The following is a 72,089-nucleotide window of genomic DNA, read 5'->3' as shown; positions in this document are numbered from 1 at the left end:
GATTGGGAACCACTGGACTAGACCCTGGCTTGTGCCAGGTGGCGTTTCAAAGCCTCTCTGCATTTGTTGAAGCAGCACTCGGAATATCTTCTGCCTTTTGCTGGTAATGAAAACCTCCAGACCCTGTTCTCTCCTGCCTTCTACTTCATCTCATGATTTTTTCAGCTTTGCAAAGTGCATATATAATATTTAGCAAAGAATAATACTAGTATTTTACACCCCCCTCAGCATAGCTCCAGCTTTTATGAGAGGCCAGAATTGGTGGGAAACAAAGCCCAGGGTCACTGTTATAGGGACAGAGCATTGATTTCCTAGGTTCTCTTATCTGAAGACCTGCCCATTCCCAATGCATGTGACTCCTAGAAACATTGCCTAATCTCAGAGCCACCACTGTCAGTAAAATATGCATTGTAATATTTCCTTTCCAATCTATTTTTTTTTTCCCACTAAAGAATGTTTCAAGTGTAATTGTGCAGTTTGCTCACGACCAGTGTCCTAGGAGGCAAATCAGAATACAGCTGCCAGTCAGCAGGCAAAACAGCATTTGGTGGTTTCATGGGTTGGAAGAGGAGGGTGCAGAGCTGGCTTTCCATCATTGGCTTTTTGATCACCTTTGCATCTTTGTGTCTCCTTTGTCAGGTTTCTCATAGCAAAGCCATGGCATGGGCTAAAAGAGCTTCTCTAACTTGTGCTGGCATATCTGCCATTGCAGATTCCCAACAAGCTATTCTGATGGCCCAAGTCAAACAATACTTTGTGGAATGCACCTTGTCATATCCTGGTACTCTTGATCCTAGAATGAATACTAGATGATAGTACAAAAAAATGGGATAAATTCTGCCAAGTCTATGGGATGCATCGCTTTGGCTTTTTGTCAGCCCAGCTGGAAACTGACTGCTGAGAGCTGTGGTGGGCCAGGGTAGCTAGACCAGGGGACAGCCCCCACCTGCAGTTTCTTGCTGAACAAGTACAGATGACAGCATGCTGTATGGACAGGATGGCTAGATTGCTTGCTTGCAAAAATCAGGACTTATCTCGCTTGATCTGGAAATTAAAACAAATAGCTAAAAATTGTGGTTTGACTGGGACATCTGGCCCTCATAAGACCAGGAGTCTTGGTATCTGGCCTAAGACCAAATGGCATGCAGCTGGGAGTTGAAGTGTATGCTGTAGTCTTGTACTGCTCAGCAGTTCTGCATTGGAGCTGAAATGAGTCTTGATCCATTCTGTAGTCTGATCTGTGGCCAGCAGGTTGCTGAGTTTCTGTGTATTAGCAAAGTGGTCTGAAGGTGAACTGCCATGTAAATTCTGGAGCTTCTGATTCAATTAGGTAAGCGTTGTCTCTTCTAAAAGATGTCTTGTTCTGGTTAAACTTGTCCTCTGGGCCCATTGAAGTAACTGTTTCTGAAAACACACTGTAACCTTTTGGTTTTCAGATAGGATGTTGTCCTGGCTTCATGTGCCCAGTGAAATTTGGAAGGCATCAAGGGAGACACCAACAGTATTTGCAGTAAAATAAATCCTGTGAACTCCAAAATGGTAAAAATTTACTTCAGCAATCAAACTCTGCTTACTCAGAATCTTAAGACCCAGGATGACAGTGCTTATTGCCTAATTAAAGTAACAAGTTTTCATTGTCAGTATTTTAGTACAATATTAAAATAACCCCCCTTTGGAACAGCAGTATGGATCCGCTTTCAGATAGTCTAGGAAAAGCCACGCAGCTGAGCAGTAACATGATACGGATGCAGATCACGTCTTGCAAAAATGTGTGATGACTTAGGGTCCTAAGTTCCATTTTCAAATCACTTAAAAGTCTCTCCCTATATTAAGGCCTAGAAAGAGCTATCCCTCATTCAAACACAGAAGGAAACACTAAAATTGTTCACCTTGCCTGTGTTGAAAACCCAGGCTGGTGGTGGAACAGAGGAGAAGGGAGATTTCCAGCTGACAAATCTGACTGGTGTGGCAGGGCACGTATTGCAGGCTCTGGATAACTTGCATAAAACTCTGTTAGGCCAAGTATGACTGTGGGCTCCCATCAGACCATCCTTAGGCTAACAGGGTTTGCTGGCCAGCATGTAGACATTTGTAACACAAATACTAGGGCTATTATGAATGAAATACGAATCACAATATGAAAGCAGCAGAAAAAAAATAATAGAGCAAGAGTTGTAGGGATGGCCTGTATTGATATCCAAGGACCTGACTCATAGCCATAAAACTGGTAAACACTGAGGAGTGTGTTGTTGGCATCAAGACTAGATTGGATTAGGGCCACAGCACAGACGATTAATTAGCAGAATACCTGAGCTCTGGTAGCAGGAGGATGACAAAAAGGGTTATAGCACACTGCATTTGTTATTCCTCTTCCTGTTATCCAACAGAGAGGCAGATCTGTAGCCATACAGATACCCTAAATGAATAACGACAACAACAGACAACAACCTTGCCTAAGACTCTGGGAGGCTGAAGCAAGCAAGTTTCTGAAGCAAAAGTATCACCTCATTACAACTGCTGATTCCTAAAGCCTATGAAAGACCTGTTCAAACCCAGTTTGTCATCACCAGTCAAAAGGAACCTAAGATGCGTAGCGAAGACTTAACAGGGGGCCTCCCTCGTCCTTCATGTCCACACAGGCTGCTTGGACACATGCATCTTGGTGCATGTGCATACATGGGCAAGAGAGTGGGTATGTTAAACAATTTATAAAGTCATTTAAAATAGTTATCTTCCCATTCTGCCACAAGGGCTGTCACTGAGTTTTCACATGCTAATTTCCTACACGCAGGCACAAATAACAGAACATACTCCTGCTTTTTTTTTTGAGGGAAGAGGGGGGGGGGAAAAAGCTAACTTGCTTGGAAAAAATCTTGTTTTACTGCTTATTCATGCTAAATTCATATTCTGAAGAGAGTATGTCAGGCACAGATATATCAAACATACCCATTTTTTTCTCCTGAGGAGTTACCACAAAAGCTACTTCATATGGACACGGAGTAACTTTGCTGTGTTTGCACACAGACAGGGTTATGGGCAAATCTTGCTCTTAATGACATGACCACAAATTCCTTCTTGCGGCAGAGCTGTTCTCGATGTACCATGATGTAACAGAGCAGAACCTGCACCCTTTCTCTTTACTGTTTTCTGCTCAAGGTCTGTCCTAGGCTTATGCCTGTTTAAAGCTTGGCATAGAAACCCACAGGTAGGAAGCCCTCTGTGAAAGGAAATTGTGTATCAACTTGTCTTCTGTTCTAGGGTCTGGGAGAAGAAGGTAGCTCACATAGCCTGCAGAAGCAGTCGGCGTTGAGTCGGAAGGGGAACAGCCAAAGCTGCTGGTGATTGCACTGACTCCCCTGTGGATCTCTTGGCAGCGCAGGCTGAAGGAGACTTGGAGATTTGGAGCTCTCTGGAGGTGCAGAAAAATCCTTCTGTGGTGCAGAGCTGTCAGTGAGAGATGTATTTTAGTGCAGCTGACTTTCTGGTCCTTCTCCATTCATGGCACAATAAAATCTCACCAAGAACAGTTCTGCGGTGGCCATGTCTGCCTCCGAATACCTTATAGAGGTTGAAATGACTGTCATAAGACAGAGTGATGACTCCATGGTGAACCTGTGGGCTCCCAAGCTGGTGTTCTGCACACCAGCCCACACTGCCTCTCTCATCACCTCCTCAGCTGTTCCCATTCCGCAAGGACAGGCAGTCCGAGGGCAAAATGCTGAGCTTAAAAAAAAGAAGTGACAGCCGCCAGCCCCCACAGAGATCTGCTCGGTGTTATTTATTAGAAGAGCAGAATGACATGGAACATGTTTAATTTGGTTTTAGTTTGGTACGTGTATGGTTTTCTCATTACAGCAGGAACAGGGACACTGCAGAAACAGGGACTGCTAAATGCCCCATTTAGGTAGCATTATTAATAGGAAAGCAAAAATAACTTGTTTTTTTTGTTGATGATGATGATGTTTTGTCCAAGAGGCCAACTGGTCAGATCTCTGGGTGATTCCTGACTGTGGAAGCCATTCAGATTATTTGCTGTAATCCAGTACAGAAGGTTAAAGGCAACTTCTGCCATTTGCCAGGTAACAGTGTCTTCCTTGTGTTGTGTAGTATTAGTTCAGTTGATGACTTTCTCTTGTATGTCAGTTCTTCATAGAATCATAGAATCATTAAGGTTGGAAAAGACCCTTAAGATCATTGAGTCCAACCGTTAACCCAGCACTGCCAAGTCCACCACTAAACCATGTGTTGCTCTGGATACCTCCTCAAATTTCAGAGGAGAAATCTGAATCCTGGGCCTTTTGTACAGTTATCTGAACTCTTTCCTGGTTTTTGTCAAGCTTTTTTCCTGCAGGGTGGGCAACACTGAGGGTCTAAAACTTGTAATCCAGCTCCGATGGCTGTTGTGATTTGTCATTTAATTTCAATAGAAAGGATCCTGTCTTTGACATCTCCTCCTGTCCTCTTCCCCCACGCTCTTCCCATTCCCCCTGCTGTGTTGGTGGGGGAAGAGAAGGTAGGAAGATGCTGGGGTGGACAGATGATACTGCATCCCTGAGTCCTGACCACAGCAACCTGAAGGGTGGATGTGAAACTCTTCATATTCTTGGTACTTAGGGAGTATGGTTTATTCTTTAAACGGAATACAAGATTTGAACCAAAGCATAACAGATGTTTCTAGCACACAACTGGATTGCCTGCTGACCCCCAGGAGGGGAGGGAAAGCAACACTACTTCATGTTTTGGCTGCACTCATCACATTGAAGTCTTCAAAATCCCATAAGGCAGACAGGTGTGTAACCCTTGTTGTCACGTTGCTCTTCCACAGAGAAAGACTGAATGAGTTACTGCAGAGTGAGGGGAAGGGGTCAATATGCAGGGCCTCCCACCATGAGAGGAGAGCAGAGAAGAGCCTGGTTCTAGGAAAAAAGTCCTTAGGCCACTTGGGGTGGGAAACTGCTTTGTATTCAGACTCCAGTGTGAAGGTGCCTACATTTCGGTGGGTCCATGTGCACTGAGGGTTTAAGCTTGTGGTACTGTCAGTGGGGATCTAGTTGATACAGTCAAGGAGCCCAGTAACCGATGCAGCTCACCGCCCAGTAGGTCTCTTCTTCAGGGTGAGCCGAAGCACTCTTGGGACTCCACTACCCTCATTGACAAGGTCTGTGTTTCACAGGAGCTGAGACACATGAAGAGACCTAAATGGAAGTCTTTGGAGATGAATCCCTTTCCTGGTGCCCAGTAGACTACCTGGCAATGGAGCAGCAGACAGCAGGTAAAGGTGTGTGGACTAGTGTTGGATCCAGAAGCATCTGCACTGACAGTGTCTGCTTGGAAACCTCTTGCACCTCTCTCCCAATGGCACAGACACGTTTCTTGATCAAAGTCTGAAAAGCAATCTCAGTCCATAATCTGAAGCCCTGCAGACTCTTCACACATACTTGCATCAGGTGGGTGTCTCAGTATCCTGGCTGCAGTATCCTGGATATTTTCGGGGGTGGGGAGTGTTTCAAAGACCATGTTCCTTTGTTTTGTGATGGAACATTTGCACATTCCCAGCTACATAAGGGTGGGTGGACAGTGGCTGCACAATGTGCCTCATCTTCACCCTGCTTGCATCCAGATCTGCACTTGGGAGAACTTTCTAAAGGGCATCAAAACTCCGGACTGAGCTAAGTGACCCATGCAGGGTTTTGGAAACCCCTGGCTTCTGTCATCAGCTGCCTGTGCTTTCCATGTGATTAAGCCCCCCAGGCATACCTAGCTAGCAGGAGTTCAGGGACACAAGTCTCACCAGCCACCTCCTAAAAGCTGGGTCATGCTCTGAATGCTTTGTGGAACCAGAGCAAGAAAAATAGATTCTCCATATCCTTTATGTTTCTGAAATTAAATTGCAGGAGCCACGGAATTCCAGCTCCCTGTTTCTGCCACTGTCATATCCATGGCAGGTTTCACAGACTCAGCCTTATCCTGCCCATTGCAGAAATACCTTGTTTCTTCCTTGGCTATATTTCATTTATTTGGTTTCAACATTGTTCTGCAATATGCCTATCATGGTATTGCATGTACAAAAAGACCAACCATGTAATAGCTCATACAGGGAGGAAATTTAGACTGTCAATGGTATTACTGAAGCACTCATCATGTCTTCTCCTGCCCTTCCCCATTACTCTTCTCTCTTCCTTAACTCCCTGAGTAGCTAGTGAGTCAGCGTCACAGAAAGATTTACATTAGAAGGGACCTGGGGAGTTCATCAAGTTGAACCTCCTGTTCCAAGCAGTGCTAACTCCAAAGCAAGAGCAGGTTGCCCAGTCAAATCCTTAACCTCATCAGGTAGTGGCAAGAACAGGGCTGGTCCACAAAGGAAGGCAAGCCAGCAGCTGAGAGTGAGTGCAGCGTGGGCAGGGGCAGTGCCTTCAGCCAGGGCACAGTCCCAGGGCCTCACCAGCACCAAACTGGGTGAGCAGAGCAGGGGTGCTGATACTAACAGGTCCCATCAACAGTCCACTGCTCAGCACACAAAGGCAAGGTAATGAGTCAGGTCCCAGGTCAAACCAGGAAATCCAAACAATAGCACAGGAGCCCTTGGGAACCAGACTGGTAACAGAAACACCTATGCTATAGCTTAGGCCACGACTGAAGGTGCAGCCCTGAGCTTCAAGGATGCTCCTGGAGCAATGGGCAGAGGGTGCAGATTGGAGGGCACAGGTGGGGCTGTATGGAGCAATTACAGCCACCTGGTGCACTCAGGGCTCTGAAAAAGTATCCTCAAAGACAGGAGATTCCCTACCCTCTCTGGCTGCCCATTCTGGTGCTGCACCACTCTTAAGGGTAAATATTTTTTCCTTATAGAACTTTGTCCTTAAAATTGTCCAAAAGATTTGATGCTCTGCCTTCTATCCCTGGGAGCATAAATCAGACAGCTGTCACCTTGAACTTTTCGATGGCTCCAAAATGTCATTTTAGCTTAAAGATGGAGCTGGTGTTTTCCTTTCACGTTGCTCTTTATGTGAGCCTCTATAAATAGGCAAACGAGAGTGGGAGGGTAAGGGAGTTTTATTTCTTTGTTATTTAGTATAAATAAGTTGATTCCCAGGACTGATTAAAAGGGACCTGAAGTTAAACTGGATATGCAAGAGTAACAGCAGATTTTTCACTCCCTCTTTGAAAATGTGCATATAAAACTATATCCTGTTCTCATCACCAGAGGTCTAGTAAAGCTGCAGGCTACATTCTCAGAAAGCTAGCTAGATGGGTGGATAAAGCTCAGTTAGCCACCAGAAATTCATCCAAAGAGAAAGTTCATTGGCTAAATGAAAAAATGGGGCCATTTCAGAAGTGATTTACATTCTGGTCAGGTTTGCAAGCTAAAGCAAACAGAATGAGTTTTCATATATAAATGCAGTAATTCAGGTTTTGTTCCTATAGCTCCTTTTCTGAATAGGGGAAAGAGAATAGGGTAATTTTTAGCTCCTCAACAGCAGGACGAGTAATACAGCAAAAGGGGCTCAAGCTATGCCACAGTGTATTGAGGAGCTCCAAATTTGCATAGACCTTGCAAGGGACCAGGAGTGCAAGACAGGTGAGCTGATTAAGGCAATATAACTGATAAGACTTAGTTCTGTAAAGAAAGATTAAGGGAAAAAGTCTGTCCAGGAAATGGAGAAAAAGGGAGAAGAATAGCAAAACTATATCATTTTGAGACAGAAAGGTGATGACGTGGTATTCAAAGATACCAAAAGAGACTGGAAGGAATTTTGCAGACATATGTAGGGAAATTGATATTGGAAATTGTGAGGAGCACATCAGACCTACAGGGCATACAGGAAAAAAATTTAAATGGTTAAAGTACAGAGCAAACACTAAAAATATATAAAGAATAGACAGCTAGTAAGTATTGTGGCTTACATCAACAAGGACCAAAGAGATGTGGCAGGTGGCTGGGATCAACTAGTACCTAACTTTTAGCAAGTTGAACTTTTGGAGTCTGTAGTCTTTGGCTCCTGTGGAACCTGGGAGTGTTCACACACTCAAAATTAGGCACATGCTGCTGCAGATTGCTGAACTGGACTGACTTGCAGCAGTAAAGATAGGCACATGTAGAAGTAGTTTTAAGATTAGAGCATTAAGGAGCAGAGGGTGTAAAATAAGCAGAGTGAGTGAACCTCTTTTTGGTATCAGTATTAGAGAAGAGGTGAAGAAGACAAGACAGCCTATATCTTGGTGCAATAACAGGATTAGTAAAGAGATTATAACAAGAAACATGGAAAAGCTAAAATATGGAATTAAAAAGTGCAACTGAACCATAATATGAGCTCTCGTTATTCTATGAGACCTGTAGAGTTCCTGCAGATGGCTGTTACGGTTGTGCTCTGTTGGCATCATTGGTGCTTGAAGAAGGGGTATATTTATGATATACCTGCAGTGTTCAAATTTTGTAAATTCTCCACAGAAGGATGACAGAATAATTTCCCTGATGATATCCAGGACCTTATTCAAAAGGCATCTTTCTGAGACAAACGAAAATATTTTTTCTTTGCTAGGACGCTAAAGCTCTAAAATACTACAAACAGCTTGGAAATACCTTGATCCTTGGTAAGTTGCTGAGAGCACCTGCAGCCTTTCCTTGAATATCTTCAATGTCCTTCAGCCCCCTGTGCATCTTAGTGGCTCTCCACTGGACTTGCTCTGATTTGTTGACCTCTCTCTTGTGCTGGGATGCCCAAACCTGGACATAGCACACCAGATGTGACCTCACCAGTACTTGCTACAGGGAAATAATCGCTTCCCTCAACCCTGAGCCTCCTGGCTACATTCTTGCTAATGCAGCTGAGTATGTGGTTGGCCTCCCTCACCACAACTACTGCTTTAGGTTCAGCTCACTCTCCACCAGGATCCCCAGCCTCTTCTAAAAGCAAAGCTGCTCCCTCACCACTCAGTGACCAGCCTGTACTATTGCCAGGAATAATGTCTTCCCAGGGCCAGGGCTTTGCGTTTGTTAATGCCAGACTGCATGAGAGTCTTGTCAACCCATTCCTCCAGCTTTTAAGGGTCCAGCTGGATGCCAGCCCTACCCTCGTTGTACCAGCTTTTCCTCCAGTCTGTTGTTGCCAACTGCAAACTTGCTGAGTCAGTGAAAATAAACTAATCTGTTGCTAGTGACGGATTCTTCCACAAATGCCTACTACATTTATGCATGTTGTTTCCACTCTCCAAATTATTATTCATTGTGGTTTTTGTACTATATGGTCATCCCACATAGTACCCATAGTAAAAAAAAAAGATAAAAACAGGGGTTGGGTTTTTGCCAGAAAAGACCTCATTCTTGAACCTCATATTTTTAACACCCTCTTTTTAATCTGTGTATGATTCTAGATGTTTTGCTACTAATCCATGACTGTACAATACAGTTAAACTGACTGAAGCTTCCCCTCAAGGCACAACCCAAAGACAAGGTGAGATCAGTAAATCCAGTTTTAATCTAGTCAATTACAATGGTCACTGGGTAATATTTTTAAAGCCTGTAAGTCCCATTTTCAGAAATGCTCCCAGTGCATCGAGGGGTCCTCAATACTAGTGCCATTTTTCACACTGGAGTTTGGGAGCTGTTGAAGAGCTGGCTGTGAGTAACTACAGCATCAGTGCCCTCTCCCCAAATATCATGCAGGTTTGCAAGTTTCTCTGGTTCAAGACTGCCTCCTTACTTGCCTTGAAATGATAATTTCTGATACTTACTCTGAAATAAAAGTAGCAAATCTGAGCACAAAATAAATGCTTTGTATTTAAGGCTGCAGCCACCTTGTTATTCCTTCGTCAGGAACCGCAATGTAAGGTATTTGTTGTGATGGCTTTTAACATATGGAAGATCAAGATCAGATTCCTAAAATATTCTGAAAACCAGTTATAGCTTTAACAGTGACTGTGGTTAAATATAAAACCTAAGTAATTTGTTCTATTAAAAAGTCAGAGTCTTATTTTTATCAAGTGATGTTATGAGGGCATGTTCTAAATCAGCCAAAAGCTCTTGTAGCAATAAGAGCTTCACTTCTGCAATTTTAAACAGCCCAATTAAGTTGGTGTGGCTTCTTTGTGCATTTTGTTAGCACAGAATTCTTCCTATGACACTGACCAGATCAGGCAGACTCTAGAAGATTAAATGTTTGAAGAAGACACAGGCAAGGAAAATGCAAGAGCTGAATAATAATAGAGTTTATTTTTCACCTGCAAAGATGAGTCTCATTTGGACAGGGTCAGGTTGTGGTGGGCACACAGGAGTAAGAAGTAAAACCACACATTTCATGCATTCATATAACACTTCTCTTGACATCCCTCTCCATACTATCGTGCACTTCTCCACAGGCACGGGCCCAGTTTAAGATTACGCTGCTAATGATGATATGCAACTATTCCAAGCATCCTTTAACCAGAATGTATTCTCCATGCAGGATTATAGAATAGTTTGTCTGATGCACCCTAGACAGGCGGTATGGAGCAGGGTCAAGGCAAGCATGTAGCAGAGCTCTGAAATTTCCTTTTTGATCAAGCAAGTAGTGAGCATATGTCCGCAGCTGGAACGTGTGCTCAACTTACTTTAGTGGAGTTTCAGCACTGACCTTTTGCTGCATTCCTCCAGCAGCAGTAAAATGGTTCTGCTTAAGTAAACTGACATATACCACATGCAAACCCAGCTGTCTTCTCCAGCCCACCATTTCTCCTACTGTTACAAAAAGCCTGAAGGCATGGGAATGCTGTAATTTAATGTGTAATAACCTCTCTTGAAAATAATGTTGTGAAAAATAATTGTGCTCATGGCACAATAAAATCCACCTTCAGAAACGGGTTTAAGAGCTGGCCACAGGAGTGCGTGTTAATGGGTCCTGGATTGTTGTGCTTCATTACTGTCTGATTGACACAAACACAGGAGGTTAAAGCCCCTTGCACCATCTCCTGCTGAATCCTGTTGCCATCTCCAGCTTGACACATCCTTACCTCTCTTTGGTTGCTTTGTGTTTGCCACCTTTGTTCTTGTTCTGCTTTCTTTTTCTAAGTGTCTGGCAAATCAGGCCTGTGTAAAAATTAAGATGGTTTATGCAGCAAGCAGGTGATACAGCAGGCAGTTATTACTGGGTAGAATGCTTCTTTACAGAGCTGCTCATGACAGCAACCACTGACATCAGTGAAACAACCAGATTGTGCCCTTGCAGCATGGCATTGAAGACCAAGGCTTTCCCAGATATTTTGTGATTCCAAGTACCCTTATTTATGAAATGCGTTAAACTTCAGACATGTGGGCTTGGCTTTCAGAAAGCAATGAATATCCCCCATCTGAAAACCAACCTGCTTAAGCTGCCTTTGTTTGGATAATCAAAAATGAAGACATCACTTGGTGTTTGGATAACCAGGAGTGAGCTTTCCTTTATGAGCATGGCCTGAGCTTTCCAAAAGTCACAAATGAATGCACCTCTCCCCATGAAAATGCAGAAAATAATACACAAATTACATGGATCCTGTGTATATTGTATACAGCCTGCACTGTCACATTGCTGATGCCTTTTTTTGGGGGAGGGAAGGGGGGGAGATGAAAACCCTGGTGAATGAGAAGGGCAGTCAGGAAAGATCCAAAGGCTCTTTTTTTTTTTTTTTTTTTTTTAATCCTCTTATAGGAATTAGGGTGCTGTCTCCACTGCCCTGCTCAAATAAATACCTCAGCCTTGATCGAGTTTTCTTCCCACTGCCATGACATCAGCTGAAAGATTATCACCTACGGCTGCTCATTGCTGCTGCCTTTCACTCAAACGGAGGTGGGTCAGTTTATACAGGGCAACTGAGGAGCTCTTCTGACCCACCTCGTTTTGCCTACAGAGGCTCAGGGAGCATTTTGGGGAGTGTTTCACCCAGTGGAGGTGGCAACCTTCAGCAGAGAGGGAGTCAGCCAGGGTGACCAGCTGCAGGCAGTTACCCGCTCAGTGGGCAGAGCCGCAGCTGGAGAAGAAGGAGGCTTCAGAGCTCCTCCAGCCGCCCCAGGTAAAGCCCCCTCCCCACTCCCAATGCGCTCGCTCCCATGCACATGCTCAGCGCTGTAGCACTTCGTTTGCTACGGGCTGAATCCAGAGCCCACTTAGGCTCCCAGACAGCATCAGAGGAGCATTAGTCACCCGGGAATGACGGCAGCCAGCAGACTATGGAAGCACTGTCTACTGTAGTTGTAAGGGAATACTAAAGGATGCCTGCAAAGGCCACCAGGTTCAAGCCCTTCTCTCAGGTCTGGATTTGTAACCCCAAACCCTTTTTTTGAGGTTAGGCACCAAAGAGAAAGGAACATCAGCCTGTTTCTTTTCTGCCATGGCAGGGATGTCCTATATTTTTGTATATTTGCCAGTAACTAAGACTGTATCAATCTCTTTGAAGCAGGAAACTCAGATTACAGGCCCACTTTGGCCAGAAGATGTTCAAATCCAGCTCCCTCCTGAGAATGGCTTGACCATCAAGGGAAAAGGGCGTGCTAAGAAGCCACGCTTGGCTGGAATAAGGGATGAATGAGAAAGAAACCACCACTCTTAGCCCATATCCCAGAAGCCAGAGAACATGTGGAGGGGGCATGGGGCCTCACTGCATGGCAGGTGTGTTACCAGTCTATCTGAAAGCCTTGTGTGACGTTTAGTCCATACGCTCAAAAAGACACCTAATCTGGGTTGAAAACAATACTGAATGCTGAGGCTATTGTGGATAGAAGTAGGGCTAGGAACAACACCCTTGACTGTGAACTCAGCCATGAAAGTGACTCCCTATTGTCATAAAATCTTATTAAAGGGGTACTTAAATATGAGCATAGCTTTAAGTCTGGGTACACTTGATATGTCTGCAGTTAGACAAATACTTGTTTTCTGAATTAGGGCCCTACACAGTTCTGCAGCATTGTAGTCTTAAGTAAATCTGCTCTCCACCTTGATTTTGCAGTTTGTATATATGGTGGGTCTGATTTATTTTAGCCATGAGACAGATGAGCTACAAGTTCTCCAACAGCACAGAAAGTTGTCAGAGCTTTTGGGAGTTGGAGGATTCCAGAGTGCTGGGAGTTGCCAAATTCAGCCCAAATCCAGCCGAGGCTGCTGCAGCTCCATACCCCCAGGTCTGGACAGTAGCAAGGTTGAGCATGTATTCTCAGTAGCCACACATATACACAATACATACATACATATCTACGTGGCCAGTCCTACAGATCAACACAGGCAGACAACACAGCACTCAACCAAATGCAAACAATGCCAATGGCCTCGTCCTGTTACCTTCCCTGACTGATCGGGATGAAAGCCCATTACTGGAAAATACATGTACATGTATGCACGTATGCGTACATACACATAAACATACACACATACACATATGCTATATGTATCCCTCCAGTAGCTGATGTGCTTTTAGACAGTCTATCCTGCAACTTCCCCCATCTTCGACGTCCCCTGCAGCTGGCACTTGGACACAGGAGCCCCTGAGTCCTGCAGAGCTCCTCGCACACCTACACAGACACACATGCCCTATGGATCCTCCCTATAACTGGACTGAGATGTTGAGTGTCTCCAGTATCTGGCCCCTGGATCTCTGGCCTCCCCGTTACTTATTCACAGACGTACACAACCAGGTCTCTCCATTAGCCTTCCCAGCAGCTGACCCCCAGACACCACAGTCCCTCCAGTAGCCAACTCTCAGGCCCCCTGGTTGCTTATGGCCACTCCAATACCTGGCTGGCAAACCTCTTACCTTACTTGTGGGTAGTTCAGTGTGATATCCACGAGCAAGTGCACACACCGACACCCACATCTGCACAATAGGCATGCTCTCCAGTCTCCCCAGTTGCTGGCACCTCAGACTCATGGTCGCTCTTGACCCAGGGGCCCCTTGCCAGTGGCTGGCACTCAGACCTCCACACACACAGGTGCGCACAGAATAGAGAGCCCCTTACCCAGGAAAATAGCCAGGAAGAGAGTCTAATGAGAAGACGGGAGAGACTGTGGTGACCAGGGCATGGCCAGAAAAGCGTACTGACAAACAACCTGTTTAAGTGCAACTGTCCCTGTTTTACCCCTTATCCCTCTGTTTTTCCACACTTGTTCCTCCCCAGTCCACCTTGATCCCCCCCTCCCCACCTCTGGTCCTTCCCCTAAACATCCCATAATATGTCTTGTGCAATCCCAAAATGCTTTTTCGCCAGCATGCCCTACTGAGTGAGTCCCACACTCCTGTAGGCAGTAACCCCCCTCAGTCTGTAAAGTGATGTGGTGAGAGCCTCACCAGCTGACTCACCTGGCGGGTCTCACACCCAGACAACGTCCTCGTCAATAAATACCTACTTACTGCAAAATAAAGATGGGGAGAAGGAAAGCTAGAAAATGTTGTTTTCTGCTTTCAGGAAATTATTTCCCACTTTAAGCAAAAGTAAGATATACTGTTGTCTAAAGTGTGGTGTACACAGATGAAGAATCAACATGACTGAAAGCCCCCTCCTTTAAACTCTTTATATATGAATACCCTTAATGAGCTCTGCACATCCCAAAGATTTTTTAAAAATTAATACGGTCCCTTCAATTACAATACAGGCATGATGTCATGCTGTCATAGATTGGAAGGGACCTCTGGAAGTCATCTAGTCTAACCTTCCAGTTGAAGTGGGACTCTTGCCAACTCTGGAAAAGATCAAGCTGTGGCTGACCTTCATGCCATATTTCCAGCCATAGAGACATATCCATCTAACTTAACATATGATGATTACTATAGGGCTAAGAATAATTCTCTGACTAGGGTGATCTTTTGAATACAGTGGATGGTATCTGATTCAATTTATTGCAGAGATCTTTTACAACGGATTTTTCTCTTTCTTTCTTTCTATTTATCTTTCTGGGTTTTTTTAACTGCAACTTAACTGTTCAGAGCTTTCCCTTTTTCTGCAAGGGACCAGATCTTGTGAAAACATAAGCGCCTGAATAGCATTACTGATGTGAATGAAACGTGTAAGGGTCTGTTAGTTTACTTCCTTTTTCATGAGATTTACACGACCTACACTGATACGCTGCTAACGAGGGGACTTTGGGAAGCATATGTTTGCATGGTGAGGAGCCGTATATATTGTTACTGGGAAATCATCTGCCCACTGGTGGTTTAAGTATATTATGACACTTATCCAGCACTCATGCTGTATATCTCAATTTTGGAAGGGTGAGTTTTATAACCCATGGTTTTCCAATGAAGTAGTTGAAAGGGAATATCTTGGCTAAAGATGCCATGAGGCATTGGTGACACCGAGGAAGTGAGTCTTGTTCTTCTGATGCCCAGTCTGGATTTTGAGCCTTTCGATCTGGCTGCTAGACAATCTTTTGTTTAGAACAGTTGCAAAGATTTGATGTCTTGCATACTTTGCACGCATTCATCTTCTTATTTAACCGTTACATACTGCTAGAGATATGCTGGGAAGCGAAATCTTGGGCCTACTGCAGCCGATAGCAAAACTCCCACAAAGTTCAGCAGGGCCAGTATTCAACATTACTTTGTCATAAAAAGCCCTGAATTTGGCTTAGGCATGCAACTGAGCGAAGGAGACTGACTGTAAAGTCAGCCTGTATAATGGTATCCAGAAAAGTTCATCATATGAAGGTTTTCGTGCTTCGGCTTTTCAAATTCTATAGTTTCAACGTAAGCAGTCTTTAATAGTGCTCTTTACAGAGCAAAGAAATTTAAACAGATGGGCAGAGATTTTCTAGGAAATGTCTGCAAAGATTCATCTCTGGCTTCATCACTCACTTGCATCACATGAAGTAAAAGTTACTTGAAAATATTCTCTTAGTGCCGGTTTGAGTCATCCTCTTGAATATAGTATTTTATTTTTATCTGCATTATTCAGTTGATCAGCAGAGAATTTTCTTGTCTTCACTATGCCTTTCAATTTTTTTGAGGGGGGAAAGCCTGTTAAATTCCCCTAGATAGTATTTTACATCTGTGAGAATTAAGACAGGCTCATGAACTGACCTGTAGCTAATCTGGTAGCTCAGAGATAAGAGTCTTGGCAGAATAACTGAGCCATTCCAGTTCAAACCCTGCTGTTTTCAAGGGGGAGAGAACGTGGCTGCTTACATACATTGGTCTGGCTGGAAGACCCTTGTAATGGTCTTTTTCTGGTACGGGACTGCAGTTATAAGTAATTAGCCTCAATTGACTTGTGGGTGCTGATATTTTCTTCTGAGGCCTTATCAGAGTTTGAGCATGTTACTTACCCCACCGCAAACCATGATGGTCTGAACATCCATGATTGCTGGTGCTTTTGGCTACAGGGGCATAAAAGATCAAGATTGTGAGGAAAGTGTGGCCAGACAGAAATCCATTTAATAATAAAGGGATCAAATCTCCTAGGATTTGATCTGGAGATCTCCAGTGCTCTCGAGTCACTGGCTTTTCGTTTTCACTAATTCCAGTAGCCTTTGAGTTAGGACTTGGGTGTACGTAATGGGCTCTGTTCTCACAGAACTTGGTGTCCTGCAAATAGCAAATGAAACGCTAAAAACATCCAACCAACAAACACAAAAGCAACAAGCAAGCTTCCTTTCTTCTCGGGGTGCCTGTGGTGGGGTTGACGTGAACCTAAGGCTGGAGAGAAAGCTATGGGAATGAGGAGCAGCCTCTGTATTTCACAGGGAGGAGGGTTGCTCCCATCTCTGCGTGACAGAACATCCCATTCGCTGTCCAGGTGATTTTTAACACGTAGATAATTTTAAGTTATTTTAACTTTTCTATATCCTGATAATGTTCCCAGTCAGTAAAGTTTTCCTGATCAACTACATTTTATCTCTTCGTAATTTATCCCACCATTATCTGGCCCACAGATTGTAGTTTCTGTGCTAACAACAAAAACTCTCCAAGTCTGCTGCCTGTCTTCTGTGCAACTGTCAACCGTATATCATTCAATCACTTGAGTCCTTCCATTTTTAAATCAGCTTAGTAGAATAAATTGTTCAATACAGTGACAGGAGTTTTAAAAGGACTAAATAAATTGAAAGATAGAGAGCTTGACTTTCCTGGGTGTTGGGTACTTCAGAGTGAGTCAGCTAATTCCTATTAAGGCTACTGTAATCAGAACACAAAGCTTTGCCCTCTGTACTGCCGTGGTCACTCGTGTGCCACGTTCTATGGGCTGAACATCCAGAGTTTTTACGCCACTCCTGTTGAGTGCTACATCCATCACTCAGATTTGCCTGCACGTTGTCATCTCCGTTGGGACTCATGATAACTGCCAGCTACCAAGTGATTCAGAAACACAACAAGTAGGAAATGTGTTATGGGGAAACTCTGCCCTCGCTGAGAACTGAAGCAGCAGCGTCCCAGCCTGCACAGCAAATTCTATCTACCGAAACAGCAGAAACTGGCACTAGTAAAAGCATCTGCACCAAGGAAAGCACAATATCCTTCATTGTTAGGCAGCGCTTCCCTGAATTATTTTGAAGGTTTAGAAATTAAGTGAACCTCAGAAAGATGCAGCAATTGCCAACAACATGTTTTTATCTGCAATTTGTATTTCTTAACAGGAAGGCTCCATAAACAGAGCTGAGTAGGGCTAGCTATCAATGCAAGAGTGGTGTGTACCATTTTGCATGTAGTAACATCAGCTTGCAAGGCTTGCCCATAATTTATGGACTGCTTAAAAGAAAGAACCACTTCCATGGGCAGGGAGAATTACCCGAAATGGCTAAAAACATATCCAAGATAACAACTGGTGGTCAGGCAGCGGTTTCCAAACAACTACTCAACAGAAGCACTCACATCCTCTTGTGTAGCTGGTCAAGCTCGAGGCCAGGCTCCTGTAACTGACCCACTGCAATTTCCACCTTTTATTGGTGAGTGAGGAAAGATTCGTTTCTCAAAAAAGGAGGCTTGGCTGGCTTGCACTGGTAGGATTTCCGCTGCGGAAATAGGCACGCAGAAGACTGATAACGTGGATGCTGCACACATGAGGAGTGGCGGAAGGAAGCAGGCCCCTGGTTGTGGAGTGATGCTATTTCTGCCGGGATTTAAAAGTGTTCTTTGGAGCAAAGTTGAAACAGTCACTATAAATGACTTGCATGAGTGAGTACAGAGCATTTTGGAGGATTATAATTTATGCCGGGCAGGAGCTGTTATGGTTCAGTTTAAGGCACTTAAAATAAGACTTTTGGGAGACAACCAAACCAGCTTCAACTCTGGTAACTTCCCAGTTCAAGACACTCCTAAATTTGTATGTACAGGGTCTGATCCTTCATGGAGACAAGGGCCTTGAAGCCCTGTTGAAACCACTAGGTCTCAAAGATGCTCTGATGATATTTGGCACTGTTACAAATGAACCAATGCCCATTAGGAAAGAGCTGACAATGTCATGTAGCATATGACTCTCTATACCTCTTATCCAAACCTGAATTAATTTAACTAAAGGATTTTTTCCCCCAAGGTTTTGTCTTTCACAGAAACTATGTCTTGAAGGAAGGGAGAGTTTTTCTCCACGGCATGCTCCTTTGTGCAGATTTAAAACCGATCAACATATTAAGCCAACTGGGAACAAACCACGCCTGTCTGGATCCAGATGGTCATGCATATGCTTCCCAAAGATGGAACAGCAGGCGGGAGAAATCAGAAAGGCAGACATGAAGCCCTGTCTTACCATCTCCCAAGCAGCTTAAGAGTACTTTATAACACAAAAGCATAGCTGTATCCTCCTGTCATTTTGTAAATTACGCAGTGGATATCTCTCTTCTCAGAGACGTTTTTGTATCTGATGAGATCAATTTCTAAGTTTTTAGAAATATTGCTTCTCTAATTCTTACATATTTTTTTTTTCCTCAGTTTTATCCCTGTTAGTTAAGTTAAAACCTTTCTTGGAACATACAGTACAAACCCGCCTCCTCTTTAACCTTTGCATCCTTTAAATATTTACAGATGGTTTTCATATTCCTCTTCAGTTGTCATTTAGCCAGTGTTACTCTGTATCTCTTCAAACTTAGCACCCTTGGAAGGGCACACAAGGCCAATTCTGTTCTCAGTTACATCTGTGTAATTTTGGAGTAAGTCAGTGAACTTTAGTAGACTTTGAATTTACACCAGCAAAATGCAGAGTAAAAGGTGACTCCTAAATAAGGGTGACTGCTAAATAAACGCTAGGAAGACAATCAAAACTAACATCTCATCCTCCGGGCCCTGGACTGCACAAGGTTGGTGGCTTTTCTACAACAGTATCTTTTGCTGCATTCCCAGTGACTGGAGCGAAGATTTAAGAGACTTTGTGAACCGCAACAGCCATCTGAAACATGCCAGTATCTAGCATGGCTTTTCTGAGAAGTGCAGATATAGCACATCATTACACGCTAGTCCGTGCTGAGTTCTTTATGATTTAACACTGTTAGCTTTTGGTTTTTTTCCATGTTACATAGAATATTTGATACTAGATACTTCACATTTAGACATCTGTGTTACAAACAGGACACAAGAACCTTATTTTGTTCTGTGGCTTTTTCTTCCCTATGGGTGTTGATAATTATCCCCGCTAGAGAAAATGTCTCAGCCCTCCACAGGCCTGGTTGAGAGCACCGTTCTGTGTCATTTCTGAAAGCTGATAAACTAGTCAGAGACAAGAACTATGCATCATGTACTTAAGTCCATAGTGCATTTTCCAATGGAAAAAAAATACTTCATGTGGGAAGAAAGTGCCCAAAGGAAGCTTTGCTTGCTAAAGCTATCTCATCTTCCCCGAGCTGCACTTGCCACCCCGCTTTTTATACTATCTTTTACCACCTCTGCAGTCTTTTTTGTGGCCTGCTCAGTCTGTTCTGCTATATTCTACTAAGCATATGGTGAATGTTTCACGGTCTGCAAAAATTACATCAGTTATTTCCCAGCCATATCCTTTGGCCTTGTCTATGTTCTCTTGCTGTTCCAGCTGACTCCCTTGTACTGTCACTCCTCCTTCTGTCACAGCCACATTAGACATTGTTAATGTGGTCAATGATTTTCCTGGTTGAAAGGCATTATTAAATTTAGCAAAAAAAGAGCTGACTATTCAGTGACAAGAAGCTTCTCTGGGCTGTTTTACACGGCATTCTTCCACTCGGTTTATTTTCCTAATGCTTTGCCCTCTAATACCCTTATTAAATAGCATTAGTGGGTGCCCTCCATTTCTCATCCACTCAGCCGAGCTATTTCAGGTATGATGCCTGTTGCTGTACGAACTGCCATCACCTCTGCAGCTCATCCGCTTCCCCAGCCTTCCCACAGGCCTAATGCCAGGGACCACCTCCCAGGAGACTGGTAGATGTTCTCTCCTCCTCCACAGGCAGCAGCCACCTTCCTCATGCTTAATCAATGGGACGCAGGCAACAGACGTCATCTTTTTCCTTACGCGGGGTACACCGATATATCCATCTGAGCTGATAGCTGGGTCACTCCTGCTGTATTCTTCTACTCCTGCTGTACGCAGCTCTGTCTGTAATGGTACTGTGGGTGGGCCCTCCTAAGTAATGGACTTTGGACATGACACTTTGGATGGGACAGCTTATAAAGCGAGGCAGAGCTTGCAAGACTTAATTCACATCTTAGGTTGACTAGTTTCAACGGCTTTTATCTTTTGGAGCCTTTATTATAAAGGGTGAACTCTCTTTTTCTCCCTTTGCAGGCTATTCTGACAGATGTAGGAATAGAAATAAAGAACCATGAACCACCTTTCTTTACCCAGGATCTGGCCTAATCTCCAGGAACTAATCTTAAAAAGAGCTTTACATATTTCTTACAGCTTCCTCTGTAGCCTAAAATCACCAGGACAGCCTGTACTGTATGCAAAGAAGTCAGCACCTTCCAAATGGGAATTAAGATGTAATTTATGTGCCTACTTCAGAAGCTGCGAGACTGCCACCCATGCTTAACCATTAAGCATCTATGGAAATGCTTGGTACCGAAGCACAGGAATGTAAATTTTCCCAGGAACTTACATGCTCTGCTTCTGAGCACTCATAAATTCATCTCAATTTCAAGAACAAGCACATCGGCAACTGGCTACATCTGAGCTCATTCAGATTATCAGTTAGGCTTTCTATTTGTATATGAAGTGCAGCATTCCTTGTAAGCAATTAATTAAGCAATCCTTGAAACAGATTATCTTCACTCTGCACGCTCTGGTAGATGTGCCGAGCCTGCAACGTGCATCCTGGCGAACACTGCCATCGTACGAAGGTCCCCAATTAACATAAAGGCCCACCCATTTGAGCACTTGCTCAGCATGTTCAACACCACAGTTCGATTTGCTTTTCTGCCTGAGGGGACTTCAGGCCACCTTTGCTATCAAGCTGCAGACTTTGCCAGTCGAGGGGTATTACCCCATTCGGCCCGCTGGAGCTGCCTGGTGCCCGTTTTGCCAGCAAGCGCAAGGGTGAGCACGGCTTATGACAGATGAACTGATCCCACCTGCTGACCACGCTATCTGTGACTGCTCGACTTCTTTGCCTTCTGGGTTTAGTCCAGCTTTCCAAAGTGATTTTGCTAACAAATAGCTTAAGCCATTAGCAGGACAGAATCTGCTCTTCTAGGGACTCCATCACTTACAGAATACCATCCTGTTGCTGGAGGTAGTCCCTTCTTTCTCACAAGTGTAGCAAGTTTTGTAAGGGCACTCAGCTCATCACCGTCTTACTTCTGATGGCTGTCGTGGCTGGCCTCCGAGTGCCGCTCCTTGTGATGTGTGCTTGCTTTGCTCCACTTGCTTCTAAACGTTGGGGTAAGATTATAACTTAGTGTTTAAACACTATTATAGCATGAAGTCAAGCCCTTGAACTTACACAACCAGAAATAAGGCTGTTTGTATTTGTGCATAATAATATATTCTTCTAATTCTACGGTCCCATGGGACCACAGTTCTGTGGTTACTGCTGACTTCTACCAAACCCAGTACACAGCATGAAGTAATAGATTTATTTTTATGCGGCACTGATGGTCTGTCCTGATACCTCAATGAGGCCAAGATACAAGAAGAGGACAGACATCTTTTTACACTTTTGACCTGGTGTGAATACCAGGGAACAGTGCTGTATTTTTGGATATTGTACAGGCAAGAAATAAGAGTAAATGTGGCATGCAAGACTAATGCTCAAAATACTACACAAGCATAAATTAAACTTTCTTCTAATGAGGGGAAAATGAGGTACGATCAAATGAACTGATCAACTTTTAAGGTCACAGAACTAACAGAACTGGGTTAGAACATGTAATCTTAGTCATAATTTCCTCCTTTAAATTATACCCCCTCTCCATAATCACCTTCTGTGGCTTCACTCATCTCTCATACAACAGGAATAGTTATAAAATAACATCTTTCAGCTGTGCTTCATTAACTTAGATTCTGCTATCCAGAGTGAACTGTTGCAGAAGGAAAGACCTCAGATGCAATTCTTACCTCTGCGGGTGAAGTTTCTGGAATTACAACAGAGTAAAAGCAGCCTGGTACAGGACAAGGTCTGTAAATCTCTTTCTCCACTGTCTGTATTCTTCTCCTGTTTGTCACCAGCCACCATGTAAGCAAACGGACACAGATCATATAGCTGAAGACAACAGGCTGAAGGTCAGTTAGCTACGTCCTTGACAAATTGAGACTCTTTTTTTTTCCCTTGTAATAACCTCAGTTCAGATTCTGTAAAGGGCACCTGCAGTTTACACTGGTCACCACGAGCAGGTTAAAAAAAGCTAAACAATGGCATTCGTTCCCCATTTCTTTTAGTAGCAAGAACAATTTATTCAGTACAAGCTGCATGTACAATTTTACACAACATTTTCAAGGCATTAAATACTGTCATCCTTCCAAGGAATGCTGCACTGCATATACAAATAGAAAACCTCATGCCTATTGAGTCATTTTCCTCTTAATCTCAAATAGCTTCTCATGACCCAAACAGGATTTCTCACGTGGCTTTACTCCATAAATTGCAGTCTGTATGCTACTGTTCTGTACCGTTGCCAGGTACAGATCAAACAGAAAGTACAGTTCAGGTCATCTCATCTCTATATTTTGTTTTTCTACAAAGAGGGCTAAGAATCTGTTGTTAGCACTACTTCCTTGGGAACAGATACGAAAAACGGGAATAATAGATGTTATCAAGAGTCCGCTAGGCAAAGATTCAGTTTGGCAGGCCAATTCAGCATTTACAAGGGCCAGGCTTCAGTACAATTTTAAGCAGAACTAATAGTTTTCCCGTGCCATTCCTACCAGTTGGATTTTCCAAAACCTCACCACTAGAGCTTCTTTGTTCCTCTTAGTAACAAAGACCAATGCTGAAAAGTTCATATGTAATCCGCTGTGGATGAAAACATACAGATTCAAAAAATGAAAGGCGAAAAGCTGAATTATTTTCTTAGAAATTACTGGCAGTTTTACACAAGTGGTACTAAATTAAATGGTGTCTGTGTTTTGGTAAAATAACAGAATTCAGGCATAATTTTTATTAACGAAGAGTCTAAAAGTATAACCAAGATGATTTGCTCAAGAATTTTTGATGCTCCACCAGTTACTTGATGGTACATGTACTGACCGAAGAAAAAAAAATAATAAAAGAACTAAGTACGTAACACAGACCTTTTTCACACCACAGATAAGTTTCACAACTTATAAAAAGGAATACTTCTGCGACTGCACCTTTCACAAACAGAACAGTGGTTAGAGCACTTGCTTTTCTGGGACCAGCATTTGATTTCAGTTTAAGGCCAGCAATGTAAAATGAGCTCTAACAGGATTAATCCAGCTCCTTCTAGATGAATTTACATCCTTCTTTTCTAGAACACCAAATTAGGTCACATTACTTACATGATTCTTCTTTAGGAGTTGCTGGCAGAGGAAAAGAAAGCATTTGACAGTTCAGCAATAGATGTTTGCGGGGTGACTTACATGGCTTCTGTACAGCATGCATGACTCAATAAAAATACTAAGGTAAGAGTTCATTAATTACATGGTGACTTTATAAACATCATGAACCAATTATTATTCCTTTGATTCTCTGTGAGAATTTTAAATTATGCAGTTTACTCAGAACAGAGCTTTGCAACCTTCACATTTATCAAACTAAATTATAATAATAGTTTTAGAAAAATCATACTGAAAATACAGAAGATTATTTGATTTTTAGTTGGCTTCCAGGATCTCCAGTTATCAAGTGCAGAATTTCAGCAATATATAGAAAGATATTTTGGATTCAAAGCCAGGATCCCCGTGCTTCCTATATAACAGAACTGTGGGCTTCAGAAAGCTACCCGAGACTTTCACCACCCCAGCTGCTGTGCTGCAAGCCTGACTCTTCTGGCAACCCCAAGAATCCCAGTTTCAGACAGGGCTTTCCCTGTGGCCAGTCTCTGCACTGAAGGATTGCTTCCAGCTACCTGCGTCCACAGCTGAGTTCAAAAAGCTTGACTGTCCAAGATGGGGGAAAAAAAAGTTCCCAACCTCCCCTCTGCCCCTCATCCTGGGGAGGCAGGGGGTTGTGGGCTTCTTTTTTTTTTTTTGACTGGATTCAAGTTTGTCGCAAGAAATTTCATAGCTGCATCTTGAGCTGTCTCCCCGGCACCTCTGATTAGATCGTTTAGTCATAAAACATTAATAATTAATAAGCAGCAAAATATACCTGCACAGAGTCCAGAACATTATAGTGTTGCTATTAAGTTGTTCGTGTGATAGACTTGTCAATGTGAAATCTTGAAATAAAGCACAAAGTTAACATACTAAAAAAAAAAAAAGGGAAGAAATAATAGTTAAAAATTCCTAATTATTGTCACAGGTATATTATTTTGATTTTTTTTTTTTAAGCACTTCCATGATCTACAAAATGCAGCACGTTAAATGCTTGTTTCATGTCTTTCATTTTGTAACAGTAAAATGGTAAAATGAGGCAGTAATACGTCTTATTTTGTGGTCACTGTGACCCTGGAAAGACAACTGTGACTAATTATGTCAAAGTTATTCTAAAGAGACACTTGACATTGTTCATATTTTTTTAAATATCACTGAGCAAATTCAGAAAATGTTTTTAAAACTCAACAACCTGAAGCCCACCCAGATGATCCAATTACTATTATAAGCTCTTATTCCTACTACTTAAGTATGAGACTCACTTATATTTCTGTAGATTAGATACAATAAGTTACATTGAACGTCTTTCAGATAAAGGTGAAGAATTCAACATTAATACTCTGCTGAAACAGAATGCAAGAGGCAAAAATCAACTGCTAACACCCAAGTACAGACAGCATTTATCTTTTATTCTGAAGACATGATTCTTGAAATTGCAACAAATACCACTTCAGGGTCATCATCCTCAGAAAAGAGACATTCCATTCCAGAATCTCTGTAATCTCATCCTTTGTCAACAGGATACATCTTACTGCTGCACAAAATTCAGTGCTTAGAGGTCAGAGTCAATGTAGAGGATACTCTGAAGATTTGTGGAAGCATATTACTCAGTTGGTAAAACATTTCCTCAGAAATTGTCTGGAAAAAAAATAAAAAATACACCAGTAAACTTTGGCTTTTTGCTGTAGTTTAGAAGTATTAAGTGTCTCTCAACTTTGTTTCTTGACATTTAAGAGAATTGCTGTTTTTCAGAAGACCACGAAGATTGAATTAAATAGAATTATAACACATCGTTTGAAGACTATCAAAAGGAGAGGATGGACCTAAACATACTGTTTGTATATTTCTATGACATATGTGTTTCCAGTAAATTTCTTGTTCCAGTAATTGATTATTTCTGCCTAGCATAAGCAGGACAGTGCTGTTTGTTACCTACAGGACTCCTGCTCTCTGAATTCCAGAAGTAGATTCAACTTCACTACTTAGTTTATTCTTGGCTTCCTCCTTGCTCAGCCATTTAATACTTTGTCAAGAAATACATGTTATTTCTTTCCTAATATAAGTCTGATTTTTATATTACTCCCAGTACCACCTTTTAGAACAAATAAAACTTAGTGCTGGCCACCTTTGGAAAGCTTCCTGTTTCTGAAGATCAGCTAGAACGCCAAATTAAATAATTTCAGAATCTTAATTACAATTAACTTCAAATACCTAGAGTCATTAATGACTTTGTGGAAGCATGACTGAACTCAGTACATATTGTTAGACAATATGACTAATAAACACCTAAACTTATGCAATGCAAGGTTAGCCCATCTCTTCAGAGTAAATAAAAGCCAAAAAGTATCTTTTCCAAAGGTGATGTATTCACAGTTTGTAAAGGTGAACTTCCCAGTTTGAAATTTTAGCATCCTCAAAAGATACTACAGAATAGCCAAAAATATAAACCCCTCTTATTCCTGTTTTATAGGCAAGGGACCAAAACCACAGTGATTAATTTAAGCTCACAAAAAAAGAGCAGGACATAGCAAAGAAATCAAAACTAGATTTGCTGACATTAAACTTCTTGTTCTAACAGTCTACTACATTAGATATGAACTTGGTTTAACCTACCTGTGGTACCAAGAATTGTACAGTCCGAGAAATTCCTCCATCCCATGAGGCCATTTCCATCATGAAACCTAAAAACCAGCATTCATACTATATGCATTACCTATGCAATCTTCCCCGTCAATTACACCGTTATGAAGCAGTGAGGGAGTTTTTACTATAATTAGGATTTTAACTGTCTTAACTAGGGATGTCATTAATCACATTTAAATCAGACTTGGCCAATCTCTTGACTGAAATCTGCTTTAACTAGAAAATCTAATGAGGAGTTATGGAGAAAAATCAATATACCCTTGAAGAGCAGAATAACCAGTCCTACCGTACAGCAGAGTGCTAGCCAGCAGAAGCAAGAGGTTTCTCCAAATATGTGTTATGAGTTCTTTCAATGGCTTGCTTTCATTAAGTAACAGCTCTTTCCTTTAGCTCTTATGTGATCACATCCACTGAATGAGTACAAGCCTGTTGCCAAAAGTACACTGGCAGCAAGAGAAACTACCTGGACTTACTTATATGGAAAAAGCTCAGCACACCTTTATTGCTCAAGTTACAATATAGCATTTTTATGCTAGCGTTTCCTTACAAATGAACTACAAGGTTCACAGGAACACACTAGTAGCAAATAAAGATACTCAGATAAATACTTGTTTAATTAAAGTGGCTATGTGGATGACATTCCATTGTGAAAGGTCACAATAGGAAGAGGTTCCTCGAGTAGGTGGTAGAAAGAACATTAACACTACTAACATTTTAAATACTCTAAATGACTGGTTCAAGTATTTAAGTGCAACACACAAGAATGCAGTAAATAATACCACTTGGAAAGACAGAAAACTAAGCTGAGTCATGAGGACTTTCCAGCAAAGAGATGAATTAGCATATAAATTAGTCTTGGAAAGACGTGGGGAGTCCTCATTATTTGAGGCACTCAAAATACAAAAGACACTAGAAACTATACTGTAGAGAACCACCAGCTCTTGCCCTCCTTCAGAGATTGCTCAAAGCAGCAGTAAGGGCTTTTTCTTCTGTTGTCTATGTTTAAGTTGTAAAGATAACTTTTGAAACATTTTTAGTCTCCATTCTAAGTGTCTGAGACTATTTTCTGGTAAGACAGTTAATAATTTTAAAGAGACAGTATAAGTGTATGTTTTAACAAACAATAAGTTATTGAAAAACACCTTTTCTGGGGAAAATATACAGCCTGAGCTAAGGCTGGATGTCACCAAATGCAACACAAAAAAACCCCAGCTGAAGCGTTCGCTAACATACCTTTGACACACTTGAACACAAGCTCTGCCCTCTTCAAGCACCATGGAATGGTCATTTCCTAAAAATTAAGAAATGAAAAGCCTTAATGCCCAATGGATGTAACCAACATGAGTAGCACAGAAGTTATTAAAAATAACACATTTTTGCCATAGAACCACATTTTCCCATCAGGTATTCAAGCAGCATTACAGGCCATGAAGAAGGATTCTGTTTTCCAGAGTATTCTAGGCAGGTGGTATCTACATTATAGGTGACCATAAAAGCACTGCAATTGCTTATTGGTAGGAGAGCCCCGTGTCAGAACAACCTATAAATCTTTAAGCTGAGATGTTGTATAAAAATGTTGTTGACAATCCTATTAATGTAATTGGAAATAAGTATATTTAATTCCCTTGTGGAGCTTCAGAAAAATGTATACTATCCAATGGATAACTGTTAGATTTGTGCTTCAGCTAGCCAAAGATAGGCTCCTGACCACATCTTAACAGCAGTAATTTATGATTCCTAGCTATTCTTGATGTTTCTGGTTAAGGTTTATTGGCATACCCACCACCTTCAGTAAAAACCTTCTCTCTAATACCGGAACCAAAAGAAGCCCTTCTGCCCTAAAGATGCCTTTATATTAAGAGTTAAAAAGAAACAAAATCCATCTTCATCTGATGGAGGAGTTTCAGATATAAACAGATAGCAAATTCTTACCTAAAGTTAAATACCAAGATGGGATATGAAAACCCACAGTGCTTTAAGGTACCTTAAGACATAGCTACAAGCACTGGTCTAAATAAATTAAGTAACAGTTTAAATGCTTTAGTACTTTAAACATTCTTTGGCTGTACGCTACAAAGTGAATTATATCACTTATTCCTAGTCAGAGACAGAATGACTGTCACTGTAAACACTTCTCGGAGAGAAAATAGTGCCTATTTGTTCTGATGTACTCTTCAACATCAAAATGAGCACTTTCTAGTCTGAATACAGGAACATAGACGTGGAAACAAATTTATCATTCTATGTACCTTTTCAAATTTATGCTTTATATAATTTTCTGTTCAGTAAAGCCAGCTTTTGTTTTGCAATGCCAAACACTGTGCAATCTGTCATTTCCCAAGAGCTTATTTTCAGGTTTTAAAAAAAAGTTATTTGAGAAGCAAGGCTATCTTAAGAATGCTAACTGATAACACTGAAACGGTATACTGAACGTGGCTGCATTAAACAGCTACTGAAAGAAAAAGTTCCTACTTAGGCGGGAGAATCTCCTGACATCCCCAAAATATGTAATACATTCAAAACAGCATAAAAGCTGAAAATGACTTTTCAGAAAACTTTCTTTCATGATGTAAATCACTACATCAATAGATGCTGCTTTTAGGGTATGCAACACAGTAATCAGACAGAACAATACTTGACAAGATTTTTCTAAATACTTAGTCTTTGTTATAATTTATCTGCCTATGTGTGCTTTGTGTCACAAGTAATGTAGGCATTTATTGTTATTTTGATCACTGTTTTGGCTTAGGTAAAAAGTGTCTAAAAAGAAAGGTCCTGTTGCTCTGAAGGCAACTCAGGAGTACCTTGCGTAATCAATAAAGGGAACTAAGCCTTAAAAGGACTGATCAAAACAGCAGGATATGACACTATTCCTTGGACTATTTCAGAGGAACATAGATGTTAAACCTTGTGGGCACTTGGGGAAATAACAGGTTGAATCCAGAATGTCACTGCGTGCAAGCCACAAAAACTGAAAATGACGCGGTAGTGATTCAATTCTAATCCATCTTTAAAAATGTAAGTTCTCATGATTTTGCCATGTTATCAGGATTTTTCTCTATATGCAAACTAAGTAACAGTTGTGAAAATGATGAAGGATCAGCTAAGTACAAATTCAAAATACAGTGCAGGGCATAGGAAAAAAAAAAAAGCAAACAGCCCATCTTCTGTAGTGAGTTTTAACAGCATTCAAGCATGTAAAAAATCACCTGTGACTTCTGGTTTTGTTCAGTAGCAGAGACTACACCCCACTCCTATATAGGATGTAATGATTTGTTGTCAAATTAAGATTTCTTCTGCTTATTTTTAAAAAAAAAAAAAAAAAGCAGCCAACTTCACTGATTAGAAAGATATGCTGCAAACCTTTTTATTCAAAAAGATTTGTGACAGATTCACTACATGGGGCTGCTGCTTTTATAAAGCTAAGGGCTTGCACGTTTGCAGAACAATGTCATAACCAGGTAACAAAAACACTAAAGTCCATAAATGTCTTGTAGGACAAAGATTTCAAACCAAATTTCAACGGTTAATTTTAGTAAGTTAAGAATTAGAAAGATGTTTACTCAAAGTATATCTATGCAAATCCTAAACACTGTATGAGCAGCTATACATTTAAAGGCAGAAATCTCAGATGAGAAATATTTCAGGTTAACACACCCATCAATAATCTCTCTATATACATAAGCCATGTTCATAAACATTTGTTACACAGCTTATACTCCCTTCATTTCTACTTTTTTTTCAAAACATTTTTGTCTTAACTTATGGTTATAGAGATGGCTGCCTAAGATCCCTGAAGAGTCACATTTTTCTCAGTGTTGCTGTGTGGACAGCAGCAATGCCTCCTATATTGAAACTACCAAGGAAGTGTGTGAGCTCTAGCATTTTTAGTAATGCCATGCTATTAGAGCCATTTCATTCCCCAGTTTATGTATCAGTTTACATTAGATTCAGAACAGTGATCAGACAGTAACACTTCAGCTGTCCCAAATTTTAATTTGTCTGCTTTTGCCTTTCTCAAGTATCAAAACCAGTTTCTTTCCTTTGTCTAACTTAACAATCAGAACAGAGAAATCTGTTTTTGTTGTTCTTGTCCTAAGAAAAACAGAAGTCCTAACTTTTTTTCATAGGGAAAAAATAATTAGCTTTATATGAAGGTCCAATAATAATGAAATGTAATGGCTTCATTGGGATTGATACACTCATTAGTTCTATGAGGTTATAAACACTGCTCTTCCATCCATAAAAGAAGAAAACCTTTGGGAAAAGCACAGAGAAAAACTCATGATGAACGCCTGTCACAGTGCAGCATGCAAACATCTCTGCAGCTGTGCTCCTGGTTAACCACTTTACAAAAATGTTTTTATGTAGGTGGTAAACGCAGATTCAAAACAGGGGCTGCTGAAGGCACCAAGTTCAGGGTAACTTTCAGAAATCTGTTATTATTCACTTTTCCCTCAACAACAAATTACATATGTGTGTGTTTCAAATTAGGTTAGCCAGCTGCAAAGCACTGTAATAAGCAATGCTGCTAATGCAATTCACACAATGCAGTTTTGGCTAAACATACACTTATACAGGTCACTTTCTGCTTACTTTACAAAGACTGAAGACTTAATATAAAAGGTAAATTGTTTTACCAGGAGCTTTTAAGAATCTAGCACTAGACAAGAAGATAATTCTTCAGTTTCACAAATCCAAGCAACAACACATTCTCAAAGCATGTTGAACACTTGGTTTTGTGCTTTATTTCTATTTTAAAATACAGATATGCTAATGAAAGCTAAAACTAACAAGGTTTAAAGAAAAAGAATATAGTCAGATGGCAACTTGATTAAGAAAAAAGGTCAATAAATTTATGAAATACAGTAACTGGGTCCCAGGCTGCTGTCCTCCAAGCTGATTACTTGCCTTTGTGCCCAGAAAAAGGTCTTGATACCAGAGATGAAAAATTTCAGAAATAATACTATCTGTCCCTCAAAGGCTACTTTTATGTATGCGAGTATATCCTTCAGAAGCTTCATTATTGGACATTTTTAACTTTTGCATTGCTTGCACTTTCACAATAATAGACCCTGACCTTGCAAAAGGGGGTCACTTCTACACTGTGTTTCAATCAAATTCTGTTTAAAAAAAGTCACTGTTAAAGGAAATCCACTGGTGAGCCTTTATCTTGCTATGAGTCAGGCACTTTCAAAGAAGGGAAGGCAGTATTGAAATTTACAAGTGAAAAATCAAAGGGTTATTAAAAAAAACCCCACAACAGACTATAATTATCCATGCAAGGGTATCAGTAATGGCAGCATTACCTTATTTTTCTCATTTCTTTAAGTTTATAGACTTTTCACCTCCTAAGGAGGTGAGGCATATGGCTGTACTGCCTGTCCACTGGTTCTCTCCCTGCCTCCCCACCCCCTTTTCTTCTCTGCTATTATCTTCTGAGCCAGATGTGACAGAGGAAAGAGGTTGTCAATGGTATTAAATTGCTATGTACTGTGAAAAGTTACAGTTGAGTAAGAGACAAGCTCTACACATTAGTGTCCCACTGAAGAAGAGAATACAAAAGCTTAACACAATAAGTAAACACACTTGTATCTACAAAGAGCCTCAGCAATATGCTGCTTCTTGCTCAGCTGGTATTTGGGGGACTTAGAGAGGAAACAGGGACCGAAATTAAGGATGCAAGTGATTAGGCAGTGAAGGAGGAGACAGTTCAGAGCAAAGGTGAAATTTGGCTGCTGCTGTGTAGGGCTGAGGTGGTGTTTAGGGATACAGAACTCTAAGCCAAGCTTTCTAGGTCTGCTGCTCATAAAACTTAGTTCTAAGGTTTTCTAACTAGCAACAATTAAAACCAGAGATCTGATATCACTATTGCATCAGCGACTCTGAAGGTATAGTTTCTAAGCAAGAGCTGTTGCCAGAAGACTTCCAGGCATGTAGTCCCATCTTTCATTAATACTTGTGCAACTGTGCAATGATCTGGATCAAGGAAGCGAAGTGTCTAAAATGCAGGGCGGGAATAAAAAACCAAAATGATTCAGCTGGCTGAATTGTTTTTAACTGGTTCAGTTCCTATACTTGGGTCACCATAAGATATGAGAGTCAGCACAATGATGTGGCCAGAGCACATGAGTAGGATAAACTGTCCCATTTGCAAAGGGTATGTTCCATGCTGGTTTAAGCCAAAACTCACTTTTGTTGCATCCTAGAAGATAAAAACAAACCAAATCTTTACATTTACTTACTTCTGACATATCGTGCACCAATAGGAGAGGAATGCTAATGGTAGTAATGTCATGTGTGCAGCAAACTTTGAGAATGTTTCTGAGTCCCATGATTGCAGGATCCCGAGCAGTTATATTACCGGATCTTACATTATCATCCACACAGAGGTGAAAAGCAACATGAATTTCAGAAAGATTTGAATGGCGCGTGATGTAGAATTCTCCTACAGAATAACATAAACCAAGAAGGCAAGATATCATGGTGGTGATCTGTACTGAAATACAATTGTTAGGCAATGTAAGGATAGGGTCAGTAAGACAAAAGGCAAATACAAATATACAGAGATCAGAACACATATATAAGGAGATTGAAAAAAAATGTTAGAAACCAACTGATCTAAAATCTCTTGGAATATCTTTGTTTTACATTCATCCTACACTCACTTCCCTGCTTTGATGGGTTTCACTGGCATCACGGACACCTGGTGTAAGAAGACATAACAGTGCCAGTACAGGCGGATATGATCTATATATAACACAAAACAGAAAAACAAACACAGAGGAGCTGTAATACTCAAAATATATAATGTAAGCACTGAATTGCAGACAGATGTGGGAGGCGGAAATACCAAAAATGGATGGGTTGAAATAAAGGATGTAAAAAGTCTGTGGAAAAAGATAGGGGGTTACGTAACAACTGAGATACGTACTGGAAGACAAAGGTATCAGTGATCATTAGAATTTAAAATAATTCATAGTAATGGGAAGGTTAGTTATGGAGTTGTTTTCAAAAAGTTACCAAGACATCTTGTTGGGGGTACTTTTAGACTTGGTATTCATTTATCAAAGGCGGAGACAGAGTAAGGGGCAGTGAAATGCAAGTCTCTCCATCTTACCTTTCTGCTGGAGATGAAAAGTCTATACTAAAGCCAACAGAAAAGCAGGTATGCAATACCCGTACTGTTTCAGTCAACAGATAAGCATCTTTCTTCAAACCTATTTTCACCTGTCATTTAAGTTAAGGTACTACCTTTGTACTGGGACAGCTGAAGAACAGGTATGTACTCCTTTCTGATGACTGCTAAGGAGGTAGGAATGCCCAGCGGTGATCATTTAAGAGTAATAATACACAAGCCACTGCAGCAAGATTCACCTGAATTTAACTGTTAAGGACCCAAGTTGATATATAATCCTCTTATACTAACAAGATCTAAGACAAGCATGAAAGCAATTTTAAGAAGCCCTCTTATTCAACCATGGGTTGTATGGATTTAACTCCTTCCCCCTCCAACTGCGTATTCATCTTCAAATTCCACAGAAGCTTTCCTTACTAAAAATCACAATATACTTCCTCTTTGAGAGGAATGGATTTGTACATTCTCAAAGCTAAAAAAATATATTCTAAAATCCTTTACTGTATCACAACACTGACATATATATAACTATTTTCAAAAATAAAATTAGTTGCTAGTATTTAAGTTTCACCTTTTCCCAAGATGCTCAGAGATCTGTTTTCACTCCCAAATTCTGAAAAGAAATTTTAGGCATAGAGAATTTCAGTGATTTGCTCCAAGTCACATGATGCAGCGGCAAAGCTGGGAATAGAAACCAGATGTCCTGACACCCAGTTCTCTGCCTTAGCCACAAGAACATCCTTCTCCTCTGATTAAGGTCAACTCGGGTTTAGTTTATAATTTATGTTCTGACTTTAGAGCTAAAAATGTGCATCTATAAAACACAATTTGCTTTAAGAAGAGGGGGAAAATGCAATAGAACTCACCGGGCAAAATATTTGACTGGTTTCGTTCAATATTCTTTAGTTTATCTTCATTTCCACTACTTTTGTTTTCTGTATATAAATCCATAGCACAAATATTAAACATATCATCTATTAATTACGCTTTGGCATGAAAGTTTAACATACTGCGATATCTGGCTTGAATTTTTACCATAAAGTTACCATAAAGTCCTCCAAAAGTAGGGGGATGGACAGGAAGTGGTTTTGCTATCGTCAATAGACACTGAACCGAATCCTATCTCAAATTGTTACCTTTCTTATTTAATCATCCTACGATACCTCTTCATTTGGACAAAAGAAAACACAATATTCTCAAATATAATATTAAACTTTCCAAATTGCCCCCACAACTACATAGTACCTTGCTATTGCTTTTTAAATAATGTAACTATTTAAAACAAATTTATTCCTAGTATTACAAGAAAAATTTTAAAGACATTTACATAAATCAGCAGTATAAAAAAACAGCTTTCAGTATTTTCCTCAAGACTACAGCAATGTGCAGGTTCCTAAGAAAACTTGTTTCTCTATGTACTCTTATGAATCTATTCATGTTACTGACGTATTTAAACCACATAAGTAGTTCCCTGCAAGAAAACCAGAGTTTCACGATGTACAAGTACTGCCTTAACACCATGTGGTGAGAAAATTTCACAGCCATTTGTAAATATAACTGCAAAGTAAACCATTCACAAGGATTTGGTCAGCACTAAGAAGCATACACATTTAGTCAATTTATTAGTCACTTGTAAGGAAGGGAAAAAGTCTTAACTCCTCTTCTGCAATTTTTAAAGCTTTACATTTAAACAGAAATAAAGAATAAAGAAGTCAACTCAGATAAAGTCTGTGTTGCTACAGGCAGTTTAAACTGCAGATGAAAGCACAATGGCCCCATACACTTCCCATGCTGTTAAAGTGTGATCAGAACCTAAGGATTTACACTTTTTTTTTTTTTGGTAATCAGCAGCAAAGACATCATGTGAACGTGCTGTTTGTGAAGAGAGAATTTCATGCAGACTTCTCACAGTTTATCGATAAACAAGAACATTCCATTTTATAGATCAGGTAGCTGAAGAAGAGTGAAATTAACTTGCCCATAACCATAAACATTCAGCTGACCACTATTCTATTTCAAGGAAAGTAATTTTGGTTGTCACTGACCATGATGTCTTTTCGACTTACTGCTACGCTGTGCTCTGGCCTTAAGTACAACCTTCTGGACAATTTCAAGCTGTTCTTGAATTCCAGGAAAATGGAAATCCGTGCATTCTTGGCAAACAGTTGCAAAATCTAGGAAAAAAAAAACAAATTAAAATCCATGTCATAAGGCTGTGCTTAGCAACATTACATAATGCTGCTCTACTGTTCAAGCAAGGTCAGTAACAAAGGCAAGCCCCCCAAAACCACACAAAGCCCTGCTGTACTCCTCTTTAAATTCTACAAAAACTATGGCACAGATGAAACATTTTTTTGAAAGAAATTAATTGCTTGGGGAAAAAAAAAAAAACTCGAGTCCTGTTACTCTTCAAACAAAACCACCCAGACCAAAAAACTCTAAAATAACAGCAATAAATTATGTGCATTAAATGTAATTGTGCTTCAAAAATGATGTCTTATTTCCAATACTCCTTTAATCTACGATACTCTGTTAGAACATACATAATAGATACTTCCAACAGCAACAACAGCATTCCAGTTTGTTTCGAAAAAATGAGAGCTATTAATGAAATTCATCAACTGCATATCTGGAAAGCTGGAATTACAGGTTTTTTTTTTTTCTTTTAGTTCTCAAAACACAGATCTGAAAGCTAAAGAAAAGTGTCATCAGCTGAAAAGAGCTGCAAGTTCCTTTTCCTGACAAGCAAGTATTATGTCAGGCTTGGAAATATTATACTGATAATTAGGATCATAATGCACTGCCTCTGTGACTGGTATTATAAGCTCCTTATCCTAATGTCCAGCTGCCTCTCAAAGCAAGTCAATGGGAGCCGAAACAAGCTATTAGCAAGGAGCTGGAGTATACTAAGCAATTGCCACTTACTTCCCATTTTGAGGTATCTGCTCTAATCCTCTTTAAAGTTCTTAATGTACTCTGCCTATCTGGAGAGCACCGTATACTCCTGTGAACAGGCTGCGACAGGAACAGGCAGGGTAGAGAGAAAAATCTTAATGTATTTTATCTTTTTACATGAAGTCTCGATCATAAAAATCTATTTTCAAAAGGCTTTATTAAATTCTGGTCTCCAAAGCCAAGGGAGGAAGACGCTCATATTCCAAAAGATTGTCTTCTGTGTGTATCAACATAAAATAAGGTCACAAGACATTTTATTTGAAACAAACAAATGAAAAATCTCTCGTATGTCATTAAAGTTAACTTTAATTTTAGTTTATCATTTGTCTGAGTGTGCTACACCTACTCAAAACCTGAGTCACAGTAGCCCTACAAAGTCCTAGTATAAGAGACTTGAACTAGGCAATGCATAATGTATATAAAGAAACTATTCATCTAGCCTTGAAAAAACAGTCTAAATGAAATGAACATATTGAAAGTTCATATATAAGTTCAACTTTCTGTTCAAGGCTGTTTTCTACAGACGTGTCCAAATCTGATTTCGAAGGTATGTTTTGCTAGTTGCCGTTTACACAGTGTAAGAAATCCAGAAAACACTGCAGTCATGATCAACCAAGTAAGTTGCAGGACTTCTTATGACTGGAGCCCGTCTCTGTTCAGTGCTTGCCGAGTGATTGGTGTTGCTCAAAACAATGTAAAAATGCTTGGATAAACGGTGTGCTCACATGAAGCTCAGTTACTCCAACCACCTTTGAAAAAATCTCAGAGGTTTGAGTGAGCTTCTTGCCCATCACAAAAGTAAAGGCTACTAGGTTTGTATTTTTCCCCAGCTTTAAAATGGAATCAGAAAATTGCTTCTGCACTTTTGTAACCCAGAAATTTAGACTGCACAAGCCACTACCTCTCTATATAAACAATAGCATCAATGTATTATTTAAAGGTCTTCCTAATAACAGTTCTATGAACCTTTGAACCCTCTAGCATATTTATTTCTTAAAGAGCCTTTTAGGAAGGAGAATCAGTTCTGGCTAGAACCAATGTTTGTTGCTCTTGCAACAAACAGCTTTAACAGTTTAAAAGCATAGTCTCCTCTCAAAGGTGTTTATTACTGCTCTTCTGCCAGAAGCTACCACTCTTTAAATCCACAGAGTGGAAGAAATACGCCCAAACCTCAGTTGCCACCTATAGTGGTTTGGGGTCTCAGTACAACCAGACGTTCACTGATGGTTTAAAGCAATATATCCAGCTAGGTCCGAGGAGGTGAGACACATTCATTTCTGCAACATTTTTAAAAAGAATGGTGGTGCAGACAGCTGTGGAATGTGCCCACAGTTAAGGTTCCCAAAGCTCCTTCGGAACTCAAAGAAATCAAAATTTATTAAAGATTGTACTTTACAGATTGTGATACAGTGCCTTATCTTCCCCTCTACTGTAGCTGCAAGATCTAACTGGTGGCTAGAAGATGCAACTATTACTTAAATGTCCATCTTTTATCACCTAAGATTTAGTATAAAACCAAATCTTCTCTAATTTGTTATTAATTTAAATATTTCAGCAGTAAAAAAAAAGTAACTGAAAATGAGTACAAGTTTGAAATATTGTCAGAATTAAGCAACTTGGAAACCATAAACAGCACAAATACAACTGCAGTTTTTACTGGTACACTTCTTTCCTTCTTGCTACAAGCCTGATTCCACACTGTTTTCAGAGAATGTCAACCACCAAAGTCTATTTTTTTCACAGCACACTAGAATAATGACAAGTAATAGTGGCTCCAGTCAAAAAGACATTTCAAGTGTAAATATTTTGGTATTAAACTTCAAGAGGAAGGTGGGAAAGTCAATAATGTGGTTCAGAGAAAGCCTCAGTGACCAAAATTGGAACAGGAACAAACACATGTTTCATTGGTTACCCTTGATACAAAATACCTTCCTCAGTGTCCAGTTACTCAAAAGACATGCACTTAAAATGGCTACTAATCAAGCTTTCCAGGAGTAGACAAATAATATTCCTATTGGTCATTTTTAATGGAATTCATAGTCCTGCAGATATCTAAAGTACATGGCATTTTTATACATTTTCTTATCAATTTAAAATCTTAGTGTATTTCATTTTCACCTTTGCAAATAAGTTTCAGTAAGCTAAGCTGACATTGGAGAGTTAGAAGGCCCTACTTGATAATAAGTCAGTCTAAGGCAGGGAAATCAACACTGAAGTGTTCACTCTAACACAATCCTTACTCAAACACAAAACCTAAGAAAGAGATGAGAGAGATAACAGCATATTGGAGCACAACTCTGTCCCCCATCCTTATCCGTATCTCTTTTTGCGTTTGTTACCCTTTTGCAATACCATGTCCAACACACTAGGGTCTCTAGTAAATTTTAATTTTACAGGGAATATTTTTTGTGAGAGAAGACAGCAAGTTTTTAAGTGACACTCGTTTTCACTGACACAACATACCCCACTAGAGGACTCACCTCTTTTGATGCCGCTATATGAACTGATACGGTTATCTACCAATAAAACCAAGCCACAGAGAGAAGTTGAATAGAGAGACATTGCAGTTTGAAGTCTGTGAAGTTTTACTCCACTTCGATGATTACGCTTATGTTTACAGAAATCCAGCATATCGGCTCTCAGTAATCTCAAGTTATGCATGGTCTTCAACTGAGCTCCTGTATGGAATATGAATTATTTTAATACCTACAGTAAAAGAGGAAACTCAGGATTGTTATTAAAATGCAAGGGATCAAAGTACTCCCTTAAGTTTTGTGAAAAAGACCTGTAAGGGAAAAATAGTCAATAATACTCAAAGAAAGTTCTTAACCATATATTCAGTTTTACATACCTATGAGCAATTTACAAAAATAAGAGTAAAAATGCAGTATTTTCACATACTGTCACAAAGCAAGGCTTATCTATACCTGAAATGAGCCTTGTTGCCTATTATAGGGCTATGGACCAAATACTAAAGCAGTCAAAACAGACAGCGTAAGAAGTCTCTATTGCGTAAACAAAAAGTAAAGATTTTAAGCATCTATTATTTTTCTGTTAATTTATCATGGTAATTGAATTTAATACCCACATTTTCTTACCAAACATAAGAAAAGTTAAAATATAATTTTTAAGTGCTACGTGTTTTGATGTTAGTGTGCTTTTCTACACTCGTCACCTTGCTAGAGTGGATAAAAACTTGCTTCTAGAATGTTTTCCATTAATTATATTCCAGGTAGCTAGATACTGTTTGACACAGTTTATACTGTACTGTACTTCTCTTACATATGTAAAGAACAAATACAAAACAATTACAAACCGTATATATTGCATACATTGACAGTTAAATACTGAAAATAATACATGGCTTAGATATAATAATACATAATAAATACATAATAATGTATCTGTTACTATGTTTGGTTTTTGTGTCAGTTTACTTACCCAAGTGAATAGTAAAACTTTCTTCTAATAGCCTTTGCTCTTCATAAATTCTTCCATTTCCTTCTACAGATTCTCTCAGTTGACTGGGCTGAACCTTAATTTCATCACTAAAATGATGAGAAACGTACTGAAAAGTTTATCCTAACTTTTGATCAAGATCAACAGTATTTTGTGAAAGCTGTCCAAAGTTTGCTCAGCTAGTCTGTGGAAACCAAGAGACTAAACCTATTTGAATGAACTCCACTCATCTGACATTCTGCCTTTCTGGCATGCAATACTCCAGGTGCATACCAGCAGGAAGAGGAGACTCCACTGTTGGATTTACATTACCTAGCTCATTTGTAAAGCATTCTGAGATTGAGAAATAAAAATAAATCACAATACGGAGTTATAATAAGAACATAGGAATAAAAGGGAAAAAAAAAAGAATTCTTCTCAGACTATTTGTAATAGCCAAAACTTTATTTTAGATAAAACATTTCTTCTTTGCCCCACACAAAATAGGAGTTTTAAAAAAGCCAAATCAAATGCTCCACAGTGTTCAAACTAGCAGGAAATATTTCAGGTACCAGTTTTAATTTTTTTTCCTAAATTCAACTGTCTGGTAGTAAGTGATATAATAAGTACTGTTTCTGCTACACGAAAGAACCTGAACATCTCTTCAATTTCTTTCTGCATTAATGAAAAGTTTCTTTTTGTTTTCAAAGTGTCTAATCTTCAAAGGTGTTTTATAAACTTGCAAGCAATTCCACTAACTGAAAATGCCTAGTGATGAGGTAGAACTGAGATACACCATTAATAAATACTCATACACACGCATATAAGCAACTAGATGCATAAAGATACATATGTGCGTGCATACATATATATAACTATCTGTATCTTTTATGTGTGTGTGTATATATATATATATATATATAAACACACACATTTTTATCTCTTGCTCTCTTAAGTTCCTAGTTGCCCTACTATAGGCTTCCTGTGCATTATTTTCAAATGCATTAGGGACCTATAGTTTTCAGGACTCAACACAAGCAGAGAGATCACACTTTATGTGAGTGCAGTTATTCCAATACTATCACTTCGCATCTGTTATAAGCATCCAAGATTATGAAGCCAAAACATCCTCACTCTCTCTCAGAGGTCCTTGCCTCTGAACCTCTAGCCGGCCATTTCTTCTAGCTTTCAGCTCTAAGCAACTTCACCTTGGTCTTATTTTACAGCAGTAGAAGGCCAGAACATGGGAAGAGGTTTACAGTGGTAAGTATGAATAGCCTTTGTAATTTCACTATTTTTAAAGCCTCATGGAAATAATCAACAAAGCTAACATGAAAATTCTGCGGAAAAATATTTTAGGATTGGGCTTAGAGCTTGAGCAGACTGTCACTACTGCAGTGATGACCACCTGGTCACTAGGCTAGAGAGAGGCCAGCTTGCTTGTGAGCTATGCAGTCCTAGGACATTCTAGGACTAACCTGAGAACAGCAAAAGACTTCCAAAACATAAATTCACAGACAAGAAAATCCTAAGGAAAGTAGTGAGAAATCTAAACATGCAGCACTATCTTCCAATATATTTCCCCTCCTCTCTCTCTTCCCTCGTGTTCCATACACTCAGCTTCCTTATCCCAATAGGAAACACTTAAGAGAAAGTGATGAAGTATTTCACACATTATGATCCATGCTTTTCTCCTCTTATTACTAGCACCCACTTTGTTCAAAGGTGTTGTGCTTCCCATAAATTCCTTACTGCATCCACCTAAATCTACTCAGACAGGCTCTTCTGCTAACAGAAGGCATGAGAAAGCATCAGGTTTTACTCCTTCTATTTTCCTACTAGTAGCAAAGCTGGTGGTTACTAATGATAACGAAAAAGGATCTCTCCAAGTTACAAATTCTGATTTCCCTGCTATTTCCTCAATCAGAAAGCTTTTCATTCAACTCTTACTACAAGTGTTCACACTAAAAAATTCCATTTTTTTAGCTGTCTAGTGATGTATACATAAAACAAAAAAAGGAGGCTTATTAATGCAAAACATGTGATACTGTTACCATTTACTGAGCTACAATTATTCTGCAGAACATCCTTAAGTGGTAACAGAAATCCTTGTGAAATAGTGTTAGACATTGTAAATAAAGGCAAAATAGGAGGAAACTCCATTCAGCTCAAGTTGCAGTTTAATACATTACAACACTTTCTGGTACAGAAAGGTTATAACATTACACAACAAAGAAACTCCTAAAAATATAAATATTTAATTATGATGGTTTATTTGCCTTTGATTTGCTTTGATTATCCTATTTAAATGGCTAATCTGAAATAAAGATTATATAAAAGCAAGTCCTTTGAACTATTACAGATGGAAGTAAGCATCACAGAGGAATTAAATACCTGATTGAGCTGTTGTTAGGATTCTTTAGGTCCTGATGAAGCTTTATCACCCATTCCTGATATTCCTGCTTCTGGATAGCGGTAGACTGTTTTAATTCGTTGGTCCATTTGTTCTCCAAATCCTAACAAGACAACAGTGATAATTTCAGTGCTTTGGGTTTTCTTTTTAAGACAATTATTTGCATGGCGTCTTCTAGTCCGCTGAACTTCGTTTACCTGCTGAGATTCAAAATGTTGAGCTGCTAATGAATTTACATCTTGGTCTGTTAGTGATTTCCCTAGCTCCTGCATCACCTTATCCATTTCAGCTCCTTGTCTGAAAGAGAAGCAAACATAGATTTACAGCAAGCAACACTTTCAAAAAACTGGCAGAAGACACCTGTTGTTGTTGATACAGTTACTGATACAATGATCAGCTGTATCAGTCAGCTGGACGATGCTTATCACAAGCAGAGATATAACTGACCAGATAGCTGAAAGATACATCATGCAGTACTTTGTCCATCCGCTCATTCTGGAATTGGAATTCAAACATTTAAAGTCTGCCCTCACAGATGTTCAAAAGAAGATACAACAGTATCTCCAGATACTCTAATATAGTACTTCACTATCCTTATCATTGGAAGACTTTTTGAAATGGACCTACTTAGTCCCTTGCTTTCCTCCTGCCCCAACCACAGAAGATGCAGACAGGTAAACGCCAGGAAATAGGCTAAACACACCTATTTTTAATAGTCAGATGAGCTTCCAGCTCAAACTGCATTCAACAAGGAGTTAAAGGGCTGCCCTGCTATCATCAGTTCATCCAATACCTCGTCCCTCCTTAGTCTTCTTAATCCCTGTCTTCACTTAGTCTTTCACATTCACCCCTTTCTTCAGCACGGAATCGATTTGCCCTAGCATAGATTTAGCAATGAATACCCACAAAACAAATTTGAGTTGAGGGTCAGGGATTCCAAGTCAGCTCCTATGTAAACAGAACACCACCTATGCTCATCTGGGATGGTCTCAGCTGCCACTGACATATGGAGTTTCTTGATTATGACAAATAGATATGATAAATTCCACCAGAAATGACAGCTATTATCATACTAGAGCTCTACAACATTACTGATCTTAGGATTAAGTGCTCTTTCTTCTAGATGCATACTTGAGAAGAGTCAATAAGCAGCAAAAAGTTTCGCTAACACATTATTGGCAACATTTATCCCCAAATTAGAGATAAGTAAGATTCAGTCTAGAAGAAACTATATAAACAGATACGCATTGTAAAATGTGAGCTTAAGCAAACACAACTCAAAAGGAATATTGCCACTTAGAATGCTAAAACATACCTACTTAGAATACTCTGACATCTCATAAGCTTCCCTAGTACTTAGTATTTATACTATATTTGTGTGCATTCATCTTCCTTAACCTATTTAGTCTCGAAAAGAAAAACTCCGCATTGTATGTGTTCCCTCTTGTGGACAAAGCAGCCACCTGCAGCTTATTCGGAAACTCGGGATCCCACGTAGACTTTCCTAAATTTCAAATTCAACAGTTTCTGATTTAAAGTTGTTTCAAGTCTTTTGCTCATCTTTTCACCCCATGGAACTTCCAATTTTTCATTTAAATTACATCGTAACAAAGGCAAAACATAGTATGTACATATACTTTATTTTCTAGATATCCTAAGCACTTTATGTTGCTATACCACTTACAACGTGGATAGAACAATGGAAATCAAACCTTATGTTACCCTGATGGCCTTAGCTTTTATTATTTTTAGTGACTGAGGAGAATAAGATAGCTGACCCTAACAATATAGGCTAAGTATTATATGATTTTAAAGAGAGAAAAATAAAACTAAAATAGGGCTTACATAGACAAATACAAGTTGACACACATTGTCCTACGAGCTATATACACCCAGTAGCATGCACCCCTACTTACTAAGATAGAAAAAAAAAATAAAAAAAAAAAAAAGAAGGAATACCTTTCCCGTAGTTTTTTCAGTTCCACATCTCTTTCACTTATTAATTCTGAGATACTAACAAAATAATTGTGTTCCAGGTTTAACAGCATTTCAGAAGCTGGAGAATGTATCAGATCATGATAAACATCTGCAAAATCTTCATCCCAGCTGGTTTCTTCAGGTTTTGCATATTCTAATGTTGTCTAAAAATTATAAGAGATTATAAAGTCTATAGTACCTTTTAGAACATATAAGGATCCCTCATAATGGTGGGGTAAAGCCAACTGGGCATGCACACTGTTGCACAACCTTCAACATACATGAACTATCTTTCCTAATTTGAGCTTTCTGTATTCTGCTTTAGCTTTAACATTTTCTCCCTTCCTATATTCTTTCTTTCAAAGCAACTAACAACAGAACATTAAGGTTTTGACTACAGTGAGGAATTACTAATTTTCAGCCATCACCAACTTGAAAAGAACAGTAATATCTACAACATTTGCAGATGATGAATTTTAGATAGGGCCCAAAACACCAGCTGTGCAAACAAAAATGTTTTGCTAGAAAGGATGACTAACCTCTGATGTCACTAGAATTTGATCAACAACACTGATTTAAGAAAAGCCATTCTTATTGAACAAAGAATGGCCAAAGATGCCAGTTTTTCAAGCTCCTTTTACTGAAACGCTCCTTACATTTGCAATCATTCCCACCAGATTCAGCTGATGAATCAAGATTGTATCGTTGAATTGTAGGTTAGAAATGTCAAGAAATGATCTAATCCTAACCCTCGCACTCAGGCTAACCTATTCATAGAAACCACTAGCACAGAAGACTGTAAACTCTTTCAATGCTTTATCACGTTCCCATGCTCACCCGATACAGATTTTTTCCTTCTTACAGGTTAAGCTAATTTCATTTTGTTGACGTTCGTTAAGGCAGATAATTTGCTTCCAATTCTCTTTATAACAGATGTATGTTTGGGAATTTTTCACAACATTCTTCTATATTCCATGATAAGCAAATTCAGTTCCTATAAACTTTTCCTCAAATGCTGCAGTTTCTGTCATTCTTTTTTTCCTCTCCGCTAGGACTCCTCCAGTTCTTTTGCACTCCAGTTCTGTACGGGCACAGACACTCTCACAAAGCAAGTCCTGAATATTAACTTTTCAGCCTTAATCTTACCTCTTTATAAGCTTTAGCCCAAGTATCTGCCAGCTGGTTTATGTCTACTTTTCCTGATTTCACTGCTTCCAGAGCCATTTCAGCTTCTCTATCATAATCTTTTATAGTTTCCTCTTCTATGAACTTATTAAGAGATTGCTTCAGGTCTATTATAACAAGAAGAGAATGGTCCATCAACAAAACATGTCAGTGGAAGTATCAGTAATCATCTAGGAAACATACAAATTAAGTTTTTCTGAAAACCTTTTACTTGGGCACCTTACTTGCTAGTACTGACAGCAATTTTCTTTAATGTTTTGCTGCTTTAAAAACAAATTTTCTAAGACTGTTCTAGTAAATATGCATCTTTTGGTTTCTTAACGCAGGTTGTAAGACACTTGCGGACATGAATATATGACACTAATTTAAGAAATCAATTCTTACCATTTTCTATAAAGCACGGCAGATTGTGCAGAAGCATTAGACGTCCATGTAAATGACTAATATTCTCTTGCACAGGGAATTTGAGAGGCACAGTAAGCACTAAATGTTGATTTCCAGCATTGAATTTGTACACATAGTCTCTCTCCCTAGTGCAGGTCTTTCCTTTATTAGGCTTCATCTCCTTGAGTTGATTTCCTGCATTAAACATGAAAATAACAAGAGTTACATTCTTATAAAATCGTAAGTAAAAAAAGCTAACTAAAAACATGGCTTTCTTAATAATTAACAGCTTCTGGCAAGAAAACTTAAACCTCCAAATTACACTGTAAGCCTCCTGACTTAAAGGCAGAACGAGGACAGAAGGAATCCTCATAAATAGCAAACTTTCTGAGACACTGTAACTGCTGTCATGCATGTCTCAAGATCTGAAATCCTTCACAGTGCATTAGGATTTTATTTCCTCCTTCCTGTGGGTGGTAGACTTGGGGGCAAGCGGAAGTTTGCCATCATTGTTAGAAAAAGCTTATTTTGTGATTTTGTAACCTGCTTTAAGATAGACTTATAGATAGATGATAGATTATTTTTTAGACTTATAGACAGATTATAGATATAGATTACAGATAAATTTATAGATAGATTATATTTTAAATAATACCACTAAAAATAAGCCAAAAGAGAACTGTCTACAGGATGGGAGGACATATCTGTGTCAATAATTTCTCCCTCCACTAGGGCTCCTCCACTTATTTATATTCCTCTTTTTTGAGCATTACCTGCAAAGCTGGACACATTACTCCAGCTGAAATCTCCCCAGTGCTAAAAAACACGGTCCAAGGAGAAGAAAGGCAGAAAACGAAAGGGGAAAAAAAAAAAAAGTGTATTTTCCACAGCAAAATTCATGGGACCAGTTTATAGTTTTTTGGGTTTTCTTTTTGTGAGTAAGCCTACGTGTTGGAAACGGATTAAACACATCAGTTACGCATCACGGTAACAACAAAAATCTCTGGGCAACCAAAGCTAAACCGAGGCGACCTCCTGGCCCGTCACGGAGAGGGATTTAAACGGCTCCACTCAGAAATACAGAGCCGAGGAACGCCTTTCTGCTGCTCCCCGGCAAAACGAGGTTTCGCGGGGAGGAACAGGGCGGGACGAGGCGACGGCCGCTGCCGCTGACCCCGGTGCCGCCGAGCCGCCCCAGCAGAGGGGGCCGAACCCCCTTTCCAAAACCGGTGCTGGTGCCCTCAGCTCCACCGCAGGCTGTGGGGTGCCAGAGCGGTGGCCCACGCCGAGAAAGGCAGCATTAGCTCCCCTTACTGAAAAAGCAGAAGCAAAGCTGGCGGCGGGAGGCGAAGGCCTGCAGGATCCCGGCCCCCTTCGCCCCACCCCGGGAGGGCTGCAAAACCCCAGGGCAAACACAGCCCCTCAGCTCGGATGGGGCAGCGCCCACAGGGCCGGGAGCCGCTTCCCCGCCGCGAAGGGCAGGAGCGGCGTCCTCCTCGCTCTTCGCTCACCTGGGTGCCGGGCGGGCAGGTGAGCGGGCGCGGCGGGCGGTGGCGCCGGGGGCGCTCGGCCGCTGAGGAAGGCGGCGGCGACGCCGAGTGGTTCCCGCCTCCCCGTTAGAGCCGCCGCGTCCGGAGCCGCAGATTCGGCACCCGCCCGCTTTGTGGCGAATGTGCCGCCCCGGCGCTCGCGGAGGGAGGGGGCGGGGCAGCAGCCTCGTCATCGGCGCGTGTGCCCCGCCCCCGCGGCCGTTGGCCGCTGCGCGCCGCCGGGAGAGGGGATGGCGCGGCCGGTGAGGAGGTGCGTGCGGCGGCTCGCGCGCGGGGCGGGGCGGGGCGGGGGGCGAGAGCCACCGGTGCCGCCGCCGCCGCCGCCGCCGCCGCCGCCGCCCGTCCGGCCCCGAGGCGCGCGGGCGCCGGGAGCTCGCGCGCCGCGGCGCTGGGAGGCGTTTCCTAGAAAGAGTCAGGCGCGCGCGCCGCCGCTGGCGGCCGTTGCGGGCTGCGGGAGCGGGCGGGGCCCCTCCTCCCCTCGGCCTGTCACCGCCGCGGCCGCCGCCGAGGCGGGCCCCGTCCGAGCCCCGCGCCTCCACACCGGGCGGCTCCGGGGCCGGTCGTAGCGCGGGGCCCGAGGACGGGCCTGCGCTGTCTCCCTTCCAGCTGGCAGGAAGCGGGGGGCCTCTCCCTGCGGCGGGCAGCGGAGGCGCCTGTGTCCCGCGAGGAGCAGCCCCGGCGGGTGGCGTCCCTCGGGGGTCCCTGGCCGAGGGGTGGGCGGGAAGGTGCTGGTTGTGCCCCCTCAGGGCGGGATAACAGCTGCCCCCACGGCGGTGCCGCGTGGGAGGTGCACGGAAAACGCGTTTCAAGTGCCCGAAGGCGGCCCAGGAGATAAATAATAATTTCAGCGGCACAGTAGCAGCTCTGAGATGGTGCATGCATCAGGAGAATACGATGCTCCCACAATGAGGACAACAAAAAGCACTGTTAAGATTTAAAAAAAGATCTAGAAGCTATTCCTAATAACCATATTGTATACAGTAGCACTGGTTGTACATCCATTTGAACACGTGTTGCTTTTTTCTTGTAAAACATGACTTGCCCAAAAATCAAGTGTTAGCAAGTCAAGGTGCTCAATCTGAAAGGATTAATAGTGTATGTTGTTTTGCCACAGGAACAAGAAAATTGTTGATTATTCTCAATTTGGGGATTTGGAAGATGATGGTAAGTGGCATGTTCTTGTATGTAACAAAAATGCCAAACACCAATGTCACCACCGAAACATCATCAGAGTGTCTTTAATGAATTAGTTCATTGAGAAGGCTGTCAGCTGTTTTCACTGGAGGTAATCTGGGCAGACTGTTAAATATCCTAATTCAATCAGAGTATGATGGCTGTAAACGAGCGTATAACAACAGTATGTCAGGAAGCTGGTGAATATGTTGTGTCTTGTTGCAGGAAAATCTGTTTCTCCCTGTGCCTCAGTCTTCAGTGGTACTTGGTTGCTCCATGTCCTCCTGATGATCAGTTCACAGCATTGTAAATCAGAATATAAAGGAGGCATGAATCATCTCTACATACATCTGTTTCTCCTACCGCTCTGTATCTGATGGGTTTTGGGTAAAGACGCAGCAGTCAAATTTTGAGTTCCATTGATAAGAAAAATAGATTGCAGGCTACTTGTTTTCACGACAGCCCTCCTTTACTTCTAAGCCCTAATGGGTGTTATGCATCTTTCTTACAGAATTTGTTTACTTTCATGTTTTTTTTTTTCCATGCTGTTTGCAGGATACAGGGAACAGTTTGAATTGGTGGGAAGGGGAGCGCAAATGTAAATAATGTTGAAGGTCTTGTGTGAATCATATGGATTAATGCAGAGTCTTAGTTTAAATGTGGTGCATGACCTTAGCTTATAAGTAACAACTTGTAACATGAAAGAAAAGTGTAAATTCTCAGAAACATTAGTGATCCTATCTAAGGTTCTGCATCATTTAAAGAATACTGAAGATTATTATTTTTTTCTTTATTTTGCACTGTGATCTGCAATGTCTTCAGTTGGAAGAAAGACACTTTTCATGCCTTCTAATTTTCTTTGAAAATTGGAGAAATGCATTGTATTTGGTAAGAGGCAATATGAAAATCGTAGAAAAAGGGGAGCAGCCTACATTTTTTAAGAATGGGAGTCATTAAGGGGAACAATTCCCAAAACACCAAGAACTCAAAACTGTTTAATGACAGCGATTACTATTATAATTGATTGCTGTTCAGCATATCAAAAGGTGAACTTCTAGTTATTGAAAATCTGGTAACACGTTGGACATTGAAGCTTTATTGCCTTTTTAGTAATAAAAATTGAAATCATTACCTCTTGAATAAAAGCATATGCAAAAGGGGTCTTGTTAAAATGTCATTTAAAATATATTTAAGAATAGTATAGTTATAGTTGTCATGTTCTTTAAAAATAGAATTCGTTTCAGAAGGGTTATCTTTGGTATATTTTCAGTGTGTGATGAGATTGAGTTGAATGACTTCTTTTGGCCATACGGAAGAATATAGGAAAACTCATTAAAGCTTGTTGCTGTTTCCCAAACAGATGAAGACTTTGCGTGTATAGCTGCACCTTCAAGCAAAAAATCCAGAACACAGCTCAAAGAACCAAAGAAGGAGAAAAAAGAGAAGCAAAAAAAGCCACACAAAGAACCGACTCCATCACAAAAGCAGACACCTAGTAAAAGGTAAGAAATGCTGAAATGTGGTCAACTCTGTGTAAAGCTGGATTTCAGTAGCAGTATTTGTTTTTTCTTTTTTTTTCCCCTCAAGTTTTAAGCAGCCAAGAATAAACAACTAACATATTAGTGTGATAAAGATTTTCAGCTTTATTGGTATAGTTGCAAATCAGGGACAATGTGATTACGCATAGAGTCAGGAAGACTTGCCTGGGTTCGGTAGTGAGCTATGTTGATTTTGTTACAGCTCTAAAAAACTCCAGCAAGCAGCCTGCATAGGTGCGGAAACAAGCTTACATGTCTGATCTTGTCTTGGTATCTCTTCAGTGCAAAATAACTGTAACAATTCTGAGTTACTGAGGCCTCCTAGAACTGAGAAATATAAAGACAAGCTTGACTCCTTAAAAAAGAACATATTGAAAGCTTGATAGAAAATACAATGTCAATGAAAAAAGAAATCTGATTATTTTGGTGGTAAAGTTGTGTATGAATATTACATTTCAGTGTGGTATTTCAAGTAAATGTAATCACCTTTTTCTGTGATAATACCAGTTACTGATATATATACACACACACACACACACAATGTTTTGCAGTCATAGTACTTTTAGGTGTAGTGTCCTTTAAATATTAGTGTGTACTTTGTCTAAATCTTTTCAGGAAGTAATATTCATAATATGATATGCTGTAAGTATATATTGAAATATTAATCTCTTTACAAGCATTTGAATTTTAAAAAGTTCAGTGAGTCAGAAGGAGATCTATAACACTCATGTCATCGTTTTATTATTTAGCATATTTGTTTTTTTCTTTTCCAGGATATCCTTGGATGACAAACTTTATCAAAGAGATTTGGAAGTTGCCTTAGCCTTATCCATCAAAGAAAAATCTGCAAATATCCTTGAAGTGCAAAATTTAGAAGAACAAGGTTATTTTACAGTTCAATGCAACACTTTATTTATATGTAGTGAATTTGAACATGACTTAATTTATTTTGTAGTGAAATAGGTTGAAAGTCATGTTTTATTTCAAGATGTCATGAAAAGGAAATAAGGAATAAAGAATTTCTAGGTAGTGCCTGTCTTCTTATGTTCTTGTTTTTTTTTCCTATGAGAAAAATAACTCTTCTGTAAGATCTTCCAAACATATAGTTTGATTAGAGACAGATAAAAATGTTAACTATTTTCATTTCTTGATAGCTTGTCGTTTTATAATGTCTTTATTTTATACTAATATTTTATATTATTTTTTATTTGTTTGTTTTCTGGATCCTAAAACAGGTAAGAATATTGAATCAGAAAATGTACCCAGGAGACCCCTTTTTTCCAACTGCAGTGTAGACAGTGAACTTTTAGGTAAGTTGTTCTCATACTCTGTCTTTTCAGAAATAACATTTCAAGATACATTTAGGCAGCTTATCTCTTCCTGGTTTCCACTGCTTTCTGTTTTTCATTTACATGGAAAAAAGAGTCTTTATCTTAAGTAAAGTCTGAAGGGTGCATTAATTTTTTCATTAAAAATTTGATCCCAGTCTTAAAATGGGAAAACCTGTAGACTGCTGAAGGAGATTGTTACAGATCACTAAAAGTTAGTTGGAAAAAGCAACAGACGTGATGTTTTTAGATGCTGAGTTTATGTACTTCTTCAAGAAGCTACACTTACCCTCAACTCCTTAATGGGTCCATAATGCCTAAGCATCAAATAAACGTGGCCAAAACATTTGCTATGCCATTGGAAACTTTTTCATTTTTCCAGTTTTGTTTTTGGTCTTCTGTCCTTTCATTAGTTTGATTACAGATAAATATTGATAACTTTAACAACCAGAAAGTACAGTTTGGTTAGGTAAAAGAGGAAGAATTTGAGAATCCCATGAAAACAAGTGCCGATGATATGCTTCTGTGTAGTATGCTTCAAAATTACAAAAATTAATTCTGGGAACTCAAATACCTGCTGCTTTTTGAGAAGGAGAATAGATTTACTGTGAATTTGAATTAATTAGACCACCTTCTGCTTTCTAGGTCTCAATCAGGTTATGGATGATGACGTACCTAGGGGTGACTGTAGGCAAAGGACAACAGAATCTAAAGTTCCAGCACATCAGAAGAAATTACTGGCCGTTGACAGTGATGACGGAGAGCATTCTACTGACTCTGAGCCAGAGTCTGTACCCAGTAAGTTCTTCTCTATAAAAACCCTCTCCTTAGGTGTGCTTTGGATGGGATGCCTCACATTTAGTTTATATTTTCAGTGAAATGCATACTGCTTCTACTGTATCTTCCCTACCCCTCCTTACTGAAGCATTGTCTTTTAATACTAGTAGCATCTCAATTGCACTTTGACACTAAATCTAAACGTTGGAGCTTATTCATACACAGTCCCCAAACTGGCAAAAAGATACTTCTTCTCTGCATTTGCTGCAGTATGTCAGAACAAATTTATTGTACCCTCTCTGTCCGGGAAAGTTTCGTCTCTTTAAAGAGCCTCTGTTCTTTTTTCCAGTTGTTGTATGGGGTTTGCATCAAAACAGCGACTCTGGAGTAGTGTCAGGTGTTGGTGCTTTCAGTATTGGCTTCTGGTAGCAGCCTAGTATTGAACACCTGCAGAGTATGATAGGCGTCTCTCTCTCATTCCCCAGTGGTTAACGTGTCTGTATCTGTTCTTTTATTCCTTACTGCAAGGTTTATCGGAAAATATTTCTAGAATTGTCAGTGAAATAAAATGTCAAGGGAATAATCCAGATATTCCTGTTGATAGAGAGCTCTTTTTTAAGATTTGCTGATGTCTGGGTTTTTTTAATAATAAATCTATAAAATCTTTCTTACAGCTGAACTTAGACATAGTGTTTTCCCACTTTCAATAGTCATGACTGAGAATAGGTAAAAATCAGAAGCCCTGCCAGACAATTTTAACATTTTTCATCTTGCTGCGCACGTGGAATATTGGTAATTCTGCTGTTAAAATCATTATTGTATGCAGTTTATACCAGGGTGTTCCATTATTAAAGTACAGAGCAAGAATTCTGTAAATACAGAATGTTTTATGGAGGCTCTTTCTTTCTCAGTTCAGCATATAAATACATGTGAATTTGTTTTACTCTGTCCTGGTTCTTTATGTCCAGAATGTGATTAGAAGGCCCTGGAGTAATAGTAAGTTTTATTTCCTGTAAAGAGATGACATCCCTTTTCCTTGCTGTAGGTGAGGAGTCAGAAGAAGATTCCGATTATAGCGAAGGTGATGATGAAGACTTTGCTATGGAAAAGAAGAAAGCCAAAGGAAATAAAAAGAAAACGAAACAAAAGATGCCAGCTGAAAGAGAGAAGAAAACTCTCAAATCCAAGATGGATACTACTGGTAAGTTTGTACTATGAATTTGAAGAAGACTTCTTCATAATAGAAGTTCCTTTTATTTTCACTGAAGGAATAGATAAATTTGGCTGACAGAGTGACTGCAGGTTTATGATGAAAGTGACTATATGCTGAGTAAAGGGAGGAGAGTAAAAAAAATTCCTGAAAGAAAAAACGCTCTATAGTAAACTAACACTCCTTACAATAAAAGCACACAAAAATGAATCGACAAAGTTAATTTCTTCTTATATAACTATACCTAGTTTTTAAGAAAAGGTTAAATAACAGTGAGTGATCTGAGGATTTTTTTTTAATTATAATCTCAGAGCCTCCTCTTTCAGTTGCATTTAGGATTTTTTAATTCAACGATAGCTAAATAATGCTAGTTCTACTAACCACTTGGCGAAAAACATTAAATATGCATGCCCTTCAGAGTTAATTGTTCACTGTGTTGCTAACACAATTTACTTTAAATAGCTTAAGAAAATTCTTATCATGGTGTTAATCTTGTGTCTGACTTGGTGTTTTAATGTGTTTTAATTTCAGCCCTGAATTTACAACATGTAATTTAGTAATTAGTTTAAAATCAGTTTTAGTTATGACAAGGAATGGTTTGCTTTGTGTAGCTGACAGAAGAATCTTCCCTCTTAGAAATTCGATATCTGGCAGGTGTTCAACAAGAAATTATTACACTGCTTATTTTCAAACCAGGATTGAAATTCTAGCGTATAGCCGGACTGACTGTGTAAATATATACTGTTAAAGATGTGACGGTCTAGTAATATACTCTTTATGTCACTCAATGTGGAGAGCTTGTGCTGTACAATGATCTATCATCTTATGCAGTGTGATGATTTCTCTGCTAAAGATTATGTTTCTAAGGTCACTTTTCTTTTCCAACTAAGTGTCACCTGTAGTTTCTCCTTCACGGATAACAGAACAAAAATCTCAGTCAGCGCAAAAGATGATGTCCAGTTCTTCAGAACCAGTTGGGAGGCCTTTACATACATCAAGTCCTGTAACAGACAAGAAGCCTAAATGGATACCACCAGGTACCTGTAAGATTGTACTATAAACAGATAAATTAGTTGACTTAAGTTCTTAGCCATCTCTCCTAAAAGCAAGCAAACAAATAAACAGTATTTCAGAAAAAATTACCGCCCTCTTAAAATGAAAGGTATTCTTTTGACCTTAGATTTAAAAAAGAAAAAAGAAAAGCTATCTCTGTGCTTCTTTTCCTCTTACAGCATTATCCTTAACTCATTTATGTGGGGAGGATAATAAAATATTTTCCAGAGTGTGGATCAAATCTTAATCAAGAGATTGTCATGTGGCCATTTTTTTCTTATTAAGAGCTTTCTTTATCTCTGGTATGTGCTGCATTATTACCTATTCTAAACAAATAATATTAGAAAAATGTTGGGAGTGTTTTAACTGCTCTAGTAAAGCAGATGCTTAGAAACTTTGTTTTCTTAAGGTGTTTGAGCATGCTGCTGCTGACTCCTGCCTCTTTCTTTGATTTTCTGTCATATTTACTCTTCTTTTCTGTACATGTTTCTTTCTATTTGGCTCCTTTCTCTCAAGCCTCCTTTTACCACTTGGAATTGTGTTCAATTGTGTGATTCTCTGTGGAGCACCTGAAAATACACAGTACACTGGGAACAGTTTTTATGTGCTTGTCCGGTGTTGCTCCAGTGTGTTGCTGGTTAATAAAACTGTGCACCACACCTGCTGCACTGGCTCCCAAATAGATGGATTTCTGGTGAGTATGCTGATTTTCATGTGCTTCTGTGGTATGTTGTTCAGACCTTTTTGCAATATCTCTAGAATACTTTTTTTGCTCTGCTATGAAAACTATAAAAAGACAACAGTCATATGTTTTTATTTTTTTCCCTCTAAACTTCTTACACTTTCTTTTTGTTTTAAAATTATTTTCAGCTGCATCAGGAAGCAGTAATAACTGCATGAAATATGTTTCAGTTAAGTCACCTACTCAGTGTCTTAGACTCGGCCTCTCCAGACTAGCAAGAGTCAAACCACTGCATCCCAGCGCTACCAGCGGTTAAGTGGTCAGTGACAAGGTGCCACGTGAAGGCAAAGACTTTGGAAAGTGTTTTGCTTATAAATAGAAGGTGGGCAGCATAAGTTTCATGGCATCGTCCATTTTGGAGGACTGTTGTTTATGTACATGTCTAATCCTATAATGAGTTTTTATTCTGCAAAATGCTAGGCATCCTGAAGTGCTACTGAATAATAATATTATTTAATCAAGGTGACATCTGGATCACCAGCTTTTTGGTGTATTATACTCAGAGATGTGGGTTTGTGATAATTCTAATTCTCTGATATCTAAACTCTTGGCATTAAAATAGGCTAGACAGCACTATGTCAGTATAGAATTTGATATCTCAAATGGATTCTTAACACAAGTGAAAGTCACAGTTTAAAAAATATTTCTTGGAAGAGTGAAGTTATCGCTTTCCACCCCCTTCTTGGAAAGTTTGCCACCACTCTCAAAATCTGTTAATGTTTGCATATCTTATATGTGGATTTTAATGAATTTTTATGTATTATAGATATAAATGTTTTTTAGAATGTTGTATTTTTTAAAAAAATGAAATAAAATACTTTAGTCTAATTAATCATATTAATTGACTTCATTAATTTTGAAAATCACTTCTAAATTTTGGCTACAGTCTGGCAAATATTTTTGCATGTGCATGCTCTTATTGGAAGTCAGCAGCATTAGCCAGGCTCAGATGGTGAGGATTTTTGCTTTGAGCTCCTTGGTTTCTGTTGAAGACCGTGGTACCATGCATAGTTAGTGGATTTTGTAAAGTGCTGAAGTGATAGTTACTGAATAATGAGACTGAGCTTTCAAACTTACCAGTCCACAATGTAAATAATTTCCTGTCTAAGCATGTTGACTATGCCAGATGACACAGCAGATGCATTTCTGCCTGTATTACTTAAGGGATCTGGTCATGACTGAGTGAATTGCATTAACAAAGGAATATATAGGCCTATTCAGAGTAATTACACAGACAAAAGCCTAAAGTAAAACTATGGTATGACAAATTACTTTTTAACTGTATAGTACTTGCATTATTAAAACAAGATACTAATAAGTGCTTATTTATTAAAAACAATATGCATATTGCCTTATGGAAGGAATGAGAAGAAATCTGTGGATGAAAGCGTTTCTCAGAAACAAGTAAATGTGGGCATTGCGACGTATAATCTCACATCATCCACATTTTGGATGCCTGACTCCTGGCATGGAATCACATAGCCCTGAGTGAAGTGTGGTCCAGTGAACTGGGCTAAGTGAGTTTAGGAGGAGAGGCACGTGCCTGCTGTCTCCAGTGCTTGTCTGACTCGTTCGTGAGTTGTCTTAGCTTGCTGAAATGGCACATCAAAAAAGCAGAAGTTTGCAGCAGGTTGTCATTGATGAGCATGAAACTGCTTCCAAACAAGTGCGAATCGGGAGTACCCGCAGGAGGAAAGGTAGGTGTCCAAGAGTAATGCTTGTGACAACTCGTATGTAATAAGTACGTTATGTTATTCCTCTCCGTGATTCCCTTTCTTTGTGCTTACTTAGGTAGCCTCTTTCTGAGGTGTACAGTGGATAAGCGGCTACAGCAAAGCGGGACGCACAGAGCGCCTTGGGCCCCAGGGTGGTTCGTTGCAGCATCCCAATCCATTGCCCCTGGTTCATGCTTCAGTCCTTTTCTTTCCACTGGGAGTGGTCACGCAAATGAACAACTATGTGGTCCCTCACTGCATCGCAGTCACCAGGTCTCTTTCTATTGAAATTAAACTGTCATGAATTGTTTTGCTTTTATGGATTTTTTTTCAGGGATAAATACGGATTTCATGTAGTTGTGCGTTTTCTTGCTACAGGGAAATTTATGTAACAATGCAAAGTATTTTCTCAAAGTGGTGCTTCAGGAAAATCTACACCTGTTGGGTTTAGTAACCCACTTTTCCCCCCACTCTAATACCATTTTTTTTTTCTCCACAAAACATACATTTGAGATTTGTGTTCCTCCGGTTTCAATTTTGGCATCTTTCAAAAATTACATAATTTGCAGTCTGCCACCTGTCCTTGAGCCCCTCCTTAAGTTTGTATGGGTTTCCAGTTCATGAGGATTTTCCAGTATTTCTCTACTTCTTTTTTTTGCTGAGTGACAGTTCCACATAGGAAATGGAAAAAAGGTCTTTGAAAGGGAAGTAGCCAATGTTCTTGATTGTATGTTTCAAAGGTACTCTGTGCCTGATCTGAAGAAAACAGGTCTTGCTGGTAGGTGGAGATTATTTTTATAAAAGATGACTTATTTTGTGTCATGGACATGGTCAAAAGCAGCCAAATTGATTCAGGGGCTGTAATTGTTACAGTAATTATTTTTTCTGTTAGTAACAGAGAGGTTGTCTGTGTTATTCCAGCTGCTTTCAACCTTGGAAAATTATTTTTTTTGCTGAAAATAAGATTTACAGTTACCTCATTGCTCCAAATTTTAAACAACACTACATAGAATTGTCTGTGCATCATTTCTCATTTCACCATTGCACGATGGTATGACATGAAATGCATTTTGATTTCAATCTGTAAAGCAATCAGTGTGTTGGTTTGCGTGTCAGAGTTTACAGTTTTCACGTACTTGCTGTTTTAGAACTGCATCTGTATTAGTAAAAAAGTAAGAACAAGATTGTTAAAGAAGAGATCGCTGTTTGTAGATGTAAACTTTGCTGCCAGCACCCTCAAAGTCACAACTGTGAGCAGATACCCTGTCTGATCTGGAGATCACCTCTTGCTTCAGAACAGCAGAGGGTTTTGCCAGCATCGGTTGCGACTCCGGATGATCCTAGAGATGGAATCAACTGCACGGTTGTTGAAAGCTGCAGAATTCCACCAGCCTGAAGACACTGTGCTCCAAGACTAATACATAGGCTTGGTCTGAGACAAGCTTAAAAAAACCCAGTTGAAAATGGCTAAAATTTAGGGACACAGCAGCGTGAAATCGCTTTCATAAAGCAGATTTGTGTACCTCCAGACATTCGATGTCATCAGTGCATCTCTCACTTCCTACTGTCTTTGGGAGTACGGATAATGCCACAAAAAGAGAGGAGGAAGTCACCAGACGAACCAGACCAGCAGAAACCTACAAAACAAAAGTTAAGTACGGCGGATTGGTAGGATAAATCTGTGTGCTTGGGGACACCTACGGCACCTCGTCACTCTCGGTGCCACAGAGACTCTGTTTAGACGATAGCGACTGGGCATTTCATGGAAGACCTGTCAATGCACTGAGGTCCATGAATGACAGCTTAGGAATTAACGTTGATGCTTTGCCACAGCAACTCTTAAGAACTGCCGCTTTAGCAGTACCTTTTAATGTGTTAAGGTTTAGATTTTGGATTTGATATTCCGAATAATAAATGCAGAGCCTTATTTAAAGGAGATCGTTCAAATAGGATATAAAGCAAGAGCAGGGTTGCTCTTCCTGGTTTTTTTTGGACACAGGGTTTCAGAAGATGCTGAACACACCTGCAGCAGACATGTATTTGGAACCTCCAGCATCAGAATGAATAGAATAGAACAGAACCGAATAGAATGTTTCAGTTGGAAGGGACTTAGAATGATCATCTAGTCCAACTGCCTGACCACAACAAACATTAGGAAAAATATAAATCAAAGTTACTGTATACAATTATAATTGAGGGAGTTGGGGATAGATAAATAATTGGTTGCTGAGTTGTAAATTAGTGGAATAGATTATATAATGTACGAGTAATCTTTGTGATAAAAGCTGGTGTTTAGTGTTTGAGCTGCTTATTATAAAATATTTATCTACTTACTCGTAAGTTCTTGAAAATAATTTGTTTAAGCTTTGTTTCTATGCTCAGACTCAGCCCTGCACTGAATTTCAGCAAAAGATATCCAAGAACTTGTAACAGAAACTGCCTGTAAAATATCCTTTCCTGGAGCTTAGACAAAGTAAGTGTGGAAGGAATTCTGAGCAGTTCATATCCCCAGCCTGGAGGCAGGATCCATTAATCCTGTCCTGACTGAGGCTTGTCTAAATCTTCTCTGAGAGTGCGGGGAGTCCCCAGCTTTCTCAGGTGATCTGTCCCAGAGCTTGAGTCTAGCAGAGCACACTATTAGAAAGCTTTTCAGTAGTGGGAAGGGATGAGATCTCTGAGTTTTTCATGTAGTCTGTAGGCTTGTTACACTCTTCTGCATCTCCAGGTGTAAGCTGATCTCTTCAGACTTGTTAGCGCTGGAGTCTAATCAAAGTCTAATGCTGGCATGTCACGTTGTTTGAATCTCTATGCAGTGTAATTCTTCCTCTAAATGTTAACAAACTCATGGATATTGTCTTAGTACAGTTTTATCAACCTGAGTTTTTTCTCTGTGTTTCTCTGCCTTGTCCTCGTGTTTCTGGTAACACATCTGGGAAGCAGCAAGTGAGAACATCAAAATCTTGCAGCTGAGATATTAATGCAAATTAACTGACAAGCAATTCTTAGTGAGCAATAACTTCCGTTCTTTAGCATTATCTTGTAGAAAATGGTATGTGCAGAGAATGATACATGTCATATCTCTGTAAAATATGAAAAATCATTAGCTACCACTAAATATGTAGTCAAATACTCATGCTGCTACCATCATCCTTAATCCATGCCTTTGCAAAGCATTCCATTAATCGCTTCGCTGATTTTTTGCTTGCAGATTGGCTGTCTATTTTCTCTTGATGTATTATCAATCATGTTAACCATCATAAGACCACTATTGCAACTTTCATTATTTCTGAAAAATATCAAACTTACTTTTGATTCAGAAGCTTTCAGCTTGTGAGTAATTCATTATATGATTCAAAAGGTCCGAAACTCAGCCCTCATTTTCCTGGGCTGTACTGGTTATTCTTAGATATTCTGTTAGTGTGAAATTCTGTATCTTTGGTGTAGCTGAATAATAACGGTGTAACTTAAAGCTTACTCAAAGCCATGGAATTTAATAAGGGAAACAAACCTTTTCCCATTATTTTTGTAATAGGAGGAAGAATGCCCCAATGGCATTTCCTGAGATCAGTTGCATCAGGAATTCCACTCTGTGGGCTGCTCTTCCCTAAACTGGTCTTTAATTTTTGACAGAGGAGTTGGGTGTAATTTACAAGATGTACTACCTCTAGGCGGGTAAATGTCATCTGTCTTTCATGTTTGATCACTTTTGTTGTCTCAACTTTTCTTTTACCCAACAGACCAGTAGCGTATCAGTGCAAACCACAAAGATGAAAAAGCAGTGTTACCACTTCCTGTGATCCTTTGTGCAGAAACCTGCTCTTTGCATTTTAAAATAGTTTGTCCTACTACTTCAAAGAATTATTGGTCTGTCTCCACTCATGTGTGGCACCGTGCTCTTGAGAGGAAGCCAAAGAGCTATGAAAAAAACCAGATCTTATTTGCATTAAGACTGTTTCTGATGTGCTGAATCTTTCAGTCCTCACACACCCAATATTCATGATGCTTGTGTACATTTTAAACAAAGACTTTGAGCATGCATTGTTCCCATACGTTTGGCATATTTAAAATCTGAAAGGTCATTTTCTTACCTTTTGGTTTTTTCCCCACTGTTTGTTTTTTTATTTTAATTGCTTTTGAATATAATACTAATCTCTAAAAAGGTAAAGGTTCATTTTCCCTAGCCTTGGCTGAATAAGAGCATGAAAGGACTTAAAGCTTGACTAATTGGCATTGTGTGTAAAAGACAGAATCTACATCTTCCTTAGTGCATTTAAGCTTCTCTCTATCTAATGCTCAGGCATCTCAATTCCTCTCACCAAATTCTTTTTCATAATTACACTCCGTGAGGCCAAAGAAATTATATTTATGGTGTCATTAAAAATTATAAGACTCTGATGAAAAAAGAAATCATCTGACATATGTGACAATAGAACTGATCAAACGGATGGTATTTATCTGCTTGGAGATAGACCATCTTGTAAAGTAGAGCCAAAGATGACAAATCATCTTTGTTTCCCTCCTTGAACAGATGAGAGATCTTACTTGGGTATTTCGCTTTTTTTACTTCCAGTATATCTTGCTTTCATTCTGTTAATTTTGTAGGATTCATTAAAATAAGGGATTCTAAAGAGTTATAATCAGGTAGTTCTTTTAGAAATACCTTGTGAGCCCCATCTCAGCAGAAACGTTAGAAGATAGGTAGGTGCACATTTAGAACGCAGACAGAAGCTTGTAACTGTGTAGGAAATCAACGTTAGAGGGCAGTACGTTAAGTTATTCGAGTACAGTAGAGCTATATGGTTAACATTTGTATTTGCTAAGTGTATGCATATCAAAGAGCTGGATGACAAATGTGAGCACCAGAGAATGTAAATAGAAATAAGGCACTACAATGAAATTAGGGAAAAAAGATAAAAACAGAAAATGGTACTATTAGGTGGTAGTTGCCAGCGTAGTTAGCTATTCCTCGGGTCTGCTGTCGATTTTTCAAATGTATGTAGTATTTTGGCAGAAGGCAAAATAAGAATGAAGTACTGTACTTGCAGCAGCAGTGACTGGAGCTTCTCAGTTATCAACAGCCTAGCATTTGATTATCCAGTGACAGTGAGTCTTAGAATTCTAAGTGAGATTTGACTCTAATTCCTATGGAAAACAAATACACACTGATTTGAGGATAAACTTTTGAGGATAAATCGTTTCTGTATTTGATGTCTATGATTCTTCGAACACAAGTGTTTTATAAAAAATGCAATTATCACTTAATAAATGAAATACCACATTACAGTACAGTACAGTACTAGTGCCCTAATATGTCTTGCAGCTTTATACACTTAGTATGTTTTGACGAACAGGGAAAAAAAAAACAGAAGGTATTCTAACTATCTAATTATTTTCCAGCTCTCTCTTTTGAATCTAAACTATCTAGTATAGAAAAACAAATGGAAATTTAATAAGCATTAATCATCGTACCTTTTGTTAAAGTATGTCAACAACCCGTTTTACTCTAAAACTCTAGTTAGTAGATGACATGAGTAATAATGTTAGTAGGTATTTCCTGCATTATTTCATTCAATTATAAGCTTTAATGTATAGTTCTTTTCCAGATGTTTGCCCTAATTTTTCTCAAGCATTTTTACCTACCCCTACCTGGGTAAAAATCATAGTCATGTAATTTGTGAGTGTGGTCCAGCTGATTCAGTTTCTCTGTCTCCATTTCATAGGAAAAAGTTACCTACAAGTCAGAAAATGTAACAATAGCCAGATTTGTCATCTTGCCCAGCATAGCTAAGTCAGGACAACCAAAGGTAAGAGAACTGCTTAGACCTCAGAAGTTGGAGGCATAGATCTAACTTACCAGTACTTCAGAAATGCCATAGTTCTTTCATGTATTGAAATTAGATAGCAGTTGGCAGCTATTGTCCAGGGCCAGATGGTATGTAATCACTCAAATCCTCCTTCATTCTCTGTGCTCCAGTTGCAATTATGCACTTGTACTTGAAGCAGTGCAGGGAAATCTGTCTTCCTGTACCTTAAGACAAACCTCCTTCAAGGAGTCGGAGCAGACCAAGGCCCCTACGGTGGCAGGGTAGACCATGTCTTAGACTGCCTTGCTCCTTTCCCCTTACACATTTGGTTGCTGTCTCAAGAAGGCACTTCTCTCCTGATTTTGCCTGTGTAGGATGTTCACAAGAGCGTAGCAGGTGGCTCCCACTCTCCTTTGTAGCCTGGCACCCCGTGTTCTTCAGTGCATTGCACCTCCCACCTCCTCTGTGACACAGCCAACGTATTCTTGACCACCTTCTACCCTTGTTCCCCAAAGATTGTCCAAAATTTTCAAAGATGTCTTGATCTGTCTCCTTGGTGACTGAAGGAGACCCAGAGGTCTGTTGACTGGGGGAACTGCTAACTGTGGGTTCCCTGTGTGAAAACAAAAAGTGATAGTAATAATGCAAGATTCTCAAATAATCATCTCTTCTCCTCCAAAATGCATATTTTTTTCTAACTCAGGGTTGCACAACTAATAGAAAAATAAAGTCGTTGCTCTATACATTCATTTATATATTTTAACCTATGCTAGTAAGTGAGCCGTGCTGTGCCACATCTGTGACACATCTTGGATTATTATAAAGGGGACTGGAAGGATTGTGTTTTGCTGGAAGAACACCAGCAGAGTAATCATCCATATGCAATATGGGCAAAGTAGTATTTTTTTTTTTTCTTCTAAATGCCAATGAAAGTGAGGGAATCAGTCATTGAGAGACTCATGGAGGTAGCAATAGCATAAAAGTGAGAGAAAAATTCAAAATTACATCTTTTTTGTATTGAATGTTTGTTCCAATCAAATTTGAGATAAGGGACAACTTCCATACATCAGTAGTTTCATGGGTGTCTTAAAACATCAGACTGCAGAATAGCTGCCTTGCTCTTACTTGAACTCAAGTAATCACAGTACACCTGATGTTGTCAATTCATCCTCAATAATAAATTATTAAATGTGGAATTCATAGCTGATTTCATGTTATTGTGATTTCTTTTGGGTGCTACTTGTGATTTTTCACTTTTGCTGGATTAGTCAAATCCTGATTAATTATTCAAATTCTGATGATGTGGTTTCTCAACAATAAAAATAATCTCTACTTGAGTATTGGCAATTATTCTTCTAATTATTGTTAGCATTTTGGCATAGATTTTGATCTGTTATTTTGGTGCTACCAGGGAAAATCAGTGATACAATGAACTGACTGCTGGAAATATTAATGCTTGTGTGGACCTTCCTATTGAATAGCTAAGCTTTATGGAATATAAAAGGAACAAAACATAAGAAACTAGAAGCTAGTTGCTAGCTAGTTTCTTCTTCTTTTCACTATATATAACGTGCTGTACGGTCATTTCAAAATTAAGTAAGAATGAAGATTGTTAACACTGCCTCAGCTAATGTACGCTGGTTTCACAGCTCTATAGAGCAGGGACACAAGCTTTTACTTTCTTCCAAATGTAATCACAAGAGAGACAGCATTTCAGTGTTTAATAAAAATCCATTTAAAAATAATAAAGTGGTCAAAGTTTTTAAGCTGACATAGAATTCATGGCTAAGAATTACTCACAAGCTATAAGGCAGTATCTCTTTTTCTCTTTTCCTCCTGACATCTATCTTTCTCACCTGGTATGGCTGCCTTTGAGACTGTGAGCAGTTAGGAATTGACAGTATTAACTATTCTACTTCTAAAAATCCCAGAAAAAGAGGCTGCAGCTTGCTGAGATATTTCTGTGCTCCCCGTTTAAATGCAGACAGTAATGGCGGTGTCAAAGCACAACAGAGATGCTACCAAAAGGGGACTTCCATCGGCATGGCAAGGCAGCATAAACTGACAACTGCTGCAAAAAGAGGCACCCAAATACCTCCCTGACCCTGATCACTTGTCCTTAACCACAGGGAACATTTCTGCCACTGTATGGTGAATTGGAAGAGGACTGATGCAGGTTAAAACCAAGCTGAGTTTGCTTTGCTGGTTTAATTTTAACCTGAGTTATTTTTTGATCCAATTTATTGTAGGACTTCGTGAACATTTGTGCTGGCATGAAGCAGGGGACAGCTGAGGATTAAGAATAAATAGCAAAGGGAGAAGCAGACTTCTTCCCCGCTCCCCAGCCCCCTTTTAGCAACAGTGCTGGTATAAAATGCTAATGAAACTATGGTGCTCTTCTCTGTCCTGCTGTAGTCTGTCTCAGTATGTGTGAAGAGACATCTTGGACATCTCCTTCTCATCCATTGTTCTCAGTCTGGACCTATCCAGACTGCTATTATGAATTATGAATATTAGTTTGGTGTATGAAAGAGTAATGTTCTGTGAAATGTGTGTTAATTAAATGCATGGTGGGGGAGAGCAGACAATAGCAATGTTGGATACATGCAGTTTCTTCTGTATTTGGCATTTTATCTGTGATAACACATCCCAGTAGGAAAAGATGTGGTATGTGAGGGATACCTGCCAATTGCCTACATTTCATCCTCTCAGAATATGACATTGAATTTCAACCAACACAATTCAGGAAATTCACTCTTAACAATAGCAACATGATTTAAGTCACCAGGTCCAGAACTTCGAAGTTTGCTTGAAAGCCAACTGAAATTGTGATCAGTCTTGATTTCAGGAGGCTTTTGGTCAGGCCTTTTGAGGATAATACCCAGTAATAACTAAGATGTCAGATTTTTATTTTTTTTTATAATTTCCTTGGAAAAGTCCAGCAGAATTCACTGAATGGAGCAATTCTGAGCTGACCTATGGTGGATACCCTAGGAAGAACTTAAAGCAAGGCGTCATTGTGTTCTCACTGCTCGGCATGTAGAGACTTAATTTTACCTGTGATCTTTTGGACTTGGTTGTTTTTTTTTAACAAGGTGCATAATTTCTCCTGGCATGGGGGAGTATCTCTGTTTAAGAGGGAGCCAAGATAATGAGAGTTGCCTCTTAGGGTGGCCGAGCCACATTCTTTTCAATGTAGAAGAATTTGTCTGAGCATTAAATATGTTTTTGTTTAATCAGGTTATGGCAAGAGAACACAAGGACTTTTGACACTGAAGACTGCCTTAGTCTTAAATGTAGCGTGACAATAGAATTATACTAATTTAAGGTGCAGAGTTTCTTGCTTCCTGCACTGATGTCCAAGTAGTATTGTTAAAATGCCTTTAAGGAGCATTAGTTGAAGACTCAGTGGCATTTTTCTTTCCCCATTTTCCATTTATAGTGACAACTCATACTTGGTTATGCCTGGTCATAAGATTCCAAACTTTAAAAATGAACAATTTTGGTAATCATCTTTCTTTTCCCAGACCCCTATTTCAGTCCAATAAGCCTGAGGGCTCCAAAGGAAATGCTTATATTCTGAAATCTTTTAAGCTGTTTTTGAAATATAGTAAAATACTAGAACCTCATCCATAGAAATTCTACTAAATTCATCACATTCACTGCCTCCAGTGTACAGTTTACTTGATTATGGGTTACTCTGGCTTTAACAAATCTTGGAATATTGTTTGTTAAAAGTTACAACTTTTTCAGGAAATTGAAGATAAGGTGGAAATCATAATGATAGGTTTATATAATCTGTAACCATTAGAGTTTTAAAATTCTGCTCATCTTTGACCACTTCAGCATTCGTTGAATCTTACATCAAAGGCATTAATTTTCTGCAAGACATGATGTATGCTAAAGCTCTGTGTCTGTGTATATGAAGACCTAGCAGGTTCATCATAATAATTTTAATAATATCTAGTTCTTTTGTAGTGGTTTTAGGTAGAACTCAAATCCCTTGTAAAAGATGTTCTCTTTGGCTGTGTTCACACGGCTGTGCAGAAGTAACCATGAAGCCACTGCCAGCCTGCAAGCTTTGGAGAAGCAGGCCAGCTGGTATGCTTCAGAGAAAGATCCTGAAGTGAACACTTCTGAGCTCATTTTCCTGCCACTTGGATGGGTCTTAGCGCTCTTGTGCCTTGCCTGGCTGCCCCCACCCATTCCGCCTGCCCTTCTGACAGATCCCTGCAGCCAGCGCTGGGCAGACACGATGGCCCAGAGCCTTTCTAGGGAGGGTGAAGTGTGCCCATAAAACAAAGGCAAATGAGATATATTTACTAAGAGCTGGCTGAATTTAGGCTACCTGCAAAGCAACTGTAAATGTGAAGTGGAGAGCTGCCAAAGTTCCTGGGAACATTTAAATCAGCAAGATATAGATATAGCACTGAATAGTTTTGAAACCATCATTTAAAGAAAAATCATGGTCTGTATGGGATATATTTTCCACCTCTAATTTATGTGGTTGTATATAGAAAGTCTGATTGTCCTCATTGATCACCTTTGTGCACTGTATCTTCATTAGCCCCAGTGAGGTTGTAATAAACAATAAGTGATAATAGAGTGTATATTCTCTGCTGAACTACATACACTTTGGAGCATGAGTGAGCTCATCTCTGCTGAGGTCAGCTCCCACTTCCCCTTTTTTCATGTGCTTTGATTCATCTTTCTTGCCAAAGAAATTTGGAGGCAGATTTTTCCAGCTGCTCCTGAAAGAGTGGGGAAGTATGTTATTAGAGTGATGTGAAGCATTGGCCTCCACACATCACAGCCAGCCTGTTCCTAAGCAGGAACTGTGCCTAACTAACTCCCAAATTTTGATCCTTATCATTCCTGAGACATCTTACCCAGCACATACTGCAGTAGCTCCTCTGTACACTCTTGATGCTTTCTGTGCATGTCCCTGTAAGGGAAAAAGGATTTATGAGCAAATTTTGGTTTTGTTAACATGTGATATGATTTACTACTTTTCTGATGATGACATTATTTTACACTCTGTAGTTGAACATGCAGGGGGTGTCTTTGACACAGGGTAAGAAAATGAGTGTTATTGTCCAAAGTGTGAGACAAGTCTGTGGTACCACCAGTAAAAAGACAGGTCAGCACAACCTTTGTGTGTATGGTAAGCAGTGATATTGCAATATTACAGTCACAGAACTGTTTGGGTTGGAAGGCACCTCTTGAGATCATCTACTTCAACCCCAATTATTCTTTGTACAATAATATGTAATGGTTAAGGAAATAGTTCTCCTTTGAAATCTCCTTAATATTCTGTGTATTTATAATGTATGTGAAGAGACTATTATTAAAATATTTTTCCCAAATAATAGGAAAGTTCCTTTACTAAATACATACTTCTCCTGAAATGCCACAGGGGTATGATTTCTAACACATTCCTCCTCTCCAAAGAGGAAGTGAGGCAAAATATATGCTTGAAATCTTTTCTTTAAATGAACGGTAGCAATGCATATGTGCCAGGTATGGACTTTTTGGCACATCTATCTTCAATACACTGATACCAATGTATTAAAATTCAGCCTCTGTACTGAGGTTGTGTCAGTACCTGGATCTAGCAAATACTGTAAGCACTTGCCTTGGAAGTACGTAGAACCGCTTGCATACTTCAAATTGTGTGCTGAAATATCTTACCGAATCTGTACCTCAGGCTGCTAATTAACTCGCATCTCCCCCACAGAGGTGTTGCCTTAACCACATGTCATTCCAGTCATAGTTGGCTGTTCAGTTTAATAACAGCACGTGAAACGTAAACTGCAGTCTGAATCCCAGGGGTTTCCTGTGGTGTCCAGGCGCTGAGAAATATCTCTCTAGGCCAGTGGTTGCCAGCTGATGATGCGCATCAGCATCGGAGGTGAATCAAGGAGGTCTGCCAGGCTTCCTCACTTGGCCCCTTTGCCAAACACAGAGCTGCCGGGAGCTGTTAACGCCCTGAGGAGGCGCAGCAGGGATGGCAGCGCTGCTAGTATGGGAGGCAGTTCAGACCCTTCTGTCCTGGTTTCGGCTGAGATAGAGTTAATTTTCTTCTTAGTAGCTGGTATAGCGCTATGTTTTGGATTTACTATGAGATAATGTTGATAACACACTGATGTTTTAGTTGTTGCTAAGTAGTGCTTACACTAAAAACTGGGGGAAGAAGTGTGGTGGTCGGAGTGATGGCATTTGTCTTCCCAAGTAACCCTTACATGTGATGGAGCCCTGCTTTCCTGGGGATGGCTGAACACCTGCCTGCTGGTGGGAGGCAGTGAATGAATTCCTTGCTTTGCTTTGCTTGTGCGCACGGCTTTTGCTCTACCTATTAAACGGTCTTTATCGCAACACACGAGTTTTCTCACTTTTACTCTTCTGATTCTCTCCCCCATCCCACCGGGGGGGGAGCGAGCGAGCAGCTGGGTGGTGCTCAGTTGCCGGCTGGGGTTAAACCACGACACTTTCTCATGTCTTGTGCCCCTTCCTCCTTGTACTGCAGCACCTCTGGACCTCCGGCGGCAGCTGTAGCGCCGTGCCTCTACAGAGGCTCAGTGCTGCTGCAGGTCTGGGGAAGGAGGTGGGCATGGACTCCTAACTGAGGCACTGGGGGAGAGCGGGAGGAATGACAGCAGTGAACTGCTGCACTCAGCATGCACCTGCGTTTCCGATATGCCTAAATGCCTACAGCATTTCCGAAAATTGGGTTTTGGCCACTAGGACCTGTGTAGCTAAATGTAGAAATCTTATAATAGCTAAAAGCAGATACCAGCAGTGGACAATCCAGCCTCCCTAAATAAGGTCCCTGGGCTTCACATGCAGCCCTTGCAGGAAGGCAGAACCATTCAAAACACCCAGAGGGAATCACCCAGAGCTAGTCAAAAGCAAAATGTAGGCAGAGGGATGTTCCTGGAGGTTGCATCCTGCCTTTACATACTTCCACCTAATGGTTAGAGCTGTTTTTATTCCTAATAAAAAATTTATGGATTGGGCTGTCTTTATTTTTTAGTAGAAGCCATGTAATTGCAATTGTGATAACTAAGGATATAAGTGAAGTAAGGTTTGGAGAGAGAGAGAGGTAATTTCTTTCATCAGCCTAATTCAAAATGTTGGAAAGACACAGACAGACTTCTTTTTATTGTTGTTGTTCCTGTTCTTTTTTTCTTCTTTTTAATCTGCGTTCTGTTTTCTGATAATAATTAGTTCATCTGCAGAGCCAAAGTTTGTTCCTGTACTTATCCACTCATTCAGATTATATTTGCCATGTACTTTTTCTATTAAATGGTTCACTGGCAGCCATGATGCTGTTGCCCAGAAAAACTGTGGCCATCAATTTTGTTGACTGGGACTTGATTTCTCTCAATTTAGGAGTCATAAAAAGTTATGAAGTTTCATGTTTTCAGGTGATTGCATATACAGCTACTCATTTTTTTCATATTGTTATCTGCTTTACTTGCATTTTGCATTCAGAATTGAACTGTCCAGTTTTGGAAATGTTTTCTCTTTTTCTTAAATTGTCTCTTCTTCCAAGATTCTTCTCAGGTTACCTACTATCAACCTCTGCTATTTCGCTGGAAAAGCCTGTGATTGCCTCTTGGTGTGTAATCCTTCACTGTTCTGCAGTGACCTTATCTTCTTCCTCTTCTTCTGCCTTCCTGTTGGCTATGACCACTGGTGTCAGCTTTACATGAGTCCACATTTTGTGGGTCAGTCCCTGCCTAGCAGTGGTAAGTATCATTAACAGCACAAAGTTGTCCTGACGCCGGACTGACAACTCCAGTCAAATACTGTATGAAAACATTAATCAAAAAAGATTCATCACATAAAAACTTCTCAAGTAACCCCAAACCTCGGCAGGAAACGAATGCAATTCATTACATGCATCTATGTCGATTAGTATGCATTAATTTGCTTTGTAATTTTTATATTTAGGCTTGTTGTGTATAGCAAAGAGTTTTGCTCCATACAGGTAGCTGCAAGAATCAGAGGTGTAGTGAAGCAGCGTGCAAGCATAGAGGAGGGTGTTGAACTGTTAGATGTACGGTTTTAATAAACCAATTATTTTACTTGAGCACTCTTTATGAAGAAATGAAGTGATTCTCTCTGACAACAGTTAGAAGAGACATGGCCTGTAATTAGCAGCAGGTCTCTAGAAACTTCTAGGGAAATACAGCAGTACATTATTTGCAATACCGACATGAAAATATTAGTGTAATGTAATGGAAAGGTACGGGAAGACACATAATGTCAGTGGCATTGTTGCTTGATTAGGCCTGGGGTCTGTTCAGCAGAGAGGCAGGAGATATCTGCTGTAAGGTGGGCAAACGTTTAACCACTGAAGTAGATGCTGCAATGGCAGAGAGCACTGTGAATTTTAATTGCCAGGAAGACGGTTCAGCTCTCGAGGGTCTGGGACGTGACTGGTTGGGAGATCCACGCTGGGCAACGGGGAGATCTGGACTGTGCCCTGCTCAGACTCCCACTTGTGGTACATACCCATTCAGTTTTCCGCAAGTGCAGATCAAATGATGCCCTTGCAGGAGGTATTAAAGTTAAATTTACACACAGGCTCAACGTCTCTTAATATCTGTTATTTTCCAAACGTCAATAATAGTTGCTGTAGCAGTATACTGATGTCAAGTCACTGCCATGCACCAGCACTTGGGCTCTAAAAGGAGCTGGTGCAGATTCATTCAGCTGTCCCTCCGCTCCCCCCAGATCAATCTAACTTTTTCAAGTATCTGAAAACAGAGTCATTTTGCGCCTCCCAACACGTCCAAATTAATTTAGCATGTATCATAACCTACACTAAAATGATCAGAGTTATTTGGCATCTTTTGATTGTCAGGTTTGTAAGTATTGTGTTTGTGAAAACTAGGGGAGTCATGACAGGTTTCTCAACACTTGCATGAAAGCTCACATTTCCCTTGTTGACTTGCTCAGTTCATAGTGACTGTGGGTCGGCATCTGGGGAATGATCCACCTTCCACGGGACTTCACAAAAAACTTATTTGATTTCATACAGCTTCTCCATTTTCCATCACTTTCCTTGTGTCCTTTCAAGCTCTAAATTTAACTCCTGGAAACAGAAGAACGCTGCTCTGATGTGAATTGGAGCAGGATATGAAGGCAAAGCCAGAATTTGTTCAATACAGACTTTA

General features: G+C 39.9%; 2 protein-coding genes across 7 annotated transcripts; one reads left to right on the top strand and one right to left on the bottom strand.

Moving 5' to 3' along the window:
- Positions 1-25,072: 25,072 nt before the first annotated feature.
- FERRY3 (FERRY endosomal RAB5 effector complex subunit 3) lies at positions 25,073-47,659 on the bottom strand. 5 transcript variants are annotated; one of them, XM_082308712.1, is made up of 15 exons: positions 47,526-47,659; positions 46,015-46,209; positions 45,592-45,737; positions 44,428-44,609; positions 42,666-42,765; positions 42,450-42,571; positions 40,059-40,165; positions 39,098-39,295; positions 35,708-35,836; positions 34,529-34,597; positions 34,234-34,275; positions 32,770-32,972; positions 27,758-27,815; positions 26,495-26,562; positions 25,073-25,519 (listed from the first exon to the last, which is right to left on the bottom strand). In XM_082308712.1, exons 2-15 carry the CDS (start codon positions 46,190-46,192, stop codon positions 25,427-25,429), a joined length of 1,695 nt encoding a protein of 564 aa, XP_082164838.1. In that variant the 5' UTR covers positions 46,193-46,209; positions 47,526-47,659; the 3' UTR covers positions 25,073-25,426. The 5 variants fall into 5 exon arrangements, with proteins under 5 accessions (XP_082164838.1, XP_082164839.1, XP_082164840.1 ...); XM_082308713.1 differs by lacking the exon at positions 47,526-47,659 and adding an exon at positions 46,788-46,874; XM_082308714.1 differs by lacking the exon at positions 34,234-34,275.
- An 84-nt stretch (positions 47,660-47,743) lies between these two features.
- RAD51AP1 (RAD51 associated protein 1) lies at positions 47,744-59,187 on the top strand. Of its 2 annotated transcripts, XR_014227886.1 has the most exons (11): positions 47,744-47,814; positions 48,679-48,728; positions 50,098-50,239; positions 51,049-51,158; positions 51,511-51,585; positions 52,249-52,401; positions 53,426-53,581; positions 54,481-54,627; positions 55,514-55,707; positions 56,747-57,086; positions 57,181-59,187. XR_014227886.1 is itself a non-coding variant. In XM_082309178.1 (9 exons), the coding sequence occupies exons 1-9, from the start codon at positions 47,795-47,797 to the stop codon at positions 55,639-55,641; spliced, it is 981 nt and encodes a 326-aa protein (XP_082165304.1). In that variant the 5' UTR covers positions 47,744-47,794; the 3' UTR covers positions 55,642-56,077. The 2 variants fall into 2 exon arrangements, 1 of the variants encoding a protein (XP_082165304.1); XM_082309178.1 differs by lacking the exons at positions 56,747-57,086; positions 57,181-59,187 and having other exon boundaries at positions 55,514-56,077.
- Positions 59,188-72,089: the final 12,902 nt, after the last annotated feature.

This window comes from Platalea leucorodia, assembly GCF_965183815.1.
Source record: "Platalea leucorodia genome assembly, chromosome: 4".
Taxonomy (NCBI): domain Eukaryota; kingdom Metazoa; phylum Chordata; class Aves; order Pelecaniformes; family Threskiornithidae; genus Platalea; species Platalea leucorodia.
This window is presented reverse-complemented; position numbering and strand designations above follow the sequence as displayed.

Coding starts and splice junctions, on each gene's coding strand:
- FERRY3 (XM_082308712.1), bottom strand. CDS start 46,192: ATGAAGCCTAATAAAGGAAAGACCTGCACTAGGGAGAGAGACTATGTG. Junction 34,598..35,707: donor TAAGTCGAAAAGACATCATG/GTCAGTGACAAC, acceptor ATTTATATACAG/AAAACAAAAGTAGTGGAAAT. Junction 32,973..34,233: donor TCTGAGCATCTTGGGAAAAG/GTGAAACTTAAA, acceptor GTTATTCTGTAG/GAGAATTCTACATCACGCGC.
- RAD51AP1 (XM_082309178.1), top strand. CDS start 47,795: ATGGCGCGGCCGGTGAGGAG. Junction 47,815..48,678: donor ATGGCGCGGCCGGTGAGGAG/GTGCGTGCGGCG, acceptor GTTTTGCCACAG/GAACAAGAAAATTGTTGATT. Junction 50,240..51,048: donor AAGCAGACACCTAGTAAAAG/GTAAGAAATGCT, acceptor TTTCTTTTCCAG/GATATCCTTGGATGACAAAC.